The sequence below is a fragment of the Protopterus annectens genome, chromosome 4.part0 (assembly GCF_019279795.1).
Source record: "Protopterus annectens isolate FY-2018-M chromosome 4.part0, PAN1.0, whole genome shotgun sequence".
NCBI lineage: Eukaryota > Metazoa > Chordata > Ceratodontiformes > Protopteridae > Protopterus > Protopterus annectens.
In genome coordinates this window covers 1,317,074,902-1,317,146,990 of record NC_056733.1, presented here as the reverse complement: position 1 = coordinate 1,317,146,990, position 72,089 = coordinate 1,317,074,902, and positions in this window count along the sequence as shown.

The window sequence follows — 72,089 nt, the reverse complement described above, 5'->3', positions numbered from 1 at the left end:
ATTTTTCTGTTTTTTTTTAAGAATGGAAGGAAAGGGAACATATGGATTGAGGAAGTGAAGGTAATCACAGTATGTATACCCATAGAACAAATAGCACAACACAAGACAGACAAAGGTTGGCAAAAAACAGTAAGGACAGGTAAGTTACACAGATAGCACACTGTACAACATGGGCAATGGAAAGCTGACAAACATGGTGGGGATGCACACCAGCCATGCTGACATGCAGAAAAACAAATATACCTGTGCACTATCAATTTACCACGTCACAAACTGTGTGACAGTTATACCTAGATGTGTATGATCAATGATAAAGATTTGTTGTAGAGTAATAAATAAGGATCACAGTATAAATTGGATGAATAAATACATATCCAAATAGTCTGTCAGCAGTGCAGGTGTAAGCCAAGCAACATCTCAGATGAGCAAATGTAGGTCTAACAATGGTAGATAACTCCAGAGGACAGAACCAAACCTAAAACCATGCATTTGAAAGGCAAGTAACCAAGCACAGTGTCAAACAGAAGTACTGTAGAAGAGCAGCAAAACCTGTTACATACACAAGTAGGTGTACACAACCAAAACAAACATGATATTGAATGTGTGCATTACACACATATACCATGTCAAAGGCTACACAAGTGTACATGTGTATACATGAGTATCAGTGGCATAAATGGAATGTACATGAAATAAATGTCAATAGACATACATACACCAATTTCATGCAATAAAATGTTAAAATATGTAACAGTACAGAGTGATGAATATAGCAGGTTGTACACATGGATGTGAGAAAAATACACTGGGTAACACACAAGTAGAATGAAAACAAGAACGCATTGCACGCATTAGCCTGCAGCTTGTGTGCAGATGTCCTACATTGTAAAATGACTGTTCATATGGCACATGTTCACTGTGTCAATATAAGAAATGGCAATGGGCAATAGCTTTAACAAAGGCAAATATACCTGCAAAAATACTAGGAAAATATTAAGGCGGGAGGTAGGTGGACAACCTGTGACCACATCAGGGTAAAGCAGAACACGGTAAGTTGACACAATGCAAATGCATGCATAAAGCACATGGGGTGCTGTAGAAGACACACATACATACATTTAAACAAATGGAAAATGTATGTTAAATGCCCAGATGGATTGCTGATGCCCACAAAACTGGACATGTGTAAAACATGCATACACATTAATGTGCAATCATGTCACATCAACATGCATAGGTAAGCAAATTAAATATTACAAGCACATTCACGTATATTGACAGTCAAATATCAAATAAAAAAATGGAAGTGTATGTCAACCACCCTGCTCAATACAGAGGAGAGGACACTCCTGTGAGCATCATAACTGCACATCAGCATTACATCACTGAATGCTCAGTTGTCAAAAGGTACATTTCTATGTTAGTATGTATTCAGCTGTGTGGACACACAAGTACAGTCATGTACACAACTATTTATGGAAGGTGTACACCAATGTTACTACATCATGGGTGTAGAAATTCTACATACAAAAAACATGGTATAATGTATTGTGAATTAATGTCTAATCTGTAATGCTGTGTACAGATTAACATACCTTGCTGTTTAATGCAGTCAGAAAAGGAGGACTGCAAATAGACAGGAATAAACCTGTATACAACCCACATGGCATCAGTATTGCCAAGCCACAACATAACACCATATCGTGAGAGTGGGTCATCAAGAAAATTGTCATCCAAAAACATGGCACAATATGTATGTATGTTTGCACATTCCTGATATGGCAAAACAGATATCCAACACATATGACACTGTTAGGGTTGGAATATGGACAACATATGTTGTCTGTCAATCATTCCAGTAAGACACATGTTTACAGGCTGCCTGTTGCAGCACTATCAATAGGTAAACAGCCACAATGCATGGACTGAATGTGTGTGGATAGTATAATGTGTTAATAAGTGTCATGCACACATTGAAAACAAAGTAGATGTCACAAGATAAAAACACATAAGCATGACAGATACATGATATGCATGCACATGAGTGCATATACAGGCCAATCAATTAAATTGCAATCACCATATTGACAGCATAACAAAAGCGGAGCACACAGGCAGTACTTACCGACCAGAAGGACCAGTCTGATGTGGATCAAACTCACAAATGATTTCATATGTTATCATCCTGAATGAATCCCATATAGCCCATATTATCCCATCAAAGAAGGTCCCCATCACGTGCCTCATCTGTATTCAGAACATATCGGTCATGACCTCCGGGTTCAGAAAATCATCTCTATCATGGTTGCGGCAATGTCTCTTCTGAGGTGAAGGCAGGATGCCTCAGCATTATTGATATCAATGTCACTGTTTTCTTAGGTTCATAGGCTCATAGGTAGGTACTAGGCTATCTGCCCGAAGGCATTTATAAGTCTCGCCAGAATGTGTTGGCTTTCACCACCTCATTAGATTAGTTCCCTGTGCCTCTGTTGAGCAGAGCCACTGAAGTGATCCCCGGGGTAAACTTTCTGTTTCCCATCCACTCGTCAAGGTTTTTCTTGAAGAGTGTTAGTGAGGAGCTCTGCTTAATGTGGATTGGAATCTTGTTCTAAAGCATGGGACGTCTCTGGGACAGGAATCTCTCCCTCCAGCATGTCTTATTTTTTGTTGTAGTGAGGTTTAGATCCCTAGAGCATGTGGCTTGAGGGGATAAGGTTTTCTTTAGGTGGAGCTTGTCCATCAATTCTGGGTTGGACATGGCCTTGTATGTCAGGCAGAGATTGCCTCTGAGTAGGCGGTATGCAACCGAGTACAGCTGGAGTTTCTTCATTCGAGCTGCATAGGGCATCTATTTGAGGCCAGTGATCCTCTTGGTGAAGTACTTCTGTGGTCTTTCCAGCTGTTGCAGGTGTCTTGTAAGATACATTCCAAATGGGGTGTTGTACTCTATGATGGGTCTGATGAGTGATGAGCAGAGGGGCACAATGACCTCTTTTGATCTGGATGCAAACCCTTTTGTGATTAGGTGGGCCACATAGAATGATTTTCTAACCACTTTGGCAATGTGATTATCAAAGGAGAGATTACTATCTACTTGGGTCCCCAGATCCCTTATTATGTTTTTCATATTTAGGGGGCTACCACCTATGTGGTAGTTTGTGTGTACTTTGTTTTTTCCAAAGGGGATGACTATGCACTTTTTGGCATTTAGCTTGAGGTCATGATTTTGACACCAGGTATCCATCTCAGTGAGACCCTTTTGGAGGATGTCTGTTTCAGCCGGAGAGTCAATTATAGCCCCTAGTTTGCAGTCGTCTGTGAACTTGGTCAGCCATAGTCCTCCTGTGCTTGCCTGTACCTCTGAGAAGTATATGCCGAACAAGAGGGGTCCTAGGACTGAGCCCTGGGGAGCACCACTTGTAGCCGGTTTAGAGTCAGACCTAGCTCCCACAACTCTCACCATGTGGGTTCTGTCCATGAACCAACTGGCAATCCATCTTGTGACATAGGGGTTTATGTTCACGCTGGTGAGCTTGTCTATAATACCAGAATGGGGAATGGTGTCGAAGGCCTTTGCGAGGTCTAGGTATGCTGTGTGGACCACCTTTCCCTCATCTATAGCCTTGGTGACTGTCTCAAAGAAGTCCACCAGGTTTAGAAGGCATGATCTGCCCTTAACAAAGCTAAACTGGGTAGGATCCAGTGTTTGGAGGTTCCCAAGGTCTCTGTTAATGAGTACCATGATGATGCACTCCATACCCTTGCAGACCAAGCTAGTCAGGCTTATAGGGCAATAGTTCCTGGGGTCTGTTGTGGCTCCACCTTTGTGGAGCGGAATAACCGTTGCTGTGCACCACTCTATGGGTACGTAGCCTGTGGAGAGGCTGAGTTTGAACAGTGTGTTTAGGTGAGGGGTTAGTTTATCTTTGAGCTAGTGTAGGACGCAGCCTGTGACACCATCCGCTCATATTGATGCTGTATTTTTGGCTTTGGAGAGGGCTGTTTTAACCTGAGTGTCTGTGATTTCAGGGTCTCTACATTCTTCTAGTATGGTTATGGCCCCTTTTGGGGTTGAGAGGGGGGTGAAGTTTGCACTGAACCTGTCTGCCAGGATGTTGGCAATATCAGTTGGTTCAGTGTATTTTCTGCGATTCTACATTAACTCTGAGCAGATCTGAGCATTGCCACTTAGATTCTTGACAAAGAATGCCTTGTGGTTATCTTTGGAGTCCTTGGCAATTTTCTTTCGAAGCTCGCCTTCTACAATTTTATGAGGGATCATAGTTTCTTGCTAATACTGATCAGGGATGTCTTCCCTTCTTGGAATTTTACTCTTTTCTGTACTAGTTTCCTCCGTCTATTGTATAGCTTGTTTGAGGCAGGGGTCCACCAGACTGGTTTCCTTTTCTTGGAGGAGTGAGTCTTGGTTTTGCTTGGGATTGCACGATCCATGCATTCTTGTATGTGCCCATAGAATGCATTAGTAAAGGATTTTGCAGCTTTGCCAGCATTATCCTTTAGCATGGGGGCTTTGAAACTTTCCACCTCGGTCTTAAGTAATGTGAGGTTTGCTTTTGAAAAGTTTTTCATGGTGGTTTCCTTGTCTGGGGGTGGGGGCAGAATGTGGATATCCAAAGTGATTTGTTTATGGCAAGATCAAACCAGCGAGGGGTTGACCTCCAATGTGGAACACCGGTTGCCCATGTTGGTGATGACCAGGTCCAATATGTTGTCAACTCTGGTGGGAGTGTTGACCAGTGGCTCCAGGACGTTTGAGTTTATAAATTCTAGAAATGTCGGGCAAGGGAGTAAGTACTTGAGTAGTTCTCCCAGTTAATATTTGGGTAGTTGAAATCACATAATATTAGGGTGCTTGGTAGGACCTTTATGTTTCCAAGTGTTTGCAGAAACACAGAATGGGGGTCCAGGGACATGGTGGGTGATCTGTAGCAAGCTACAATTTGAATTGCAGTTTTGCCCATTGTTAGTTTCATGTGGATGATCTCTGAAGCATCGTGCTGTGCCACTAACCTGGAGATGTGGGTATCCTTGATTAATATGGATATTCCCCCACCTTTTGTATTTCGGTCCATGTTCTGTGTCTGAAATGTATGGTATGAGTTGTAATCTGGTAGTGCTGGAGTGCTCTCTGGAGCCTTAAACCAGGTTTCTGTTACTGCACATATATTGATTTTCAACATACTGAGGAGTGCCTCAAGTACGTGCATTTTGAGGTTTAGACTTCTGACATTGAGTAGCATTACCCTCAGATTTTTGTTACTTGTGCTATTTACAGCAGTGGGTTTGGCAAGAGCCTTGGCCAGTATTCAAAAGCCTAAAAGTAACAGGTGTAAGCCATCTCTAGCTAAGCAGCATGGCTTGTCGAGCATGTCATCCCAGGCGGACAGACACTGGATCTCCTTTGAATGACACCAGAAACTTAGCCAATTGTCGAAATTGATAATTTTTTTCTTTATACCGTTATATCATTCTTGGTGAGGGCAGGATGCTACTCAGTGTCATACTGGCCTGGGCTACGTGATCAGAGAGCTCTTCCATGTGTCTTTTCATGTAGTCCAGGGAGGTACAGCTCAGGTCATTCACACCAACAATGACAATGACAGAGTCATATTTGTACTTGTTCTGGAGTGACCTGAGTGCTTGTGTTATGTGACAGATCCTGGCACCCAACAGGCAGCTAACAGTAACCTTCTCCTTATCCAGCCTAGTGAGTGGGACGTCAGTGTGCCTGACTATAGAGTCACCTATTACTAGTATGTTGGGTATGTTATTTTGCCTTAAGGGCTGTGATAGTGTGGCACGCTGGTTTTGTGAAGTATGTGTTTCATGGTTTGTGTTGGGGGGGTGGAGGTTGCTTGGATGTCTGCTTTGGAGGTCTCTGTTGCTTTTGCCGATATTTATTTAGAGCCTCCAAGTATGTTTTCATGTATTTATGTGTGTTTTTTGCCAGTGCTGGTTTAATAGGTCTATGTGAGACTGGTGTTGTGATGCCAGTATTTCCCTTCTCCTCTGGACTGTCTGATCCAGTCTTGGGTTGAGAGAGCTTAGCCTCCAGTTTGGCTGTATAATTGCATCTATTGCATGTATTACTGTTTGGTGGTAGGAGGAGAGGGTTGTCTGTGAACATAAGGCAGTTGTAACATTGACTCAAAATGCCCAGATTCACCAGTTGGACTGGAGAGTACACCTGAAACTTCCCTTTAGACATGCCTGGATAGGTACAGTGAACTGTTTTACTGAATAGCTGGTAAGGTCAAATAGAGAGCCTTGTCCTTCTGCACAGTATAGGCGGGTCTAGCGCTAGGGTTTATGAGTGCTTGCTATGAGTTTTGAGCAAGTGCCAGGCTGAGAAATGAATGGCTTGAGTGCTTATGTTGAAAGCTTGTCTAGTTCTAAAGGAAAAATTGAAGAGTAGACTTTGTGGAGCCGGGAATAGTTATATCCTAGCTAACTGGCAGTGCCCGGCACGCAAAACTGGGCAAATACAGGTTTTTATAGCAGAGAAATGAAAGAGATAGAAATTAGCCCAAAAATGGCCAATAAACTACTAATTTCTGGACTGAAACCACTCCTCCAGAGACAGATAGGCTGCTCAAAGCTCCCCTCTCTCACAGGTGAACAGAGAAACTTCCTTCTATCCAAGTAAGGTATGGGCAAACACAGACCCTGGGATTCATGAAGTTCGGCGCAAGGCCGGCATTAAGCTTGCGCCGACCGTGTGGCGTGAAGATGGCGCAGTAGCGCCAAATGCATATTAATGAAGGCACGCTGCCGCCACAGCCACGTGCATAGGAAAGGGGCACAAGTGCATAGGGCATGTTGAAGTGCCGCACGGAGGCGTGGAAATGTCAGCTGTCGACGTGCAACCTAAAATGCTTGCATATAACAATTTGCAAGCAATAGTAATCACATCTGTCAGTGTCTGTGGATACTGAAACGTATGCAAAGCATGCAAGACAGTTCCTGCGAACACAAAATGAAGAAGCAAACACAAATGCACGGTAGGGAATAACAGGTCCCTATCCCGTGAACAAATGACATTGAAAACCGTGTGCCCGTAGTCCAACGCAGTGTAGATAGTTATACCAATTGGAAGTGAAACGCATCATATGTTAGCGCGCCGCCAATAGGTACGTCCAGCCCAATGGTCAGGGTCACCAGCTGACCCATATTGTGAGGGAGGGTACACAGCTGGGCAGATGTTTCCATAACAAAAAACACGATAAATGTACATATCTAGCGACCGTATGACCAAATTATATCCCACAATGCATGTAATAGTCACATTCAATAGGTATGTCTGTATTTCACATACCAAATGTGACAGGAAATAGAATAAGCATGTAAACGAAACAGAAGGAGCTATAAATTGCTACAACAATAAGGCAACATGTAGACTGAAAGGAACAGTATTATCTGTACCGTTGACTGTGGGTACGTGTTGTCCAGTACCTTCGGATATGTGTCCGGAATATATCCCATCTTGGACATAGAAAAAGGTGGCATCCTACCAATGATTAGAACAGTCGGCCAAAATCTGCACATCAGCGGTCCAAGCCGAACTTGTCAGGATGTGTCACAGTTGAACAGGTATTAGCCAGGTATACAACCATGTCATGAAAGTTAAGTATGGGCGTGTACCTATGTGCAGGAGGTATAGCATGTGGAAAGTCAAACATGGCAGGGTAGTCCACACAACCATACAGGTACCTGACATATGTAGGGTATGCAATGTGTTACCTTGACCGTGTCATGGGCCATCAACCAAAGCAGTGATGATGGAGTGTCAGGAATATGTGTGTGTGTGTGTGTGTGGGGGGGTAATGGTATAATCCTCCAGGGCGACACTGAGTCGTATGCAGAATAGGTGAACCGGAGGTGTATGAGGGAGCACCGGGTGAAGCAGAAAGAAACACAAAAACATGTATACACATCTGCAATACAACCAGACAGGCCATACTGTAGAACACAATCCCACAAACATATGAATATTAAAATGTGTGATACAAATGTATAGACATGTCACTGGCACATACCCACAGATTGGTCCTGAAGGAACTGGCCATATCAATTGCAACACACCTGGATGCATAATGGACTACCCAGCATCAACTCCACAGCACACAACCCACTCCCATACCTGAACGTCCACCAAATCCAGCCATACTTGGCCTACTGGTTTGGTGCAGCCACATCTACACATAGTGACCACTACGCATATGTAGTAGGTAGTGTCACCCTAGGCAGTTTCAGGATTACAAACTATGTATCCCTTGCATGTAAACCCCCCAGAACATTTTTGTAACGCCAGAAGAATGTTCGGTATTTGTCTTGTTTTGGTCTTGTTCAATTTTTGGGATATCCCTCATGGGATAAGTAACCTGTGTAAACATTAGAATGGGTATGAAGACACGAAGTCCAGTCCTGTAGATATCTGGACACAAGTTGGAATGTGCAGTAGTGGTGCACGAGACTGTCCAGCCCTAGATGGTCATGCAGAACCTACTACCCAGGATCAAACACCTGCCCATGACGCACGTGTCCCGACACGAATAAACAAGAGAATATATTGCACACATTCGCATAGTGGCACATGGTATAAGGGTGATGAAGGCACTGACGTAAACAAGATACCCCCTGATCCACTGTGTGAGGGACAATTAATGTGTTTGTAGGCGTGACCTGACCAACAATGATACAATGCCAAATGTCCTGTGATTGTAGGAAATAACTATGTACCATACTGCATGTAACAGTTGCCTAAAGTGGTCACTTCAGGATAGAATAAACGTATTCGTAGAAGAAACAGGCAAACAACAAAAGTGTCAAAGGTATAAGGCTCACAGCTAGGAAACAAATGAATGTTCTAAACCTGCACTGACCGTGGCTATGTGTTGGCCCAAACAATCTGGTGTCCGCAGTAGGGTTACCATCTGTCCCGCTTTGTGAGGGACAGTCCCTCTTTGGACAGTTGTGTCCTGACAAAATACATTATAAATGGTAAATGTCCTGGGATTGTAGGACATAATTATGTCCCATATGTTATGTAATAGTTGCAGAAAAAAATTATTTCAGTATCTAAAATACCTAAATGTTGCAAGAAACAGAATAAGCAACTAAACTGCTACAACAATAGGATTTTATGTAGGCAAATAAGTAAAGTTCTACCCTTTGTACTGACCGTGGGTATGTGTCGGCTTGTAAAATCTGATGTGTGTTCTGAAAATGTCCTATCTTGGCCATTTGAAAAGGTGACAACCCTAGTCCCCAGAATACATCCCAACCTGTACATATGACAATGTCAACGCTACCAATGGTCAGAGCATTCGCACAATAACTGGCCAGCCTCTTAACCACTCACAAAGCCAGTGACCTTTGGGGGAAAGGTGTTGAATGAGAATGACTGCTTACAACAATGAAGAGTAATAGACACATTTCACTGCAGAAAATTAGTAGCATTACGAATCTGTCAACACGTTCCAAGTTAATAGTACTAATATGGTAGAAGTGTCCGTGATTGTCCCTGAGTTGTCATAGCCTTGTCCTTGTCACTGTAGAAATGAGTCCCCGAGTATCACAGAGGTCCGTACACATAAGTACACCAACCAACTGTCACATCTGTTGACAGGACTATTGCATACCTGTAGTGAATTTATAACAGATGTCCAGAATAATATTCATTTTATCTATAAATGAATGAAATAGTCAAATGGGAAGGGAAACACGTGAAAACCACCCCCCAACCTGCACTATGTGGTGGAACCACTCCCCACCCTAAATTATATAGCAGCACCCCAATAATGTGGTCAGAGGTGCCCAAACAGCTGCATCTGTAAACACAGGTAGAATAATAAAATTTGGACTAACTCTGTTCATGTGCTATGTCTGATCTTTGAACAGCACCAGGGCAGGTCTAGTCACCAGTCGGCCGAGCATAAACCTGGACCAGCACATGAACACTCTGACAATCAGACACGCGTATGTGTGAGGACTATAAACGTAGGCGTTCTGAATATCCTTGGAGTGAGTAGACTTGCAGCACGGGTCCAGAGCTGTAGGAAACTGGGAATGTCCTAATTGTAGTACTGTGGTTTTCCCAGCAGGAGACTGGATGCTTGCTGTGTAAGGGAAGTGGTGAGGTGTATGTCAGAGTAGCTATGAACCATGGGTATACATATAAATGAGCCAGAACACCAATAGTGTAGTGGTTACAGCATCCGCCCAATGTAAAGGCATTCCCGGTTCAAGTACGACTATAGCACATATTAATTGCGTAATGAATGCCTCTGTGCTGTAAAGCCAACATTTATACATGTAAAGGTGACCACGTTCGCATGGGTCCATTAACCAGATTCCATCAAAGTGGTACTTTCATAAGGCACATGTAATCCCAAAGAAGTGCCTGTAAACATATGTAACTCAGAATAAGTAGATGCAAGTGCACCTATGCGGGTGTAAGCAGCTATTAGCATAGCAAATGTATGTTGTCTTGAACAGCTGTAACTTTTATATATATAGATAGATAGATGTGTGTATAGATAAATATCCACAGACATAACAGAAATATGCAATTATATATCTACATATTTATCTATATATACACACACACACACATATATATATATATATATATATATATATATATATATATATATATACATATATATACAGATATATATATATATATATATATATATATATATATATATATATATACACATACATATATATATATATATATATATATATATATATATATATAGATATGTAAGGAATGCCGAAAGACAAAAGCAAACATAAGGGTTTTGAAGGGAATCCAGAGCAAGTAAGGAATTATGAAATGCTCGCAGTGTATGCCACATAAAGCTGCACAAGTGTGATTAGAGCACACTCTTCACACCAGAGGCAGGGTTATACCAGTGGCCATAACATCGTTGAAGTGCTATGTCAACATTGTAAACAGACGGAGTGTAGTACATGTTGCGACCACCTACACTTGTAACCCGCAAATCATTTGTAATCCATAACACCAGGAAAGGCACGTATGTGCAAATATGAATGAACGGTGAGCCTGTGAATACATGAGGCGGTACAAAATGTGTGTAGGTCCCCAATGCTCATGAGACGGTAATGTGTAAAGGTATGTCATGGCTGCGATATCAGGTGTATAACGGCTGTTATGCTTGGAAACTCAACACGGTTGTGCAGGAGAAACTATGGATATGCAATTATGGATACAGGAGTTCTAGGGTATGTTGCGCTGGGTGCAATGGAGCGGCCTGTGGAGGTCAGCTAGTACGTAGGTGCGATTCCCAGATAGAGCATCATTTGCATGGAGATATACGTGAATGGGCGTATCATTGTCGGATGTTGTGCATCAGGGCTGGCAGCCCGGCATGTAAAACCTATATGCCACCCATGAGCAGAAAGGAGTTCTGCTGTGACAACCCCAAACCGGGAAAAGCAGAAAGACACAACTACATGAAGATAACAATATGTTGACGTACAGTCACAGTAACACAAATACACATCCTATCAACAGTAATGATATGAATGTGCACAGAAACAAACACCATAGCAGGAATAATAGGCTGTACATACAAGTAATAGGTTGAATGACACTGTATCACATCCCAATTAGCAGCGGCACCCCAGACATGAAAAACGTGCGACATCTGTCCGCTGTATAACATGCAATATACTGAGCACAAGTTCACCGGAGTGAAAGGTCGGTGTCATAATGACTAAGGCAATAATATGCTGTTGAAGCAGAGATAAAACCTGATACACATGTGTAAGTGTCCATGTCCGGGAAATGTATAGGTTAACAGACACACAGATGTATATATAGATAAAAACGTATATATACATCTATCTATATTAATTTACATACACATATATATTCATACGGATATATGTATATATATATATATATATATATATATATATATATATAGATATATATATATATATAATATATATATATATATATATATATATATATATATATATATATATATATATATACACACACACACAAGGATATACTACGGATATATATAGATAGATAAATATATATACACAAACAACAGGTACTGATATATATACATACACACAAAACAAAATATATATATCAGTGTAGATATACACATGTACATAAATAGGTTACTTCACAGCAATTAGGGGTAATATATTTACAGCCCGAGCATATGTGACTGGGAGGTCCAGTAAATAAATGTTGTACCCCCCACATTGCCCAGCTAGGCCGGACAGACATACAGACAGGAAATACAGATCAATACACTGCCGCTGTCCAAAACACCGGTAGGAAAGTACCAGTGGGAGAGTTCTGCAAGGTCTACACTTTAAACATGGATAACGGTGTCCCTTGTGGGACCCCAAAAATTCAGGGTATGTGTGAATCTGCTGACATTAATACGAGCAGGATGTAGGTGTACATGGAACAGTAGGTTGTGCAAGTGTGATAATACATGGGTTGACAAAACATACGACATGTGTCCCGAGACGGGGAGAGTGGGCAATGTGTAGGGGTGTGCTCATACCCCTGCTGTGCTCGCAGTAATTATTTGCCACGACTGCTGTAGAGGGGTGCCAGGTAGGTGGACCATGGGTATGCATTAATGGGCTTAAGTGTGCAGGTGCTGGTTGGCAGAGATGTAGTAGGCCTGCCCAGTGGAAGTCATTAATATTCCTATGTGGGCATAGCATACGCCTACACCTCCCAAACCTGAAGAGCACATCTACCGGATAGTCTGTAAACCATCAGGGGAATACATAGAGACCAAATCAGTGCCGTGTACCCGATTAGCATGGACGTCCATAGTTATGTATCAGAATGTAACAAAGTCCAACTAAACACTTCCAGAACTAGTGATATTAGGTGAACAGGTGGCGGAATACAGGTAATGACAGATGACAACATGTATGAGTCATAAACAGCATGTACCTCGACAAACGTGAATGAATACATATGCTCTGTGACTGTGAATGTGTCTGGTTAATAGAACCAATCATCTAAATGTATCCCACAGGGTGTTATGCATTGTCCCTGATACAGTGTTCATTCACACCCATTGGTATGTGAGTTCTGCTACTGACGGAAAGTGCATAATTTGCTGACCACCTTAGGTAGATGATAGCATAATAGAAGAGGTTCAACACTCATAAGGCTGCGAGGGACACACCCGTCTGGGCAGTTGCATCCTGCAAAATGACAGTTATGGCACATGGCCTGTGAGTTCGGGAATGGAGGCTATATAGTGTGTGTAGTGGTGTCAAACATCAATTTGTTGTATCAGTAACAGCTACATGTAATAGGAAACAGTATTAGCAATTATAATGCTACAAGAATAACCTTAACATATGCAAACCGTGGAAGTCGTCAGTTTACCACTGGCTGTGGGTATGTGTTGCCTTGACACATGTGATAGCTCTACATATAGGGTCTATAGGGCCGCCACCATTATGAATGGCCAAAGCGGAACCTGCTCTGTAGAAATGTCAGATGTACCAGGGCAGAACATACCTACAGCCATGCATAGTACAGAAATATACATATCGGAACAAATCAAAGCGTAGTCTAGCAGCAGTAAAGTTGCTTATGCTACTACATATGACATATCGACATGTCAGGTATACAAGACCTGTAACAAGCAACCAGTACAGACACGTACAGCATGAGAATGTCCCCTAATCAGGACAGTTGCAATGGCTAGAGAATTGTCCATACCACCCAACCGTCCCTGAATGTCAGGTATGTCCCTGAGTTTAACTGAAAGTTTAACTCTGTCCCTCTTAATCCCTCCTAAAATTAGTGGCTGTTGAAGGAAAGGTGGTGAATTACACTTACTGACTAATGACAATAAGTAAGAGTTATAAACAACTGTTACCTCAGAATATGTGTATTAAGTCATATGCTCTGATTCTGTCAATGTTTCAAGTTAATAGCACTACTTTTGTAAAAGTGTCCCTGATTTTTCTTGACCTGTCTCTGATTCTGTAGAAATGTGTCCCCGATTGGTGGATAGTTCTGGTATTGTCACATGAGATATGCGTGATGAGGGACTGTCCCATGCAAAGTGGGAAAGGTGTCACTCCTACAGTCTCCCGTCGTGCAATCTGAAAGGTGGACAACGTGCAGTAGGTATGCGGTAGCATGACTCGGCGGACAGCTGCGTTAACAAACTCAAGTCACATGTCAGCATTGCAGAGTATCGGTTCCCATGTATCAGGCAGATGGGAGCAGATCATATGAGGAACACGCATATAATATGATTACGTCACTGGACAGGCCGCCGAGTCCGTACAGTCGAACGCCTGCCGTCGCAAAATGGTTACACATACTGTTGTCATGTAGTCCGATGTAATACGCATCACAAGGGATCGCACACACCCAGCATGAGTGACAAATGTAAGCGGAAATGTCGGTGAGCGAGCGGCTGTAAGCGTGTTTGTCTACCAGTAGGCCAGTAGTGCACTGTCAAAGAAATGTGGAGTCTAAACGTGTATAAGATGCTGTGACCAGAGGTCAGCAGTGCTTAACGCTGTGCACACCCACGCACAACTGCTCTGACCTGCTGGAATGTGCCTTACCCAGTCTGTATCCAAAGGCTTCGGCATGTCCGCAAACAAAGAACCGCTCTATACATGTGATGGTAGAAGTACCCTGCGCACATAGCTCATGTGAATTAACAATAGACCATGGCATATGTACAGACAATAGACCACACACACACACCATACAGTGCAGACTTCCAACAGTATAGCAATGTACTGGCAGATATGTCCGGACCACTGGTGTATGCATGCCTGGCCGTCCTGTGTTTCAGTGTGTGAGAATGTCCAGTATGACTGTTACGCATGTTGTCGACCGACATTACCGTCAAACGGTCATGTGTGTGAGCATGCCAAGTATGGTCAACTGTATTGCATGTGTCACATGTCCAGATAGTTAGTACTGTGTTGCTGACCCCTCCGTTCTACATAGACAGGTGTCATGCTGTGTCTGCAGGGTAGCTAATGGTCATGTGGCATTGACAGTTGCTACTTGTCTGCATAGCGGGGGGGACATCCAACCACAACCACAGTCCTACACAGCACCGTGGGTGGCACACATGACTGTCATTGTACACCAAAGAACACACATGTTTGGATATGACATACATGTAATCGCAGTGGATATGTGCATGGACCACACACACACACACACACACACACACACACACACACACACACACACACACACAGGACATATGTAAATAGCATAGCCTTTGCTGTCCTCCGTGCAGACAAGTGGCTACAGCAATCACACGCATGCACATGGAAGGTAGGTCCATGGCTGTTGAATGCTAACAGTACATGAGGTAGCAATGTTGACTGAGGAAACATTCCCTCTGTACTAGTTACCCATGACACCCATCATATCATACAACAGTCCATGTGTTATGTATGTCATCACACATGTCCACCAATTGCAATGCATACAAACATGGCTACATGACAGGCATGTAGGACCAACACACATGTACATGTAGTGGTGTGCATGCAGCTACCATGCATGTGCAGCAGCTGATGTATGTAATTCATCTATGCCTAACTACAACATGCAGTTGCAATGCAGCCCCATCACTGACACCTGTATATGGTGAAATACTGACAGTATGGTAGGATGTACATCAGGTATGGATGGATGTGTGTACATAAAGTGGTGATCCACCTTTGCAGATGGATGTTTGCCAGGGACGGCTCACAGGTGTGTCACAAGCCATCCTACCATTACATGTGCAAACAGTACGCTATGTTACTGTTACTTGACAGTGAAGACATAAATCCTACACAGTGGTCGGGTGTTACTGGCTGTACGTCACGTGACACCTGTAACACTTACATCCTCCCATGTGCATATAGCAGCACAATTGCCGAAGGTAGCGTTGGTACAGATAATACGACCAATACTGCTGCATGTCTGTCAGATGTATCATCATATAGCAGGTGTATCATTCACAGTACTGCCATGTGTGTTTGCTAGTGTGACCATATATGCCACATATGGTGGGGATTACATCCCAATTGTTACACACCCCTGTACACTGTTGTAGAGATCTGTACATACTGCAGTGTGGAAAGCATGACATAGGCAGGGGTGGTGTGTGTATCACACACGTCAGCTATCCATATGTGAATGACATTTGTGGACTCCACAGTGTGTGTGTGTGTGTGTGTGTGTGTGTGTGTGTGTGTGTGTGTGTGTGTGTGTGTGTGTGTATGTATGTATGGCTGTCTGGTGCACGGAGTGAGGATGTATGCTACCATACAAAACAGACAGGATCCCCAACCCCTCATGGTGATGCAGTCTACTACCCTGTTGATGCCATCGGTCTCAGCCTTACTGGCTGCCTGTACATGTTCATTCTCTGTGTCACGTCGTGTGGGTGCACAGTACTGTGAGGGTGATTACCACCTAGGCAGGGGTCCTCACCTCAACACTATCGAGTGTGCATTATAGTGTTTTTGACCCCGTGAGTGTGGGCATGTTACTGTGTGTTTCTGTGTATGTCTGTGTGTGTTCTCATCCTGTAATGTGACAGAGTATTACTGCTACACAGTGAGGCCTCATGCTATCAAGTGGCCTCTAACGTTATCATCGGCCAGACCGCTGTGTAAACCCCCCGCACCATGTCAATATACCTGTGATGTGACCTGGTATGGATGTCACGTCTCTAGCCACTGTAGCCTATTAAACAGCCCACGTGCTTCTGGATCAGTAGATGTGTGGACATCTATGGTATGGTAGCCTTTCTAACAGTCAGGTTGAGGCTACGTATAGCATGCTGGCATTGCCATACATGCCTGTGAGTACTCCACATTTACACATGGGAAACTGCAAACACTGCTACTTGTTGGCACATGCAAGTAGACCATAAGGAGGGAACTAGGGCATCATTACCAACATGCTGTTACTGTTGTTACCAAGACACATACTGTGAACATATAACAATGCATTATAAACCTGTACTACATGGTATGTCTGGTGTGTGTCAACAGTACACAACTAATGTAATATACACTTCTCTCACTATTCTGTTCACTCTCTGCATCAGACCATTTGAGCATGTCCCTGCACCAATGGTGTGGATGACAGGGATGTGGCACAGGCATCATCATATGCACAGGGTGATAATGTTTGCCAGGGGTATAGGCTGCACCAGTGGATGACATCATGTGTGTGGGTAAGGGCCGGTGATCTGATTGGACATGTGTGGTCGTTATGCATGTGGGTGTTGCGGTGCCCTACAGATGTTTTTGCTGTGTGCATGTATGATTGCACACAGTTCTGCCTTTTGCCAGGCCTACATAAGCATATTATTGACAGCTCCAGATTGTACAGACCAGGATGTACAGCTCACTGCGTCCGGCCACGGCCATGTGACCTGTGCCTGCCAGGGATTGCACGGGCACTACCAGGTGGAGGTACAGATTGGCTACTGTCTGATGACACATGTCCACTGGAACCGTGTCCCCACTGAGAACATCCAGGGCCACGTACACGTGGCCTGCTGTGTCCTGATGTGGACAGCACAGCACCAGCTGCACTGCTACTGCTACCGGCACTATGGGAGGGGGCATATGAGGTGACTCATTCACGTTGACCTGCACTAGGTGGTGTAGCTGGCCTACGCCTCACTCCTACCAGATGTTCCAGCACAGACAGCTCACGCTCGTGGATTGCCATGCCATGGTCAAGGATTCTGACCATGCCACCCAATTGCCTGTCCAGAACATCAGCAATCTGCTGTTGAGCATTTGCCAATGCCTGGATGTTGTCATTTAGAGTACAGATAGCAGCCCTCTGAAGCCTCTGCCCTTCTCTGTTCTGCCGTTCAGAATGTGCCTGTGCCGCCATTACAGTCTGGAACATGTGTCTGGTGACACCAGCTGCTGCACTCTGTCCTGCAGGTGCATGTCTGCCAGAGGTCCTCCTACGAGCAGCACTGGCCACATGCCTGTGTGGCACATCTGCAGTCATTACACTGACACCATGGTGTGGAGACACACCTTCTGTAGCCACCACATGTTCCTGTTCCAAGCTAACACACGCTGACTGTCCTTCCTCTATGGCCACTGGTGATGGGGTATGTGTTGGCATGAGAACTGTGTGCGGGGAAGAGGGGGACATAGCTGGGATGGCAACCATTGGCACAGATTCAGCCCCTGACAACCCTGCCTGTACCTCATGCATATGTTCATCACTGCTAGTATCTGTGGGGACACTAACATCAGACGGACCGCAGGAGGGTAACGCACCTACATCACCTGTGAATGCAAAGAAAGACTCTACATTACAATACACACACACACACACACACACACACACACACACACACACACACACACACACACACACACACACACACACACCATGCATGTGATTTGACAGACGGCATGCAGCATGCATGTGATACAGCAGACGGCATGCAGCTCAGACATTAATAGTGGTAGTTAGCATACCTCCCTGGGTTGCACACAACAGCAAGCAGGTGTCATATCAGTAGCCATGCAGTTCACCCAATCATGGTAGTAAGCATGCATCCCTGTGATACACCATGTGGACCAGCACAGGTTAACAGTACACATGGATGAAGTGACCTTGACATGTAATCTGCTGACGTGTGCATTGACATGCATACATGTCGGACACAATGGTGTCCTGACACATGTACAGTGTTGTAATGGGTATCACATTGCAGTGTTGTCTGTATGCCCTACAGATAGAATGCACGTTTAGCAAATGTGCATGAGCATGGAAGGGTAGTGTGAGGCATCTACATTGCTATACAGTGTGAAGTACAGACACTGTGCCATTGCATGGCATCATGAGGTGTCTATATTGCTATACAGTGTGTAATATGCACACATTGCATAGCCATAACTGCGTGCCTACACATGACATAACTGTGGATTGTGACCCACGTTGCTGAGGTGTATACACACCAAACCATGCGGTGTCATGTGACAGGTCACTGGAAGACCTACAGATGACATCCCTGCACAACTACTACAGAGTCCTAGCTGCCTGGCAACCATGTCCACACATGGCAAACTTGTCAATATACCATGTCCCACATAACATTGATGTACCACACACACGAGGTGCATGGCTGACGGTGATGTCCTTCAGCAGCAAGGGAAATGTACGGTATCTGTGGCCTGATGTGGTGTCAATGTCTGTGAAAACTGTACAAGTGACTACTGTCATGCTATGACACAGTCGTGATGTTCAACACATCTTATATGGTCAACGTACGTGACACCTCCACTAGCTGTACACAGGCTTTTAGGATGTCCAGTGTACTACATCAACTGTATAATCAGTCAGTTAAGGCTATAGTTGGACCATGTGTGGACAATGTGCAACAGGGTGTATACACATCACATCTATTGTGTGGCTACATGTCTCTGGCCATCCTCCATGGCCATGTGTGAACATGTGTTGGCCAAATGTTTGTGATGGCCTTCTATCTCACATGTCTGTGTAGTCCCATATGACATACACCCATAGATGTCAGATATGTCACCGTCCACAGGGCTATGCAGACAATGGGTTGTATGTTTGGTATGTGGGGTATGTATTATGGGATAGTGTGACAATATTGCAGCCAGAACACTACATGTCTGGGACATGTCCGATGGCACATCACAATGTGTGCACCCATTGCAGGGGCATATAACACAATGATGACTCCTGTGGGCTGCCCATATCCCAGCTCACTGTGTGGTTCTGTTTGCGTACCACACATGTGTTGTTCCAATGTATAGTGCATATGCCTACATTGAACAACACCTCCACCATTGTATGCACAGCTGTCCACACATGTAGCAATGACAGATACTGTGGTTTCATGTCAGTGCTTCATTTCATTTGTATATATTGCACATGGGTAGCAAGTGTGAATGATGGGAGATGTGACCTGTATATCATGACTGGACCATACATCATGTGTACATGTGTTAACTGGCCATATGGCAAATAGATATATGCATTAACATGCCTGATACTGATGACAGTCTCACCTGCAATGGACTGATGTCTGTGCGGCATGCCAGAGGTACCTGTATAGGGGTGACACAGCAGTTTGAACATTATCCATGACTGTATGACAGCCACAGGGTGCACTGTGCATGTTAACACATCCGCCTGTACTATAGCATATAGTATGCACATGTGTGCATACACAGGGTAGCATACTGTAGTATGCCGCATGTGTGTAAACATACCTTGCATATGATGTTACATTACATATTGTACAATGACACATGCAACTAAATGGGATATAATAGTCATATGTGCAGTAGTGACTTACCAGGCAACTCCAGGCTCATTGGTTGGGAGACACCCACCTCCACGATGGCAGCTAGTGTTTGTGGATGCTGTTCTGAGGGTGTCCCCAGGCTGGCCAGTAGCTCCTCGGTGTGTGTGAGTGGGGGCTGGGTTGGTGGCCCACCACCTGTTCCACCTTGTTCCCTGGCGATTGCAGGGGCACGCTGTTTCACGTGTCGTATCAAGTCCATGCAGTGTCTGCACACCTGCTGGTAGGTGCGGTTATGGCCACCCACATCATTAACCCTCCTGCGAAGGTCCTGCCACAGGTCATCACGCTGCTGGGCATGCTGTGGCACAAGACTGAACAACACCTCATAGTTCTCATGGAGCTACGGGATGAGGACATCATCCTCCTGGTGGCTGTACGCTAGCAGGCGTGAATGAGGCATTATCTGGAAGACATAATGATGGTGACAGGTCACAGTATCACAGAGATGTACAGAGACACAGCTGCACATACATTTGTATTAAATCTAGTACATCTGCACAGTTATCTTTGCAAATCATCATGACACTGACACGACTGACATGTTTGTGTCACACATGTAACACCCGTTATGCATTGGATATCATCACCATATATGTGTGTCACCTCATTACATTGTTCATACTCCATGTGAATGCTGTCTTGATGTGGGCATGTCTGTTTGCCTGTACTGGTGTTCTTACCTATCAGCACATGCCTGGATGTGTCCACAGTGATGCTGTTGACCTTGATGCTGTGCATATGTCACATATCAACACATACACTGCCTTAATGGACATGAACAGTGACAATGCACATATACGCATGGAACCTTTACATGCATGTGTTTTGCCATATACATCTACACACCACTGTACAGCAGTTCAACATCCTGCCACGGATCGCCTGTGTTGCACATGTGATAGACATGGGACAATGGCTAGCCGGACGTCATTTGCAGGGATGGTTATCAACTATAGCATGTATGGGCAAGGTTTCCTAGCTCTATCCGACAGCCATTTTGCCACCGTGAGGTGCATCAGTGTCACATTACTGATCCAGACAGTTAATAATACATCTACCATGCGGTCATCACACCATGTATGACAGAGATGACATGTGCAGCTTTGATGGACAGGGTTGCATGGTATGGCGGGAGTATGTAACATGTATGGCACAGGGATCTGTCCAGCATGTGGCGATTCTTGTAGTAGGACGGTGGCTGTCCATGACGTATGTCTTTCAAATCAGGATATGTACGTCTAGCATGTCCAACATCACAGTGTAGCACATGTCTTTATGCAAGGTAGCCAGAATGCTGCATAGTGGAGGTGAGGATTGTGGAGGCTGGTATCGCCCATCCACGCATGGCCAATACCCCTTAAAGGTGATATGTGATCCAATATTATTCACCCGAGTGCTGTATATGCCTGTCCAATGATCTCCATGCTCATGGATGGCACCCTGTCATGACATGGGTGCCTCGTATGACTACCTAATAGGCCTGGAGACATCACCACCTCAGGGAGGTGAACTGCACAGCACCATCCCTTAAAAAGTGTCCATAATGTTGACCGCTGCCTAGGTGGTAGTTAATGGGTACAGGGTTATTCACCTAGCGGTGACAATGCTATTATCAGCTGTCATATTGTGCACATATGTCACACACCTCACCCACAAAGCCCATTCTGTATGTTGTCCACAACATTGAGACAGCTATTGCTCCTAGGTCATGGCCATTCACATCCTTACATACACAGATGCCTCCCATTTGTCTGTGTGGTATGGGCTACAATGAGGGGGGAGTACAAAACATAACCCTGTTTTACTGTAGCTGCCACTGGTGTAATATGCACATGTCACTCTGACACCTTTTGTAGTGTTGATTCTGTCAACAGGCCACTGGTAGAACACTCCTGTGACATACAAAGGTACATCTAGTATACTCAGTGTAGCTGGAACACGGTATGGGTGATGATGTCCTATGACCTGTCACAGGTATGCTATGCAGTGTGAAATCATCCATACTGTCATCTACTTCTGTACTGCTAACATCTACGTTGATAAAGGTTCATAGACTTGCAGACCATCCTCAGCAGGGCAATAGTGCAGTGCCTCCAATTATGACTGTCATCTCCACTTGTGGGTTGCAGTGGGTTGATATTATCCAACACCCTATCTGTATTGCATATTCATGCTCAGCACTTGTTCAGAACTTGTGAGCACTTCATGAGCTACTAATTACTATAGCACCCATTCCAACTCATTTCTTACAAGTACACTGTCTGTCCTTACATTTCCAACTTGCTTACAGTACAACAGCTGTTGGACACACGTAACTCACATATCTCGTGAGACATGGTTGAATATACAGGCATGTCCAACTGTCACATACCAGTGCTATTGCCTGTCTATATGATGAATATGGCGAACATGTGGCAATAGAGTAATTGTCTCATGTACACAGTCAATGCTCACCTCCCAACATACGACACTACAGCCTGTGGGAGATGCACATATGTAGCTATGCTGGGGGTAATGCTCTCACCAACCCAGACTGTACCTGACATTCATGTTGGGATGTGTAACATTTGCAACACACCCCACTCATCACATAGTCTCACAAGATCTCCACCACCACAGGCCACACATAGTATGAGTACAACATTTGCAGAACCACTCCATACTCTGTGTAGGCACCAGAGGCAGCCCCCATCACCAAAAACAACAACAATTACTTATAGCCCACAGACTCATGTGTGCCCATCAACTAAAGCCAATAGGGTGTTATAACATACCCAACACACCAGTCATAGGTGACTCTGTAGGCTGTCACACTGATGTCCCACTCAGCAGGCTACACAAGGCGATAGTTGCTTACATCCAGCTGTTGGGTAACTGGTTCTGCAACATAACCTATGCACCCATGCCACACCTCTCCAGGTACAATTTGACTGTCATTCTCCATGTTAGTGTGACTGCCCTGAGATGTAACTTCCCAGATTACATGTGCAGGGACATGCAATAGCTCTCCGATCTTGCAGCCCAGAAGGTGTCGGCCAAGCCCTGGGGAGCATTCTGCATTCATCCAGAATAGATACCACTGTACAACAACTGACTGTTTCACTTCAACAGTTGCCTATGCTTCTGCTGTCATTCCACAGGCATCCGGTATCTGTCCGCTTTGAATGACGTGGTCTACAAAACACGATGCTTTAGCACAGATGACCTGCATCTGTCAGCCCTGGGAGTACAGATAACATGTAAGGCTCTTGCTGCTCCTATACTGCCTGTCTTGCACAGTTTCCAATAACATTCACCACCAGAACGGGAACAAGCAAGCAAAACATGGGGTCATGTGACTCAATGTTTGACATCATCTCTGACGCACGCAGGCACGGCACTCCTTATAATGGACCACTTCAATATCTCTGCAGTGACTGGGACCTGCCTCTAGGCTCCACAGAGCACACCTGCACTGACAGGTTATACGCAGACCACACCTTTCAGTCATGTAACCTGGACCGGAACACCCATGGCTGAGGTGTGTCCATATTTCACTATGTTGTACACACCTCCTGGCTGGTTACTTAGCACAATGCATCAGAGGTGATTCACGTGCAACTAACTGTGGCCAGAACTGCTATACACATTGTAACATGCTACGGATTCAACAACATACCCCACAGTTACTGGCCCTCATTTCTTGGTGTACTGGACAGTAGGGTTCAGACAGGTACTACTGATGTGTGACTGACACTACCCCACACTTAACTGGGATAGCTACTCATGTACCAACACATTAGGCCAACGCTGTCCAGGATTCATAACCTCCACTCAGCTGGATCAACCCATACACACCACCACCAAGACCAACAATATCCTAGACATGAACATTACCAACATGTCACTGGTGTTCCACACCAGTGGTTATCCCCTCGTTGGTAGTTTCTGAACATATGCAAATCACCCTTGTTATCCACATCCCGGCACCACACCCTTCACGGCATACACAGTACAAGATTAGTACAATGCCTACTACAGACGTCTTATGACAGCAGTAGTAAATGTCATGACACCCATGCAGATGGACAATGCTCATACAAACGCTGAAACATACCCCAGTGCACTTCATTAGCACTTACATGACAGCATGGATCATGCTATTCCAAACAGAGCCATGATGGTACCCACCAGATAATGGACGCCACTCTGGGGGTCCAGTTCCATTGACATAATGTACAACAAAAGGTGGAGGCTGTTGCAAAGTGGAGTACAATCCCATGGGTGGGGTAGCTCACTGGTCAGCCTCAGTAGGGCTCTGGGATCCCTTATCACATCCTCCAAACCTAGCTACATAAACATTACTGCGACACATTCCAGGGTGTACCACAAAGCATTATGGAGGTATGTCAGTAGTCAATGGCAATACCCACATCTGCTCTGACATACGACGGTTACTCAGGAACATTACAGAACCGAGTGATGTTGGCAACATCCTGGTGGATGGGTTCAATGCTAACTTTACACCCTCTCACTCACTACAGGGCCATAATCCATGCAGGAACATTGCGGGGTCCCAGCGGTCACAACTACACAGTTCCAACCTGCACTCTCTAAGGCCTGGAACACAGACTCCATGTGACCGTCCAACATCCCAGGCTGTGATTTACACAAACCTCAGAATGACATGTCTCCCCACTTGGCCACCAGATTCACTAATAGCCTTGTATCAGACATTGTGGCCCCTGAATGGCCCACAGCAACAGTTATCACACTCCACACAGGTGGCGCCACAATGAGCCAGAGGGACTATTAACCTATACGCCTGACTGGACTGTTCTGCAAGGCTATGGGCGCATCATCATGGAAGTCATTCACAGAGACATTGGTGGGCTCCAGACCTTTGATGCCACCCAGGTTGGACTTGTTAGGGCCAGACCATGGCTCCTACACCTGGTGGACTCCTTTGATACAGTTACCAGGGTAGTTGATGATGGTAAGGGGGTCCACACAGCCTACATTGTCCTCTCATTGGCTTTCAGCACCATTCTCCATTCTGGTATTGACAAAATACACATCCACCTGCACATCGACCCTTACATCTCAGGATGTTATGCAAAGTGGCTCACGGACAGGGCCCACACAATGAGTGTAGGATACCATAGTACCTACTGTATTTCAGTTACATTTGGCATACCACAGTCCTCAGTCATAGGGCCCCTCATGTTTGGTATATGCTTCGCTGAGGTACAGGCTAGCACAGAGGGACTTTCCCTGACTAGGTTTCCAGACAACTGCATACAAGGCACCATGTTTGATCCACCAGCTGATACAGACTCCCTCCATAAGGGTGTCACTGTGATGGATACCTGATGTTGATAACATGGCCTCAAGCTGCATGACACATGGTACATGAACATCCCCTTTGGATTACATCAATCACCCATTGACTATCACATAGGTGGTAGTCCCCTACATACATGTGACATTACACGGGATCTTAGTACACACGTATGTAGCACCCACTCCTTTGATAACCATATTGCCAATGTGGCATGGATGTTCTTCTACATGGCCACCTTTATCTGTACTGGGTTTGTAGCTGGAACAAAGGCACCCATTGTACCTCTAAACTCCTGACGTATACACACATTCAAGGGTACAACACCCCATTTAGGGTGTACCTTACAGAACAGCAACGGCTTTACATACCACAACATTAACACACCATGAGGGTTACTGAGCTCCGAAGGTTGATGTATGCGACAGTACTACGGACACCATGACTGTACACATTTGCATACTGCATACTCAGGGGTGACCTCTGCTGAACATACAGGGCCCATGTCCACAACAATATTCATGGATATACTCCACATAAGCGACATAAGCAAAATCCACTGAGAGAAACATGGCTCATGGATATGTGCACAAACGCAATGATGAGTGGGATGTTCTTGAGGGTTACATTCCCAAACCAGACACTCACCATGCTTTGGTACATGATTCCTATGTACATCACGCAGGGACACTCAGTAGCACTGTTTATGAGATACCTCACTTGGTGGATTGGAGACACACATGTACGCCAGGGATCACTGCAATGGCTGTACTGTGCAGGGGTGCAGGTAGCACATGGCTCTGCTGTTCACAGACAGGACACTACCCTAGAGAGGTGCTGCCAGTGTAAACATTGTAGTTGGGCTTCGACATGGACTTGCCAGACAGCATAGTACCTCACTATGAACCTGTGAAGCTATTACATGTCCTTTGTGCATGGTTAATTGAGTAGCTCTTCCATTTCGATTAGCTATCATGCTGTTACAGTGTCCCGTGACTACAAGCCATATGTATCCTGTTATTGTGTATTGTACATGCCAATAGACAATACCTTTTGTTTGCATGATATAACTGTTATGCTGTGTAGAATATCTGACATATCTACCTACAATACTGTACATTACATATATTTTACATATTATCCCATAATGCAAAGCATACTTGCACAGCAGGACCACCTTAGGCATGTTATTGTCATTATATGCCCATACACATGCCTACTGTGACAGTATATCAACATATACTATCCCCTGCTATGGCATGTACTTGTTGGACATATCCTACCACTGATGGCGGGTGGTGTGGAATTGTTCTGTTTAAAGCCCTCATGTAGCATCCCTTGTGGTGTCTGTGATGTTTACCTTGTGGCCCACAGCAGGACACACGATTTCTACAAGCGTTACTATGCTCAGCAAGACATCACTACATAATACCTTTTCCCACTTTATGCATTGCGGACACTTTTAATTAATACAAAACAGGCTATACATACACTAACATACTAAGTATTCTACATACCTTGTTAGTGTTCCGAACTTTCGTAAATATCTCTCTTACACCTTTACTGTTTAAACGGTTCTATGGTATGAGCATATGGTTTGAATGTCTGGCAAGTCATCCTTATAATATGTCGATACCTGTAACATGTGGTTTCCTGCCGCCAGTTGGTATTCCTTAGTAAATTATTACATGCACATCAGCTGTGCAGCTACTCCATTTGCCAATTACATGGCAACAGTGGGGTATAATTGAATTCTCCACTTGGGCGTTGCCCTTTTGCCCTACCTTCAGGGAGACGGCCTGTATGTGTTTTGTTGTGTGGAATTACAACTGCTATTTGTAGAGACACAGATATTTTGGATTCATGTCCCCCGTGGATTGTGTGTGATGGCTAGAGTATGTGGTTCTACATGTGAGTGTACCTGTAATCTCAGCCATCTGATAAGGGACTATTGCAAACAAAACCTGTAACATCGCCGTCTGTTCCATTATACAACAGCTATGATTTCACATGGTACCTTTACAAATGTGTCTCTCACAAGGTATGTTAACGCTTCTGCAGATGTAATTGAGTGAGTGGATGTTTGTGATGTTATTACAGTCTGTATTGCTATTATTTTGTGTGTGGGAGATGTAGGTGGGTGTACATAGCATATACAGGTTTGTAGGGACTGCACTTCTACTTATTCCATATATGTGTGTTTGTTCCTTCCCTAATTGAAGACCTATCAGTTGGTAGACTGAAACTATGGTTGTTACGGGCTTATACATTGGGCCGTTGTTAATTGGTTTCTATATAGTATGCAGGTGAGGTTGATACTTCCATACCTCCGGAAATTCAGCGATATGTAAAGGAATGTTACTAAGTGACAGCTGTCCCGTGTATTTCTGTCACAGATATTTGCACTCATTGCAGTTGTGTTGGTGACTGAACCTCTTTGGCATGGGTTGCTACCTTTTCAAATGGCCATAGTGGGACATTTGCAGGACACACATCGGTGTTTACAGGCTGACACATACCCACGGTCAGTACACAGGTTAGCACATACTTTTATCCTGAATACATACTTATTCTTGTAGCACTTTAGCTACTTATCATGTTTCATGTAACATTTACGTTTTTTAGATACAGGCATAACTATTTAATGCAACTATTACATAATATATGGGACATAATTATGTCCTACAATCTCGGACATTTGCCCTTTTTAATATCTTTTGTCAGGACACAACTGCCCAGGGAAGGGCTGTCCCTCTTAAAGTGGGACAGGTGGTAACCGTATGCCTACGGCCAGCTATAACCACACCTACCATAATGGTCTACCTCCGAGTTAGCACTAACAGACACACGATGCAAACACACACACACACACACATTACAGTCCCATGGAAATGCACATGGCACCCTCAACACACACATACACAGACTACGGCAATAACAAACACAGTTGAACACTGTACCTACGTGGACTGCAACACCGGCAGCGATAACTAAATATCCCTTAATATTGTGAAAACATTACACGCAGTTCTAGTGTTCCAGTACTGTGTTCTTTCAGTCTTTCAGCCTCATGATTACGTGTGTCAGTATGTGACACATTCCATAGTTGGCAGTATCCTATTTATTTGTACCTCCATGGTTGTTTACATGTCGTTGACCTATCTACATATTTGCAGATATAGGTGAATCCATATATATCAACATATATCTCTCTATCACCCTTTCTATCACTATTATGTATATGTATATGTGTGTGTGTATCTATATATATATATATATATATATATATATATATATATATATATATATATATATATATATAAAACAGAGAGAGTGACAGGCAGACTACACCTTTCATTGTGTACATGTCAGTGTATACTGTTACCTGGACTCCGCACGTTTGTGTTTGAACCTGTCACATTACACACCTGCCGTTGGTACATCTTGGGTAGCTTAGTGTTAGGTGATTGTGTACATGATTGCGTGTTCTACTCCTGGCATTGGTCATTTTACCCTTCAGAGCAGGCACTATTTGTACAGGGGTGAATAATGCTGGTTTCACCTGTTCTGGACATCACTGACTGTGATCTGCGCGATATTCAGAGAAGCTTAGCCCTGTTTTGCACATATCCGTATAGTCATATTTAAACTACGTTTACCAGCACTGGGCAATGCATATTCCTGCTAACACGTGCTAAACATGATCTGATGACCTGCATCCAACATGCATTATTCGTGCCTTCGGGATTACGTTACATCCCTTGCAGGACGTGGGACCGGGAACATGTATGACAGTCACTGCATTTACCACTTGGGCATCAGGGATTTCTACTCGTGTTATGGCATTTTGTATGTGGACTATACTACGGCTGTTACTCCATACTGTGATCAAATGGGTAACTCAGTTAGTTTACATATGGATGAGACCTATTAATGGTATGTCCAAATGATGTTTAATGGATGTGCTCCAGCATTGGGTATGTATGTCACAGTGAGCCACACACTATAATGTGCTACACCTTCACACAACCATAGGTGGAGCATGCTGGGGTGACAGATACCTGTCATGGGTACACCCCATGCTTTGCCACTACATCCATGATTATATTATATGGAGTCTCTCATTAATGCACCAGGGAATCCATGCAGAGTGTGTGGGGAACAGTGATTACACATATGGATCCCACAACTGGCTCTGCTCCACTGATTGACAGTTGGTTACTCGATGTGGTGATGACAGCAGACACTGTTTGCCTTGATTGATGAATGGCCTCTGACAATCGGGCGTGTACCTACCGATGTACCTAGGAACCTATACACACAGTACCAACATATGCTGATAGGTGCGTATACTGTTCAGGTGTTGATGTTCCTTGTTCCAATAGCTGTTGTGTGTACTATGGTTGAGGGCTGCCTATGTAGGATTCACACAGTAGACCACCTATACATTACAATTTACAGGTGGTCGTGTGTGTGTGCCATCCATTTTACTGTGTGTGCAGGTGGAGAGGTGTGTCAGTCCATAGGGGCCTACACTGTCAGTGTATGTGCTATACGTTCCCTCTTTGCCAAGGCATAGGCATATTGGGCATGCCTCCGTCTGCCTACTGGGGCAGGCACAGGGTGTTCGTGGTCTGAATCCCTCTGTGCCTGTGATGGCCTTGGCAATTGCGATGGGCTGTGAAGGCCTTCACCATTTTGTCCCTGCTGCAGCTGTTTCTGCAGGATCATATTATGTAGCATGGCACATACTATGAGGATGTGGGCACACATGCTTGGAGAGTACTGCAAGGCTGCACCAGATATGTCCAAGCAATGGAACCATGATTTCAGCATCCCGAACACATGCTCTATGATGATTCTGGTTTGTGCGTGTGCCTCATTATGGTGCTCTTGTATGGGTGTGTGTGCATTGCTGATGGGAGTCATCATCCACGGCTTCAGTGCATAGCCAGCATCCCCCACAAGGTGGCCATGTGGGATGTCCCCCCTGACAAATACCTGATACAGCTGTGAGGCATGCCAGATGTGGGAGTCATGGTAGCTTCCAGGGCTGCCAGCACACACATCCATGATAATTGCACACGACCTGGCAGTTGATGGAGTGCTATCCCTTGTGGTTTATGTAGTGCCTACCATGCTCACCGGGTGGTGACTTGATATGTATGTGCGTGCAGTCTATCGCACCCAGTACCTCCGGGTAGTGTGCCACATGATGGAAGAGACGCATATTGCTGGTTAACTCCTCCTGAGTTCGCGGGAAGTATATATGCTCATTGGCATGTGGTAACATGGCATCCAGGAACTGGTGTAGTACCCTGGATGCTGATGCCTGAGAGATCCCCATTATATCTCCAGTTGGCCTTTGAAAGGTACCTGTGGCTAGTATTCACAAGCTTACACATACCTTCGTGTCCACTGGGATGGGTTCCCCTCTGTTGTTTCTGGATCTCAGGCATGGCTGGCACAGCTCAACTATTTGCTGTAAGATGTCCCTGTCCACCCTGTAATGCTCTACTATCTCCAGATCATGTAACCCCTGGTAGGTTACCCTTGGTCTGAACACTCTTCTCCTCCTCCGGGGCCTGCGGTGGTTGTCAGCATCATCCTCCACAACACCGTCAGTCTCTAATACATGGTGTTGAATCACAGCTATGGCAGCTCCCAACATGTACATTGTAAAAGTTCCCCGTATGTTTACACCTATGGTGCAGTGTTTGGGAATACACAGGTGTGTATGGGGTGCTTTCACGCTTTATACTATTGTGCTGTGAACACTGATGATGTCATAAGATGTGTATGTATGATCGTAGCTACAGGGTATCTTATGTATTTTACGACAGGAACTACTATTGTGGTGCCTTTGGTGTTGAATTACATTTGGCTGTCGTGGATTACCTCTTGCCCTTCCCTTTACATTTCTTAACGTTTCACCTCCCATTTTCTGGCATGCATCCAGCAGCCTGCTTTCATTTGTACGTTCCTACACCTGGTTTATCTTGCATAATGTGTTCTATGGCCGGTCTACTGCAGGTTTGCTTTACTCTGCTATGACAGTTCTCTTTTCTTTGCAATCTGACACCTCCCCTATCCTGTTTTGCAGGTTTCTGCGAGCAGACTTGTCAGCTGCCGTTGATTGCCCGCTGTGAGTTAATAGGTGTTAATTGCTCAGTTGTACTCCAGTTACCCTACTGCGGCATTTCCTTATTTTCTTCCTCTGACCTTCCTGTTTCAGCTATGGTGCGCGGTGCATGTGTCCGCTTGCTGGGTTTCGGGCACGTTTTCCTCCCCGTAAACATGCGCTTTCGGGCACCATATGTGCTCTCAGCTAAACAATGCTATACCTACCTCCCCACCCCTGTCCTGCGGCTTTGCTTAGCAATGGCCAGGCCGGATTTGCATTGCTCCAATGTGCTTACAGCTACAGTGGCACACCCCACTGCTGATGTCATGTATACCTCTAAGCCACTCCTCAGTGTTGTAGCACTGCACCATATGGTACATCCTTAGTCCGGCGGGATGTTTGCGATTCACTATTACCTGCCTCATTTGCATGGCACTGACTACTAATTCCTATTTACCGTGCCGAACACTGTCACAGACCCTTAGCAACCCTTGCAGCTTGGTTGTGGTGTACCATGCATACCATTGAGTATTATGGTGAAATCATGATTTGTATTACATTGTAATTTTATGACATTTGTATATATTTTCTTTGTGTTCCCGTTTGCGCACACATGCCCTGTGGTTGTACTTTGCATTACTGTGGACATGACATTAAATGTTGATTTTTAGGTGTTGTGCATCTTTTCTTATGCCATTGGCTGTATATTTAGCCATTGGCATATGTTAACTTTGTAATACATGAGTCTGGTCCGCTTTCATAGCTCCGATGTTCTGTTTGTAAAAATGTAAACCATGTTTTTTGGTTTACATTTCTGTGGGCTTACGCTACTCCTGCACCACTTCATGAATTGCTATGTACCTTCATTTGCATGGTGTGGCACTGCACATGGGGTGATTAGCATACCTAAGCCGAGGGCTGCGCAGATCTGGCGTACACCGGTAGTGCACGTGGAATTGGATTGTGCCTGAATCGCTCGGCGGCCATGTTTGGCATTATATTGCCTATGCTACGACTGCGCCTGGCGCAAGCTTCATGAATCCTGGGGAGAGATTTGTAACACAGCCCTAAATTCCGCACTAACCTGAAAACTGGACTATACTAGCTTAGAAAGGTGGGAAACAAGTATATATATATATATATATATATATATATATATATATATATATATATATATACATATAAATATATACATATATATATATTTTCTTTTTAGAAAATAAAGCAGGTACAATAAAAAAAGCACTTTAAATCCACAGAAAAGGATGCTTATTGTTATATATCTTAGTTCAGAGTTGTAGTCAATGCCCCTATTACTAAAATAGGAAGAAACACAAATACAGTAAAAGCAGATGAATAAAGTGCATTTTTATATATATAAAACAATAGAAAACAAACTGATTTAAACAAGTTACCCAATTAACCAGAAAAAAGCTCAAAACTGAGCCCTGTTCCAGCAGTCTTCAATCAGACAAGTTCTAACTGCACACTCCCGCTATTTGCAGGGGAACCTTCTCCAAATAAGATGGCTTGGATCAGTGCTCAAGTTATACAAACAAAGCTAGATTCAGCAGGCCTGAATCTGGTCCTATTCTACAGCAACAAGGAGCACCAATTTCAGAAAGAAACAGTTCAAATAAGCAAGCACAATAAGCCTGTGACCAGAAATTCCCAGCTCAGAAGGGCAAAATCCAGCCTCTCCTCCCACAAGAGTGTAGACTACAAACCTTCTTAACGTAGAATAACTGTCCTGAAGCCCAAGTGCTTAAACCAGAACTAATACACTTTTAGAATAGCAGACACTGAGCCTTCCAATCAGCAATTCCCAGCTTAGAAGGATGTAAGCAACTTGTCCTGCCACAACAGTGCAGACCACAAACCTTCTTAATGTAAAACAACTGGTATGAAGCCCAAGTGCTTAAACCAAAAGACTTAGAATAACAGTTACAATTTAATCAGGCTACTACCAAGCAGTAATAAATGCAGCAGAATAAATAAAACTGAGTACTTTTAAGAAGAGGCAAAAGCAAAATAAAGTAGGAGGAAACACAAATACAGTAAAAGCAGATGAATAAAGTGCAATTTTTTTTTTTTTTTTTAGTAAAGTGCAAGAAGAGAGGAAGGAAGAACCTAAGTGGGCTGGACTTCTCAAATCTTCTCTCTGTATTAAATAGAGCGAACACTAGACTCAGAATATGATCTCACTGTATTCGGTTAAGTGAGCAAATGAGATGGACTCAGGAGGAGTGGTCAAATACAGACTTACAGGAGGGGCGGGCAATTCTAGAGCCACCAACACTAACATCAAATCAAGAACGGGGAGGGCGGGTGGCAACAAACTGCAAAGAGAGACACAACACACACACTATTCAGTGAAACACACAATTAGGTACAGAAAAAATGAAAAACAGTACTTTTAAAACTGCAAGTTTGTACTTAACTTCAGCTTCTAATGCAGGTGATTATAGTCAAGATGAATCTGGCAGTGCACTGTTTTCTTTGGATGAATCTGGCACTGGCTTCACATGTGCACATCGACATCTTTGGATTTTACACCCTCAGGCACCATGCTCTGTAAAGATTAATTGCAAAACACTCCACAGTGGTGCAGCGGTAGTGTTGTTGCCTCACAGCAAGAGGTTCTCCCTTTCGATTCTTGGCTGGAGTGTGGGGAGTGCCTTCCGTGTGGAGTCTGCATGTCCTCCATGTGGTTGGGTGGGTGTTCAAAAGACATGCATAAATGGGCATGCCTTCATTGAAGGTTGGACGTCGAGCTGGCACCTCGGCATTCGTGAAAATCTACTACTGCCAATCATTAGCGGACCAGAGTTCCGTTGTGGCGACCCCTAACCAGGAAAAGCCAAAAGACAACAATGACAACAACAACAACAGAAAAGAAAACAAGATGCCTATCATGTAGAACAGTGCCAAGAAAATCATAGCACTGTGCAATATCATTATAATGACAATATACACAGGGACTGAGACACATCTGTTATGGGAACAGTTACCTAGGGCCCTATATGTTGTACTCCTGAAAAGGACAACAGTATTGTTTCTTGAATAATTCTGTTGCTTAGACACACACACACATACACACACACACACACACACACACACACACACACACACACACACACACACACACACGCACACATGAGTAATTTGCTTTGGAAAATGTGTGAATATTCAAAAAACATATTTTACTGTCTGCAGTCAATGATTTATATTAGCAGCCACAACATGCCATTTTTGGACATTACTGTGGACATTAGGCAAGCCATATGACAACCATCTGAGACAGGCAGCATGATATTTGACTGAGCATGCATCAGTGTAATGAGTACAACACTAAAAACAAAAATGATGTGATATATTCAATCAAAACAACTTTATACATCAGAATGTAATGTAACTGTTAATAACAGTATTGCACGTGTACAACTGTATGTGTTATCTTCAAAAACAATCAGCAATCAAAAAGCTTACAACGCAAAGCTTTGAGAATATGCTTGCGGATTATGATCCACTGCTATCAAATGAGTAGCTGCTCAAGTGTCAGCCAACCTAAGCTATAGGAGTGTTTTTAAAAAAACAACCAAGGTTTGTCTGCAGGGTGTGCTGATAATGAACCACTGCTATTAAATAGGTACCTGCTCAGTCAATGTAGGCTAAAACAGTATTCTTACAAATACACCCATGGTGTGTGAAGCAAATGCATCACCAATGTTGAACTGAAGGCCATGCACACAGTCTGTAGACAGTAGTGCTAACACTGACACAGCAGACTATCGTTCATTCTGTAAACTGGCAAGCTATGCACAACAGATCAATAATCAGAAAGCACAGCCAAACCATAAATCATAAGTAATAGTTACAACACTTACACTTATATAAGAAACAATCAGCTTAACACTTGTATGACAGATATACACAACAAGCTGTCATTTAGGTTGTGGATGTTTTGTTGAAAAATGTGTGCAGACAACACTAAGTTTTATACACAGTTGTAATGAAAGCTACAGTTTGCTGATTTCACTTACCTTACTGATGCAAGATGGGTATTCCTGCAGTATAATCAATAAACATGCTATTTTGAAAATTACAGCCCTGAAAACAGTGTGTAAAATATTCAACATACCTTTCTCCCTCTGCTATTCTTCAAGCCTGCGCATCCACTCAATGCAAATCATTCTGTTCCGAATGCGGTCCTTGTCTGAAAAAAAAATCAAAATTGATATAACAATGATAAACATTTCATAGCACAATTGTAGACTGTTTTTCTGAAGAGCATTAGAAAAGCGCAATACACAACTGATATTCAACAGTCAGGTTTTTGCAGCTTTAAGTACAGATTGGAGGACTGAAATTCAAACCTGCAACTGCAGTCTACATTCATACCCTAACCTTGAGATCTACTTACCTAGCTAACTGCAAAAAAACATGCTGTTCAGGCAGTAAAAGAGTTAATGTTATGACATCATCTTGATGGGGGATGGAATACAAAGAATGATCTTGGCTTAAGATTGCAAAGTATGAGCACGTGCTGCTCATGTAGCTAAACCGTTTTCAAATTACATTCATACCAGCACTGTCTTCATAAAAATTACAGTAACGGATATCATCCACTCCTCATACAGTGTGGACAGTGTCATGTAGCATCCAGCTTATGTGAACAGGATCATACTTGTTGCTGGACTTTATGGACAAAGAAAGGTGTGTGTGAGGACCATTATTCCTTGTTAAATTGTACATCACTAGTTAAAAAAATCGTCCCTGGTCTTCATTCCAACTGTTAGTGTGGTCGTCACACTTCCTGATTTTGTTCTTCTATTGCCATTATAGTTCATAGGTAATTACTAGGTCAACAACCCCAGGTTTTTTTTTAAAACTAGCCATGCTTTCCAAAGGTGAGAATCAATCCCTGTACCTTGCATCTAGCAGGTAAACACATTAATTATTATACCAACCCCAGTCACTATTTCATGAACAAACAGGCCTTTATGGCATTTTTAAAATGTATACAATATTAGCCTTAAACTTTCTTAGATATGAAATATGATTTATCAAGATGTACTGGCTACGCTGTTAAACAGTGTATGTTAATGAAATGCTACAAATTGTGGAGATAGTAGGAATTCGACAAATAAGAGAGTCATTCAAAACAATGCTCAAAATTTACATTAATATCAATAAGTGTACAATGCTTAGTTAACTGAATGCTATGACTATATGAAATCAATATAACAGTTTAAGATATATGTGCCCAATTTCAAGAATTAAATACACAGCACACAAAATTTAGACTTGCTGGCCTGAATCCTTACAGGCTGAGCTAAAACTCAACATATGCTACTCATGCATAAACATACACTTCTCTTCAAACAATTTTCTTCAACAACTGATGTTATTAGGCCATTATGAATTATGAGTCATTACCATGCACAACATAAGCCTTAATATAAAGTATAGAAATATGTTTATTAAAGCAATGATATGGGTGAAGTTAATGAATGTAACAGGTTCCTCTGTGTGGTTTGGAACCCACAACATGCCAAAATTTAGACATGCTGGCCAGTTGCATTACAGGCCAAGCAAATAGTCAACTAGGATTTCATTGTAGAAAACAGGTACTGCAGGTGTTTATTAGAAATCCTGTGATAAACAGCAGAATATGGAAAGTGGATACAATTTGCACACTTCCCATAGTGAAGACATAACATATGTTCATAAAATGTTACGGGTATTAATGTTAAATTAAATAAACATGTGTATGTGCTTGTTTGTGAAGAATGATGTAAGTAAGCTATATATATGTTTGTCTTTCAACTTGTAATGATCCAATAGGTGATACAGTAGGACTATAATGGAAAAATATGAAACGCACAATCAACTGTGGCCTAGGTGCTGTAGGTGGCCATGATTCATGAAAACAGATGCTATGTAAAATTATGTACTTAGATGTTGTATTACACAGGACATCTACAAAAGACATAGTTATGGATATTATTCAATTATTAAATACAATTTCATTATGGGTATCAAGCCCATAATTAAGAGGGCAGTATATACCGAGTCCATGCAACTATCCCCACAAATAAAAGGCAAAACATGGTTATAAAAACATATCTGTGATATATATATATATATATATATATATGGTTCAAAGAAATATCTGTAAACTCCATAGGAATGCTAGAGTATACGCTGCTGTAGGGATCTTTGGTCTGCCTCAGCACCTCATTGACTCTCCCTTGAAGCTCTGCTGCATCCCTCAGATGCAGGTCATCATAGTAGTGATGAACCTGCACTCTAATGCAGTAGCTCTCAGTCTTCTGTTGGTGCTCCCTCATGATCCGGTTCCACATGTCAATTATAGCAAAGTTCCTAGGTCTATTAATCATCCGGTGCTCCAATCTGGCATGCACCATCAACATTTGGGTCATCTCCTTGTTAGTCCAGTTGTGCAAACGTACATGTCTCAGTCTTTTTGAAGTAGCCATATGATCCTCAAGCAGTAGACATCTGAAAAACACAAAAACATTGAAATGCTCACAGAGATATCACTCAGGTCACAACTGGCATTGGTCTGATCAATAAATGTATTAAAGTGGCACTGATGTCATGTTCTAAGATTACTGGAAGATAACAGGCACATGCCCACATGGTACCATTGACTGATACCTATTGGGTGTTTACGCAGTACACCTGGGTATTTTGACACATAACAGTAGTTTATGGGATGTGCACAAATGGGATTATAAAAATTTGAATTTTAATTAACCTCAATAATTATATATGGCACAAACAGTACTTAAAGCTGGGTGTACACGAGGTGCACTTTGATTCTGTTAGTTAGAGTGTGAAGTACATTGGCAACTGAAGGAAGTTCTGTAGTGGTAATTAGTATATCTGTTAAAGATAATCATTTCAGAAGGTACATGTTTAAGGTCATATTTACACAAAATGTTAAGTTTAACAAAATTTGTTAAAGGTTCCTGGAGTCATGTCTGAAAATTCATGTATACAGGTGTTGTTCTCCTAAATATTTTGGTTCAGTCCCATACGCAGTTGTCTAGACACACTTCCACTGCAAATGATAACAGTATATGGAGGAAGATTTTCAGATCATCCACAATTCCCACTGGTAATTCCCTGTACTCTGTGGTCTACCTACAGATTAAGACAGTATCTGTATTTAGCATGTGATGTTGATCTTATAGATATTTCTTAAATTGTGTTTTCTAAAGCAGTGTGTTAAAATATATGGTGTTACTGTTATGGATATTTATTCAATGATGCCTCTTAACAAAGGTGTTATCACTACCGTCTCAATTTACTATGTATCTGTACTGCCTATGGATCCTGAGTTCTTCCAACACATTCTGTAAGTTGTTTAATTGTTAAATTATGTCGTATTTTAAAGTGAAATGCAAGCAGACTCTGGTGGCATGATGCTGTTGTTTTTGGACTCCATTCAACATATATGTTGAGCAGCATGGCACACACTGTTATCATCTGTGTTGACTTCTCAGGTTTATATTGCAGTGCACCCCCAGATGTGTCCAGACATCTGAACATAGCTATATATGCACTGAACACATGTTCTATGGTGCTTATGGTTGTTGACTGTGCTCTATTGTAGGTCTCCTGTGCGGGGTTGGATGGTTCATGGTATGGGGTCATTAGCCACGGATCAAGCAGATAAACACAGTTACCTGTTGTGGAGAATAAAAACACCTTTGATAAGACTGGATATTGCTGAGATGGGTATCCTTAACTAGCATCCTAGCTGTGTTCCTGTACTTACCCAGTAGCAGTCCCTCAGGTATTTCACCTTGCTGGAATGTAGACCTCAGTCCACTTTCCCTCCAAATGGAAGCATCATGGATACTTCATTGGTGTGTTGCCATGATGTTTGTTATGCACCTGTCTCCTGCATACACAACCTGGCAGTTGATGAATGGCCACCCATTTCTGTTTATGTATTGGTCTGCTTCTAGATGTTCTGATGTCTTAGTAGGTATGTTTATGCAATCTATTGCACTGAGTACATGGAGGAAGTTTGCTTTGTTATAGAACTGGTGCATTACAGTTTTTCACTTCATGGGGGTGGATGGAAAGTGTATGTAGTCATCCACCATGCTGCACATTACTTCCAGGAAAGTTTGCCAGGATATGACTGGCAGCTGTTTGTTATACTCCAACTGCATCCCCCATTTGTGTCTGGAGTGTCCCAGATGCAAGTAGACCCAAGCTGCGACACACTTTGGTTTCAAGGAGAATGGAGTTTCCTCACAGGGTCTGTACAGACATGCTTGGAGCACATGTGTTGCAGACAGCCTGCAATATTTATCTGTCTAGGCAATATCTGTCAATTATTTCCTGATCTGAAAAGTGGTTTAGTTGCAGCTCTGCTCTGACTCTAGCTGGCTGCCTTCTAGGATGCACAGCCAAAGCCTCATTTATGGCTTGCATCACTGCTGCCTCTTGCAGTATATTACCAGCAGGTTGCATTTTTTGTTGTTGTTTTGCTATGGATTTCACTATAATCCATAGTATTCACTTGAATTCATTATGGTCAGTAATGTATGTGCTGAGGATTTCAAAATTGGAGCCAGCGCAGCAGTTTGTCGCAATTCAGTTGTGTTGTGTGCACACAATATGTTTTGAAATCACACTGGATTGTGCAGAATTCCTAATTATCCTACACTGAATACTTAAGCATTCGGTCTACCTCCAGTGTGTCTTCTGGAATCGCATTAGCAACAGGTGCGCTGAAGTCTTCCTTTCGTGTGCTGCACTGTCTGCAAATAGTTTTGTGAACTTTACAGAATACGGCCCAAAATATCAGCAATATTCAAAACCAAATCTGGATTTCAACAAACATATAAAATCTTATTTGTTAAACCAACATATTATATCTTATGTTCTGAAATGCAGTGGTATTGGACTAGTTGTTACATTATCTAAGATGTCCCTTGAATGTTCCTGAACTCTCTTCTCCAACTTACCTTCTTTTTTTATCCTATATAACATTTTCCACATGGACAAAACAAAGTACGCACACAACAACTTCCTAACAACAATACTTTTTGTTAATGACATTTCAGAAATTGCCCATTCACAAAAGTGCAGTTTCATCCATCAAGATATGCATACACAGAGCAGCCCTTACATTCACTCATTTCAACATCATCACTAAGAAAAAAAAAATAGTTGTTACTCTATCAGCTATACTGGGTGAATTCATATAAGATACGTCCAAATCCAGCTTTGACAAAGTGTCATCAAAACTAAAATGTTTCTAATTGTTTTTTAAAATTCAAGTCACCCTTCAATGAAGGGGCAAGCCTTGTAACAAAATGCACCTCCTCATTCTGGACACTCCATCCAAGCTTTTTTATTTTAAATTTAAATGCTAGTTATTTTCAGTTTTTTATGTAACTTATTATTGGAAGAAACAAATTGTGTGATTTCACCCTCAACCTTTTCAAACTCATTATTTTTCTTATGTTGGTACTTTAATTTGGTGTATCTTTTTGAGTAGAATAGTGTGCAAGAGGTAACAAGTCAAAGTTGTTTTTCCATCATATGTCTCATTACCTTATTCTTACTTTTAGGGCCATCTTCTCATCTGTGTTTGTCCTTAACTATAATTCTGATTTCTTATAGGGTCATAGGTTTGCACTAGGCTAAAGAACACTGGGGCCTTTATAAACCTAGCCATGCATCCCAAATATATCCCATAATTTTTTTGTGCCTTAGAGGTACTTTAAGGGGTGTATATGAGCTAGGTCAGTAAATACAGGCTTCATCTTTTTATTAGAGACATAGGGTGCTAGACCAGGATGGAATTAATGATATCCCATACACTGGTCCAGGTTACATTTGAAAATGGTATGAAAAGAGCTCTGCTTTACCTTGTTGGGAAGCCTGTTCCAGAGAAAGGGAATTCTCTGAGACATGTATCTGTCCCTCCAATATGTCCAATTTATGTCACAAGCATGGTTTCTTTCTCTGGATCATGTAGTTCTGATTTTACTGATTTTGAGGATATATAAAAGGTCCATTAGAGTGGGATCTAAGGATACCTTGTATACCAGACATAGATCACTGCTCAACAGTTTATAGGAAACAAGAGTCCAGAGACAGGGCTTTCAGAGAGTCTGCATTAGACCTCTGTGGATGTTACCACTGTTGCATGTGCCTGGTTAGGTACATATAGAAGGGGGTATTGCACAAAATGATGGGTGTGATGGTCAAATACAGTGGCACAATGATCTCCTTGGATCTATATGCCATGCCCTTGCTTATAAGCTGAGCAACAGAGACTGATTTCCTTACTACCTTAGATACATGTTGGTCAGAGGCCAGGTTACTGTCTGTATTCGTCCTCAAAACCCTATTAGGTCTACTCTTAGGGATGTGTTATCAATGAGGTAGTTTCCTAGAGTGGCTTACTTCCCAAAGGATACTGTTGTACATCTCTTGCAACTGAGTTCTGAGCTGTGGCTTTGGCACCAGTCATTTGTCTGTGTTAGTCCTTATTGTAACATTTGTGTCTTAGGAGGGATTCTATGACTGCTTTTAGTCTGCAATCATCTGCAAGCTTGGTCAGCCATAGGCCCTAAACATTGGCCTTGGCTTCTGAGAAGTAAATTCCAAAAAAGCATACCCAGCAGAGAGAGCTGAGGGACTCCATTAGTGACCACCCTCTTTGTGGAGGTGACCTAACCTGTCTTAACTTTCTGGGTCCAAGCTGAGAGCCAGCTGGCATTTTACAGCACAATATATGGGCTTATGCTTAATGTTTTTTTTTACAATGCCTTAGTTGGGTATTGTATCAATTCCTTTAGCCAGGTGAAGGTAGTATGCACCATTTTGCCCTCCTCCATTGCCTTGGTGACCATTTCAAAGAAGTCCACCAAGCTGAGTAGGCAAGATCTGCCTTTGATGTAGACAAACTGAGTTGAGTCCACTGTCTAAAGGTGTCCTATATCATTATTAATCATTCCCATAAAAATTATTTCCATGGCTTTGCATATGAGACTGATCAGACTTAAGGGATTGTAGTTCCCATGGTCCATGTACGGACTGCCCGTGTGCAGAGGGATGACCATGGTAGTCAATGCCTGTCTACAGATTATGGTTAAGCAGTAACTCCAGTGGCCATGGACAGGTCATGTTTTATACGATTTAGGAGGCATCCTGGGATGTTATCAGAGCCCACTGATGCAGTGTTATTGGCCTTAGAGAGTGCCTCTATGACCTGCTACCTAGTGATCATGGGGGGGTTATGTTTGATGGTATTTTCTAGGGGGTGGCTGGTGACAGAGGGGGTAAAACTGGAGCAGAATTTGTCAGCCAGCAGATTTACTACATCTTCCAGATCCATGAACGTGGCTAAATTTACTATCAATTCTGTGGACTGCCTTTCAGGTTTTGGACCAAATTAAAGACAATCTTGTGGAATTCCTTGGACTGGGGGGACGATTTTCACCTAAAACTGGCATTGGTAGACGTGATTTGCTCTCTTAGTTGCTTGTTTTGCTCGATGAGAGAGCTTTTTCCTTGCTGGACTTTGCACTTCCTAATTTTAGCTATGACTCTTCCTTTTGTTATATAGTCTAATTATGTTTGAATTCCACCACAGAGCTTTGTTTTTAAAGTTTGTTCTGGGTTTATTTCTGGTAGGCACAGCTGTTTCTTCACAACTATTAACATGATCAGACATGGTTTCTGTGAACAATTCTGCATAGGCTGTGTTCTTTGGGTTTAGTGGGGCTTGAAATTTTGTCAGGTTATAGCTTAATAATAGGAAGTTAGCCTTAGGAGCTTGTGACTGTTACAGGTTGTGCTCATGATACAGAGCTGAATTTTAAAACAAAGGAGACAGCTTCATGGTCTGATGTTATGAGAGAGGACACTACACTTGTGGGAGTGCATCATTCTCCCATATTTGTGAATACCAGTTCCAATATGTTTGAAACCCTAGTGGGCGTATGGAATACTTGGTTCAGGATATTTATGTCTACAAAGTCCATGAATATCTGTACTTGCAAGTTTGTGGCAGTATTTCCAGTTTATAGAGGGGTAGTTACAGGTGCCAATGAATATGGTATTGAGTTGAATGGTGAGTGTCTATTGTAATAGTAAGTATGAGTTGAGGATTCCATGGGACATAGAAGGTGGCCTATAGCTTGCCAAGATATGATATGGCACTTTACCTATGGTATGTTGAATGTGGACAAACTTAAGCAGGACAGCCTGTTTGACTAACCTTGAGCTAAGTTTGTTATTGGTGCAAAGTAAGTTACATCCACCTTTAGTCTCTGTCTGTACAATAGCTGGTCAAACTTTGTGGAATAGATTAAAACCTTGCACTGACAGGGTACTCTCCTCAGCTTTAACCCCTGCATTGGTAACGGCACAGATGTCTACATTCTCCAAAATGAGGAGAGCTTGGAGAGAGTGGAGCTTTTGTTTAAACTACTGGCATTGAGCAGTAACACTTTTAGACTTCCTTGGGTTGATTTTGCAATTTTGGAAGGTCTGTCAGTATAACATTGCCTAAAAGGCATTATGGAGGAGGAGAATGCTTTAGCCAATGTTCAAAAGCCTAGATGGGACAGGAACAGACCATCTTTTGCAAACAGCATTGTTTGTTGACCATATCCTCCCATGCTGACAAATATTGTACCCTCTTTGAATGACACCGGAAGCTAAGCCCATTATTAAAGTCAATCATCTTCCATACATATTGTGACATCATAGGTTCATAGGTTCATAGGAGATTATTAGACTAATGGCATAAGAGCCCTTACAAGCCTAGCCAATGTAACTGATTTTACCCCATATATAGCTCCTATTGGCAAAAGGATGGCAAGAGTTTGAGTGCATGCCTTGAATATCTTACAGATTGCCCCTGTCCATAAGGGACACAGGCACTACCCCAGACGTGCATTTGCTATTCCTGATCCAAACTGCATTTGAAGTGGGCCAGGGAAGGGCAATGCTTAATGTGAGTAAGAAGCCTGTTCCAAAGAAGGGGCAATCTCTGAGACACATATCTGTCTCTCCAGCATGTTTTGTTTGAGTCGCTGACTATGTTTAGATCCCTAGATCAGGTGACCCTTGTGCTGTTTAACTTGCGGACAGGTAGCAGTTCCATCAGGACTGAATTTGTGAGTGCCTTGTAGGTCAGAAATAGGTCACTCCTTAATAGTCATCAAGAGACAGAGTAAATGGATGGGTCTTTTAGTCTATCTGCATAGGACATGTTGTTTGCACACTGTATTTTCTTGTGAGGAACCTCTGACATCACTCCACTTACTGTAAATGCCTAATTAAGTACATGCAAAATGGAGTATTGTACTCAATTACTGGTCTAATGAGGGCTGAGTACAGTAATGAGGGCTGAGTACAGTGGGACTATCATTTCCCTGGATCTGGATGTCATACCTTTACTTCTAATGGCAGTCAAAGTTTAGGCTACTATCGACCTGTGTACCTAGATCTCTCACCTCTAAATCTACTCATAGTGGGGTGGTATTAATGTTGTAATTTGCAGGTGTATTTGACTTTCCAAAAGGTAAAATAATTACTTTTTTTCATATTTAATTTTAGGCCATGGTTCTGGCACCAGACATCTTTGTCTGATCTAACCCATCATGAAGGATATTTACATCACTGAGTGAATCAATGATTGCCCCCAGTTTGCAGTTGTTGGCAAACATCCACATTAACTTTGACTTCAGAGAAGTATATTAGAAACATGAGTTGTCCCAGCACTGAACCCTGTGGCATACCACTAGTAACTGGCCTCAAACTGGATCTGGATTCACCCACTTTAACCACATGTGTCCTGTCCATGTGCCAATTGGCTATACATCTGGTGTTGTAAGGATTTATGTCTAGTTTTGTGAATTTATTTATAATACCTGAGTGGGGATTTGTGTGAAAGGCCTTGGCCAGGTCAAGGTAGGCAGTATGTACTGTTTCATCCTCAGCCATTACCTTAGCGACTTTCTCAAAGAAATTCACCAGATTCAGTAGGCATGACCTTCCCTTGACAAAGCAGAATTGGGCTGGGTCCAGTGTTTGGAGGTTTCCTATGTCATTATTTATCAGGTCCATGATTACTCTTTCCATGGCCTTACATATAAGACTAGTCAACTTATGGGTCTGTAATTTTCCAGGACAGTAGATGGACCCCCTATATGCAGAGGGATGATTGTTGCTGTCCTCCACTCTATCAGGAGAAAGCCAGTCCAAAGGTTGTGGTTAAATAAAGATCCTAATGGGCCTGATAAGTCACAATTTAAGCTGTTTAAGAGGCAACCTGGTATATCATCAGGCCCTGTTGAAGTCATGTTTTTAGCTTTAGAGAGTGCAGTTGCAACCTCTTCTTTGATGATAATTGGCAGCGGAATGGTGGAGGGTATTTCTTATTTCTTGGGAAAGATATGGGAGTGATGTAGAGGTGAAATTTGAGCTGAATTTGTCAGCCTGTGGATTTGCTATATATTCAGGCTGAGTATACGTGATGTTATCTATGACTAATACCACACATTGTTGGGTGTTGCCCTTAAGATTACAGACATAACTGAAAAATGCCTTCTGGTCATCCTTAGTTTTGAAGGATATTTTTAATTGAAAGTCTCCCTTCAGAGACTTGACTAGTTCCCTTACTGACTTGTTTAGACTAATGAGGCACTTTATGCCCTGTTGTATACATCCCCTCTTAGCTCTCATCAGGATTTTTTTCTTTTGTTGTACAACCTGTTAATACCAGGGAACCACCAGGTTGGCTTGTTTTTGTGGTTTGACATTTATTTCTGACTGGTACTACTGTTTCTATGCAGTTGTTTATATGGTCATACAGCACTTTTTTGTATGCCTCTCCATAGGTTTTTGTGTTTTCTGGATTTGGGAGAGACTAGAAATTAGCTATGTCATCCCTTAATAGTGGGTAATTTGCCTCAGAGAAGTTCTTGAAGTTATTGGGATTAGGTAGGGGAACTAGTTTTTTTTTTTTATTTCAGGGGAGTCTACTTTCTAATATGATCTTACCAGTAAGGACATCACACTATGGGGCTTGCAGTGCTCTTCCATATTTGCGAGTACCAGCTCTAGGATATTTGTTCCCCTAGTGGAAGTGCAAATTAGCTGCTCCAGGGTATTGAATTTACAAAGTCAAGAAATCTTTGGGTCAGCATGTTATTGGTTGTATATTCCTCCCAATTGATGGACAGGTAGTTAAAATCAGCCATGAGTGTGGTATTGGACTGGATGGTGAGTGATTCTAGTAACTTCAGGTATGATGCATGGTTTCCTGGTTCATGGTGGGAAATCTGCAGCTAGCAAGAATATGATAATGGAATTTTCACATGGTTAGTTGGACATTGAGTAGCTCAAGTATGTCTTATTGCTTGACCAGCCTTGAGGTGTGGTTATCCTTTATATAGATAGATACACCTCTGTCTTTTGTTCTTTCATGTTAAGTGGATGGTCAGAATATATGGAAGGCATCATAGCTATGCACTGCTGAAATGCCTTCCATGGCTTTGAAGCATGTTTTAGTAACTGCACAGATGTCAGCACTCTCCAGGGTGAGGAGAGCTTCTAGGTAGTGCAGCTTATTGTTGAGACTCCTAGCACTGAGCAGTAACACCTTTATCTTGTCCTGAGTAGCTTTTGTTATGGTGGAAGGTTTATTTGGTGATGCCTAAAAAGGCATTATGGGGATTATGGGGCGAATAATGTTTTGGCCAATATCCAAAAGCCTAGAGATGAGAGGTGAAGACCATCCTTGGAAAGCAGCATGGCCTGTCAACCATGTCCTCCCAGGCTGATAAGTACTGACCGCCTTTGGAATGGAACCAGTTGCTATGCCAATTGTTAAAGTTGATTCTTTTCCGCTGGTATTGTGGCATCATTCTTGGAGATGGTAGAATGCTGCTCAATGTTTGGTTCATACCTACCTATGACATGTATTCTTTGAACTCAATCATGTCGGTCTTCATTTACTTCAAGAAGGTATGTCTCAGGTCATTCACACTCACATGGACTATGACTGAGTCATACTGGTATTTAGGGGTAAGTGACCTGAGTGCTTGCATGATCTGGTGGACCCTTGCTGCTGACAGGCAACTAAGTATAACCTTTTCCTTATCCAGCCTGGTAAGAGAGACGTCAGTGTGTCTCACAATGGAGATTCCTATGAGCAGAATATTGGGTTGCAGAGTGTTTTGCCTTATAGACTCAGTAGTTGAGGCACAATGAGATGTGGCGTTATGAGTTTTGATGGGAATTGTCTTGTTTGTGTGCATTTGGAGTTTCTAAGGACAGCACCTAAAAAGCCTTTGAGGTTTGGGTAAATTGCATGTGAGCACCTCCGTATATATGGGTCTATGTGTGCATGTGGTCCTTTGTGGGTGTGGTGAGTGATGTGTGTCAGTCACTGACAACCTGTTTTTTGCTTTTTGTGTCTGTATTTGAGAATCTAGCCTCCACTGTCAAAGTGTAACTGCATCTCTCAGATACTGTATTTGTCTGTTTGAGAATTAAGTAGTTGTCAGTGTACATAAGGCAATTGCTACATTGGCTCAGGAGCCCCATGTCCACCAAGATAGATGCAGAGAGAGCAGGAAAGTGCCCATGTATTGTAGCAGGTCATAATGTGTACTTGCAAGGGATAGAAGTGGAGGGTGTTTGTAACTGGACGAGGGAAGGGTGCTTACTTGGTGTAATCTGCAGCTAACCTTACCAGCAATGCTACCCAGCACCCAAACCACATTGTCTCTGAGCAACAACAGCCCTTGATGCTATAATAAGGTAAGGTAGATTTAAATAGTTCTAACTAAGTGAGTAAATGCTGCTCACCCTGCAAACTAGTTGTCCCATGAGTAGAACAGGAATGAGGTAAAGTTCAACGTAGTTTTTATAGGGAATCATCCTTGGTGAAGATCAAATGTGTTTAATGTTAAGTTCATATCAGCATTGGACTCATAGTCTGAGAGATTTTTACTGTTGCTCTTCATATAGTCTAGGGAGGTATGTCTCAGGTTATTTACATCCACATGGAGTGCTTGTATGACTTGGTGGATCCTGCCTCCTCATAGGCAACTGACCATGATTTTCTCTTTGTTCATTCTGGTAATTGAGGCATCAGTATGTCTTACCATGAAGTCTCTTATGAAAAAGAGTATTGGGTAGTGTGCTGGCTTGATTTATCGACTTTGTAGTTTAGGCTACATGAGGTGTGGCTGTATGTGTAGTGTCGGGTGTTATTACAGTAAAACGCTTTTGGGTTTGCTGAGGATTTAAGGATCAGTTTGTTGTCTGTAAACACAAGACAATTGCTGCATTGTCTTGAGAAGCTCATATCTACCATACTGGCTGCAGAGAAACTGAGTAGTGCATATCTGTGATGTCAAGTCCTTTTAGGTGAAACTACAGGGGTCTGGTACTACAGGCATTACTAGCCTGGATGCATTGGAGACTAGAAGCAGGACTAGACTAAGTAAGATTAAGTTCAAGGGACAATGCTTCTCAGTGCTTAAACTCATTTCTTTATACACTACTGAGTTACTGAGTACAGTTTTAGGGGTTGTTTTATTGATAAAGGTTAGTTACCACGTGCTTGTATCTATACAAGTCACTAATAAATTGCCAGTGCACAATGAGCAGTGTCGTACAAGTGCACCATATTTAAAATGTTTCCCAACTCAGACAGAGCAACTTACCCTTTACTGCTGCTAGATGAGTAATCTCAGGTTTTGTTAATGTGAAAACACACAAAAGATAACTACAAGTGGTATGTGTAGAAAAATGGGGTCTATATTATATTCTTGAAAGCCAACAATATCAAAGCTGATTTTGTCGACATGAAAATAGCGAAAGTGCACAACATCGAACGTGTAAATGGAAATCTCCATAAGGGGAGATTTCTGTTTTCTGCAATGTAGTGCGGTCTCGGAGTTGGTACATTTAGGTAGTGGGGGGTGTTGGGCATTACAGACCCCCACTTGTGGGGTGCAGGGGGCTTGCCCCCCTGCTTAAACCCATTAGGGTACTTTTTTTTTGTTTTTATAAGTTCGACGTTTGAAGACATCGACCATATGGTGTCAACCATATAGTGTTCGATTTTTTCAACAGTCAATCTTATAATATAGACCCGAAAAATGTTACAGCCAACAATGGAAGGAGTACAGGTGCAACAGTATTGTATTCCATTTTTATTTAGTAAGTTAAATATTTATTTTTTGCAACTTCCTTGAACCGTACTTTGCTGAACTATCCTAGTCAACCACTGCTAACTTAAAGACCTCTGTCAGTCCTATACATCTCTGTCCTGAACTCCAGTATTTGGACATAGCCCAATTAGTTCTTTCACTGGGTATGTTCTGCCTTTTCAAATGGAAAGAATCTCTCAGCTGTTCCTGTTACTGGAGGAGTGGAATGGGCAAACAGTGAGGGCTGTTGAACTTTTGCCAGGTGAGAAGTTTGGGCAGTGAAGTAATTTTAACACCCTACTACATCATTAGCTGCATATACAATTGTACCACAAGGTAACAACCCCCCCCCATGTGGTGATGAATCCCTCCTTTACCCACCAAGTCTACAGTATAGCAAATGCTTCTTGTCATGGCTCCATTTTCACCAGTGTAGCTTCTAACCTGGTCATACATCCCCAGTTTATCCCTTCCTCCATTAGAACAGATGACCAGTCACTGCTGTATCACACCTGTTCACCTACCACCATTTTTGTTAGCATCAGGTCAGCTTATCAAACATGTGGGATCTGCATCCAAGGCTTTGTCCCCCTTTACCTCATAGGTAACATAATTTGTCTTTATTTTGACAGCCTTATTTATGGTGCAATGCTTTCTGTCAAGATGAACAGATTTTTACCAGTTCAGTGACATATCTGGTTGCTGTTTACATGACTTGAATGGCTTTGGTGCTTTGTCTGTTACATTTTGTTTAGAAAGTAATATCTTTCAAATATGTTCATCATACTTGGGATATAATATTCTGTCTCTAAACACTTCACTAAATCACACGCCAAACTAAATTTGCACACCTAGATTCATTTTGAAAGGATATGAACCTGCCTTTCCAGTATATTTTTTATTTATTTGTAGAAATTCTTTCATGCAATGTTATATGTCCTTTAGGCTTTCTAACATGTTACCTCATTATTAATAATTTTGATGGAGAAGTGTTGTAGCTAAATATGAAAAGATATTATTTATTATATAATCCTTAACCTTTATACTGATACAATATTCAAAAATGTTGTCACACCCTTTGTCAGACAGCACCAGAATTTCAGAACAACGTGTCCAATATAATTATCATGTATCAACCATCATCCCTGAATTGCAAAGGCCTCTTCTGTAGTTATTACTTGTATAGGTATGAAAGCTATTAACCAGAAACTGGTAAAAGATAAATTCTCCAAAATATGAGGACTGTTGGACTTGTTAAGAAATTACATTGAAGAAACTGGATGCCTGCAGGTAAGAATTGCTCCCTAATGACATAATCACGTTAACCTTATACCCACTAGCTCACCTTTCTTGATTCTTTTGCATTATGTCTAGCTATTAAAATGTATATTACAAATGAAAGGCTCTGTATTGAAGTTTAATTGATATCGGGTAATCACCTGTGCTTAATAGTTATTCAGATTTGTATACCCTGTTTGTTGTATATGAAAAACTTAATTTGTAGCACGTACTAATATTTTTGTCAGTAACTGTTGGTCATTCTCCATTATATGTTACTTCAATGATGAAAAAAGTATTTAAAAATTAAAAACTTTGTCCACATCTTGTGAAGCACTTTTCTTTTTAGTCATGTTTCCAATGAAAAATGTCAGCTAACAGACAACCATTGTCTTTAGAATAGATGTTTCCAACCTGCGGCCCTCAGAGCTCTGCCATGCAGCCCTCTACCTCTAACTCCAACATTGATGAACGCATGCCCCAAAACACTTTTGTGTTGTGTTTTTCGTGCCTGTGACTTGTAACTCTAACATCGGTGTGCGCATGCACCAAAGCATCCTTCTAGTTTTGATTTTTTTGCACCAAAGGAGGGTCTGTGTGTTCGCGCCATTATTTCATGCCAAAGAATCAATGTGTGTGTTCTTGCTGAAGAGGGACTCGTCTATGAATTTGCTGCCATTGCCTTTTAAAGTGACAGCACTTAACCTGTGTTAATAGGTAAGTATGGTGTGAGTGAGTGCATGCATGAAAGCAAAATGTTTGTGTGCGTGAAAGTAGAAGTGTGTGTGTGTTTATGTGTGCATGACAGAGAGAGAGAGTCACATGCACAAAGAGGCTAACGTACAAACAAGTTAGCTCACAAATGCATCCTACATTAAAAGTACACTTTCATTAAATTGCAGCTTTTCTGACAGGGAGATGTATTGAATATGAAATCATACCTCTCAACTGTATGGATTTTCGAAGAATGTCTGGATTTTTGCCTCATCTTCCAGTTTGTGTCTTTTGCTTAGGAAATAAAAGTAGTCATCCAAGGTAATGCAGTCCCATGGAGTAAGAATGAGACAGCAGCCTAGGGTTAATGGATCAGCAGTGGATTGACTAATGTGGGACTGTAGCATATAACGTTTATTGTTTTTTGTTTCACAAACAAAAAAATCACCCAGTACTGACAACAGTAAGCATATCTTTGGTGGATCATCAATACTGACAAATCAGGTGGGCACAATGTCATTTTTTAAGTGTTGGGGGTTTTGGTGTGTATGTGTGTGTTTGTGTTGGGAGTGCTGCAATAGTAGATGATTATTAAAGACAGAGACTTACAAACTGTGGAGAATATGTTTCTTTGTTTCAAAACCTGATACTTGTGTACTAGGAATGCTAAAAATAGATTTTTTAAGAGATAGCTTCTTGCCATGGATGGCTATTTACATTTAATGGACAATGTTAGCAGTATGAGTGTGGTCCTGTAAGGATCTGGAGGATGCTAAGTCTACCACTGCCAATGTTTTGTAAAGTGACCAGGAAATGGATATTGGGATGTTACTGAAAAAATACAGCAAGTGAGCTTTGAAATGTAGGTTAATTAAACAAAGTGCACTTGCAATTTACAGGCCATAATTTAATTTATTTCAGGTAGTCCAGATCCTGGTAGATTGTATACCATTAGACTTAATTAGGGAGAGGTGTCATTCTGTGAAATAAGCAAACCTAGTTTTAATGAAAGCTCTGTGGTTGTTTGCAGGTAGGAAGTTGCAGGATATGGAGCCAATGTATTTTATTATTTTAATGGATTTGTCATTTCAAAGTATGGTTTTCTTTGTTGCAAAAGAAGGCAGGATTGAATGAGCCATATAATGTTTAACTGACAATAATGGGATAGAAACATTATACGTGATGTATAATGTTTGCAGCTACACTTGTTTCAATGGTGTCTGTGATACATAACTATTTTTGGGCCTGTGTCCCAATTTTATTTTTCGCTTTGTCCAGAATTCTTGCTCTAAGGTTGAGAGGTATGGTTCCATGCTAAATCAGAAGGTTGTATTTACCTTGGAAGACTTTTCAGCATAATTATGAGAAACAGAGTGTTTTTAATATCTCCACTTATTTCCATTATAAACTGCCATGTAACCTTGCAAATAACTTTCTTATTACGCAACTTTAATTCTTTTGGAATTGACGGGTATGCTTCATTGGTTCGGATGTAAGCATAGTGTGCTGTGACTGATTTCTTGCAGCAGTCTGTGGTTTACTTATCACAATAACTTTTCTGTGTTTCTGGGTGTGTGATCAATTTAACAGTTTTAAAGATGTTTTCCAAAACTTAAATAAATAAATAAAAGTAATCCTTTCTTCACTTTGAGCTATTGACAAAGTGTGGGAATTTTTTTTTTTTCAAAACCGATAGTCAGCATTACAGCTTAGTAAATGGTCAGTCTGTGAATAACTTCTGCACAAATTAAAATGTCTGAATGTCAAATGGCTTTAGATTGGAGGGAAGTTATATGTTAACTCCAGTATGTAGTATGATCTTAGAGAGTTTATAGATTTCTTATTGATTTAATTTTTGCTGAGCATTTATTTGTTGATTTATTGATGGTCCTTTTGGTGGTGGGAAATTGCATGGATGAATCCATCTCTATTATGATTTGTTTTTCAGATATTTTGACTTCCAGACAATTTCAATCAGTGAGACTGTGTCATGTGATTACTGAGGTTGCCTATTTTACAAGTAGGGGCTCCTTTTCAGTGTGTGTGTGTGTGTGTGTGTGTGTGTGTGTGTGTGTGTGTGTGTGTGTGTGTGTGTGTGTGTGTGTGTCAGAGAGAGAGATTTAATATGGATACTGAATATATTTTTGCAAATGGAATTCTTAGTTAAATAGGCCCCTCTTCTTAGACAAGTAGACTTGAGTAACCAATATTAGATCTTAGCCATCCAGTTGGGGAAGTTTAGTATGTGGATTTTCCTTCCGGTTTGATGAAGGCTATGTTACTTACTTAAGGAGTACATTCATGGCTATCCATCCAGTTGTAGTGTTGTTGAACTACATTGTTTGATAATGAGAGGAGCTTTTTACAGAAGCTGAAAGTTTTTGTGTCAAGAACCTGTCCATACAAAGTGGCTTGTTTATGTTGCAGTGAAGGTGGTGGTCTTTGTAGTGAGTGTTTTAAATATAACCAGTATTTCTGAGGTGGAGAAAGTCTCTCTTAAGGCAGGATCATTCTTAGCCTGGAAAGCAAGCCAATGATGAAATTTATAGGGGCCAGTGAGAGACAGAGGAAAGCAAGAAGCTTTTTAGTCTGCTTGGATAACTAAGTGAACTCAGTCCTTTGACCTTTTTTTGTCAGAAATGGTTGTAGTCTTTCTTTTGGCATGGTGTTTTGCTGAGGCACGTTCCAAAAAGGGTGTTGCACTCAATAATTGCTCTTGTAAAGGAAGAATACAGGGATGTTATGACCTCCTTGTCCCTGGATGAGATACCCTTACTAATGAGGTGGGCCATGTAAAAAGCTTTCCGTGCAATGGAGACAACGTGGTGGTCAAAAGTCAGGTTTCTATCAACCTGGTTGCCCAAGCACCTCATGACTGATTGCATGCTTACAACATTGCTATTAATGTGATAATTTGTGGGGACATCACTCTCCTCAAAGGGGGTGACTGTGCATTTTTTGGCATTTAGCTTGAGGCCATGTTTCTGGCACCAGTCATTTGTTTGGGTGAGACCCTCTTGTAGCTTATTCATAATTGTTTTGTTAAGTCAGTAATGTGAATTCTTTACTTTATTGCAAATTTGTTGGCTTATTTTTGTGGATTATAGTACTGTATGACTGCTAATGTTGACATTGTATGTAGATGAACTGCTGGAGTGGTTTTCCCAGTGAGAAATGCTAGTGCTGTAGTGAATATCTGTTTATTTGTAAAAAAAAAATCTATATATTAACTAAGATATTAGAGTTAACTGTTAGATTAGAGAATTAAAATCAGAATGAGAATTATAATTTTAAGGCAAATATTAGGCATTTATTACATTTATTAATTGTTCGAATGCACCTACAGTACAGCCAGGAGGTCGACTTTGGTCTCCCTTGGCAGCAAAAGAGTTAACTATATTATATATTTTATATGCGACCCCAAGACAATTTCTGTTCACTCAATGCAGCCCCAGCAAGCCAAAAGGTTGGACACTCCTGCTTTAGTACATAGTATGCACCTTTGTGATACACCTGAAAAAAATACATACTATTTTAATAGGAGGCAAGTTAAATGTGACCTTTGGCATTAAACACCTCAGTAATTTCTGATTCTCTTTTGTAGTACATGGCAATAAAATTGCTATTTGAATCCTGAGAACTATTTGTTAGTAGTGCACTAAGTCAAATTTGTGAGTGACCTATACAGTGTCTATCAGTGATGGTCTCTTCACTTGAACTAGTGTCATACATGTGTTAACTGTTATGGTACCTGCAGTATGTCTCAGTCTTGGTTTAAAAGTGAACATTCATTATCTCAAATCTAGCTGAAATGTTGACTTGTAATCTTTTAAAAGAGCTAATCCTTTAGTAATACCCATGGCCACAAATATTCTCATAAGTTTCCAATTTAAAGTCTATAGACCAAACCATGGAATATACATATACACACATATTTCAAGCACAGGCATCATTGCCCTTTTAACTTGCCAATATACCAAAACACTTGTTCCCATATTAAGTGTCCAAGCTGTTCTTAAAAATATCTAAGCTAGTACTTGCTTTAATGTAATTTGGTAGTCTGATCCATGTGTCAGCTACTCTGTCAGGGAACCAATTAGTACATGTCTCATTCCTATAGAATCTTCTACATAGCTTATCTAATAATTCTATAGTACTGTTTGATAACCCCAAACATTCCCAAAGGTAGTTTTCTCTAAATGCCTTGTATACCTGAATAAGATCTCCTAAATATCTATAAGAGACACTGTACAAGTTCAGAAATTTTAGTCTTTCATAATAACTTAAATTTTCACATCCATGGATGCCCTCGGTATATTTCCATTGTATTCTTTCTGGTTTACTCATGCTTGTGAATTCTTATAGGTTTTCCATATGGTTATTCCACACTCAAGTTTGTGTCTAGTGTAACTAATAAAGAATTACTTCATCACTTTTGATTTCCTAGACTTTATAAATTTTTTTATACAATCTATAGTTCTATAACTGTCATTAATCAACTATCCAAAGCCAAGAACACAGCATCCATGGGACCTGACAACATCCCAGGCTGTGTTCTACATGAACTACAGAATGAACTGGCACCCCACCTAAGTACCATGCTCAATCATAGCCTCACCTCAGGCTATGTGTCCACTGAATTGTGCACAGCGACAGTTATCCCACTCCACAAAGGGGGAGCCACCACAGAAACTAATGCCCCATTAGCCTAACAAGCCTGGTCTGCAAGGCTATTGAACATATCATCATGGAACTTATAAACAATGGCATTGGTAATCTCCAAACTCAGGACCCCACCCAGTTCGAGTTTGTAAAAGGCAGATCATGTCTCCTAAACCTGATAGACTTCTTTGAAGCAGTCTCTAAAGCCATAGATGAGGATAAGGTGGTTCACACAGCCTATCTAGATCTCGCCAAGGCTTTCAACACCATCCCCCATTCTGGAATTACAGATAAACTCACTAAACTAGGTATAAATCCCTATGTCACAAGATGGGTTGCCAACTGGCTCACTGACAGAACCCACACTGTGAAAGTAGCAGACTCCAAATCCAACATCAGACCAGTTACAAGTGAAGTACCACAGGGTTTGGTCCTGGGTCATCTCCTGTTTGGTATCTACTTCTCTGAAGTATAGGCTAACACAGAAGGTCTTTGGCTAATGAAGTTCGCAGATGACTGCAAACTAGGAGCCATAATCAAAACTCCAAAAGATGTGGACATCCTACAAAAGGGCTTCACTGAGACAGATGTCTGGTGTCAAAGCCATGGCCTCAAGCTCGATGCCAAAAAGTGCATTGTCATCCCTTTTGGTAAAAACTCTGTACTCATGAACTACCACATAGGTGGTAGTCTGCTTAACACCAAAAGTGTGATAAGAGACCTTGGGACACAGGTGGACAGTAGTCTCTCCTTTGATAATCACATTGCCACAGTAGTCAGGAAATCCTTCTACATGGCACACCTCATCACAAAAGGTTTCTCATCCAGGAAAAAAGAGGTCATTGTTCCCCTCTACTCGTCACTCATTAGACCCATTATAGAGTGCAATGCCCCTTTTGGTATGTACCTCACAAGACATCTACAACAACTGGAAAGGCCACAGAACTACCTCACAAAGAGGATTACCAGCCTCAAACAGATGCCCTATGTAGACCATCTCAAAAAACTGCAGATTTACTCAGTCACATATTGCCTACTCAGAGGCGATCTCTGCCTAACACACAAAGCTATGTCAAACACAGAGCTTTTAGACATGCTCCACTTAAAGAAATCCCAATCCCTATGAGCTACACACTCTAGGGACCTAAACCTTGTCACCACAATAAACAGAACATGCTGGAGGGATAGATTCCTGTACCAGAGACTTTCCATACTCTGGAACAAACTACCTATCTATATCAAACAAAGCTCCTCATTAGCACTCTTCAAGAAAAATCTTGATGATTGGATGGGATCACCCCTGGGATCAATTATGTGGCTCTGCTCGACAGTGGCACAGGAAAATAATTTTCTTGGGTGGCAAAAGCCAGGGTGCATTTTGGCTAGGCTTATATAGGCCCTAGGGCCAATAGTCTAGTACCTACCTATGAACCTATAATATGATTAGAAAAACTCATAGCTGGATCTCCCCATATAAATGATTTCCTTAAATGAGTCTACAGTTTCAATCACTATGTTCTGTATTAAATATTCTCCTTTCAATTTATGTCTCCCAAATCTCATATGATTAGTTTTTGATGTATGTATCACCATATTATTCTCCTGTGCCTAAATGGTCAATTTAGTCAAGTTGTTTTGCGGACATTCCTTATCTGTAATGCAGGTAATCAGTTTAGCCAAATTCAGATTTCTGCATACAAGTTAGGTCTGAAAAATACAATTTAAACAAGTAAGGGCCTAGGAGAGATCCCTGTAGGACACCCTGACTGAAACCAAGAATTTCACCTGTCCATTTGCTGTATTCCATGTCCTATTTGTAAGTCATGCAGCTATCCATCTTATCAAGAGTACATCAATACCTAGTTGTTCTAATTTATTGATCAGTGTTTTGTGTATGACCCTGTCAAATGGTGAAGTAAAATCTATATAAATTACATCACACATCACAGCACGGTATTTCATTGACAACTGTTATTATATTGTTATAGAACATCATGTTACAGGTGGCAATAGAACTGTTTTCAACATATGCATGCTAATACATGGTTTGAAGTCCCAGCCTATCCAGTTCTGACAATAACTTATTCAATATTACCTTCTCCATTATTTTTCCACAACATGGAAGTAGACTTAAGGGTCTGTATTACTCTGGGTTTGTCCTACTCTCCTTTCCCTTAAAGACAGGCTTAATAAGCACATGTCTCCAATCTTGATGAATCTCCCCATATTTACAGTATATGACCTAGTGAATAATAGGTTCATAGGTTGCTACTAGGCTATCGGCCCTAGGGCCTATGCAAGCCTAGCCATAACAATTCCCTGGATATTTCTTCCCACAATATTTACTTCTCCAGGCCAATGTCTAGCAGGGCGACTGACATGATCCCTGGGGTGAATTTCCTATCTCCCATCCAATCATCAAGGTTCCTTTTGAAGAGGGCCAATGAGGCGCTCTGCTTGACATGTATGGGCAGTCTATTCCAGAGTATGGGGAGTCTCTGGGTCAGGAACCTATCCCTCCCGCATGTTTTCTTCATTGTGATGACAAGGTTTAGATCCCTGGAGCGTGTGGCTCTGAGGGATTGGGATTTCTTTAAGTGGAGCATGTCCAACAGCTCAGGGTTTGACATGGCCTTGTATGTTAAGCAGAGATCACCTCTGAGTAGACGATATGCCACAGAGTATAGCTGGAGTTTTTTTAGATGGTCAGTATATGGCATCTGCTTTAGGCCTGTGATTCTTTTAGTGAGGTATTTCTGTGGCCTTTCAAGCTGTTGCAGATGTCTTGTGAGGTACATACCAAATGGGGCATTATACTCTATAATGGGTCAAATGAGGGATGAGTACAGTGGGACAATGACATTCTTTTTCTCTGGATGAAAAGCCCTTAGTGATGAGGTGTGCCACATAGAAGGATTTCCTGACTGTTGTGTCAATGTGGTTATCGAAAGTGAGACCACTGTCCACCTGTGTCCCTAAGTCTCTCATCACACTTTCGATGTTTAGTGTCCTGCCAGCCATGTGGTAATTCATGGGTACATGTTTTTTTCCAAAGGGGATAACTATACATTTCTTGGCATTAAGCTTGAGCCCATGGCTCTGGCACCAGGCATCTGTTTCTGTAAGGCCCTTTTGTAGAATATCCACATAATTTGAGGATTCAATAATAGCTCCCAGTTTGCAGTCATCTGCAAACTTTGTTAGCCAGAGTCCCTTACTGTTGGCCTGTACTTCAGAAAAGTAGATGCCAAACAAGAGTGGTCCCAGGACTGAACCCTGAGGTACTCCACTTGTCGCTTATCTGGAGCTGGATTTGGAGTTGGCTACTTTTACTGTCTGGGTTCTGTCTGTAAGCCAGTTAGCAACCCATCGAGTGATGTAGGGATTTATGCCCAGCTTAATAAGTTTATCTATGATTCCAGAGTGGGGGATGGTGTCAAAGGCCTTGGCGAGGTCCAGATAGGCTATGTGGACTGCCTTACCCTCGTCCACAGCTCTGGAGACTGATTTGAAGAAGTCAATCAGATTCAGGAGACAAGATCAGCCCTTCACAACCCAAATTGGGTGGGGTCCAGTGTTTGAAGGTTGCCAATGTCTTTGTTTATAAGTTCCATGATAATGCATTCCATGCCCTTGCAAATCAGGCTTGTCAGACTGATGGGACGGTAGTTCCTGGGATCCAAGGTGGATCCTCCCTTGTGGAGCGGGATAACTGTAGCTGTGTGCCACTCAGTGGGTATGACGCTTGAGGTGAGGCTATGATTAAACATGACACTTAGGTGAGGTGCCAGTTCATTTTGTAGTTCATATAGTACACAGCCTGGGATGTCATCTGGTCCCATGGATGCTGTATTCTTAGCTTTGGAGAGTGCGGTTTCTACCTGTGTGGCCATGATTATCGGAATTTGGCAATCTTTTGGTGTTGAGATGGGCCCTATTGGGGGTGAGAGTGGGGTGAAGTTGTCACTAAATCGATCTGCCAGGATGTTGGCAATGTCCTTGGGATCAGTATATTTAATGCCATTTTGTTGTAACTCAGAGCAGATCTGAGCGTTGCCATTTAGATTCTTGACATAACTATAGAATGCCTTGTGGTTGTCTTTGGAATCTTTGGCAATTTTATTTTCGTAACTAGCTTTTGAGGATTTTATGAGGGATCTCAGCTTCTTACCGAGGCTGGTGAGGGAGTTTTTTGCATCCTGGGATTTTCCTCTTTTTTGCAACAGTTTCTTCCTTCTGTTGTATAGTTTGTTTATAGCAGGGGACCACCAGATTGGCTTCCTTTTTTTGGAGAAGAGCATCTTGGTTCTATTTGGGATGGCACGATTCATGCACGAGTGGATGTGCTCGTACAGTGCCTTAGTGTAGGATTCTGCAGTCGAACTTCCAGATTCTATCTGTGTGGGTGTTGTAAAGTTTGACACTTCTGACTTCAGTAGCTTGAAGTTGGCTTTGGAGAAGTTTTTTAAAGAGGTTTCCTTACTGGGGGGTGGGGGTGGGATGTGGATGTCAAGGGTGATTTGCTTATGGTCAGACCTGACCAATGAGGGGGTGACCACTGGTGTGGAGCATTTATCTCCCATGTTGGCAATGACCAGGTCTAGGATATTGGAGCCCATGGTGGGATAATGGATTACTTGATCCAGGGCATTGGAATTTATGAATTCCAAGAACCGTTGGGAAAAGGAGTTGGTACCCGAGTAGTTTTCCCAATTAATGGCAGGGTAGTTGAAATCACCCAGTATTAGGTTGTTTGGTTGTATCTTAATATTTTCCAGTATGTTTAGAAAGGTGTAGTGAGAATCTTGGGGCATGGTTGGGGATCTGTAGCAAGCTACAATTTGGATTGCAGTCTTACCTAGTGTTAGTTGCACCTGGAGAATTTCAGATGCATTGTATTGGGCAACTAGCCTGGAGGTGTGAATATCCTTGGTGAATATGGACATTCCTCCACCTTTAGTGTTTTGGTCCTGGTTTTGTGGCTGAAAAGTGTGGTAAGAATTGTAGCCTGGTATTGCAGGGGTGCTCTCTGAAGCCTTGAACCAGGTCTCAGTTACTGCACAGATATCGATGTTCTCCATTTTTAAGAGTGCCTTGAGAGAGTGCATTTTGAGGTTTAGACTTCTAGCATTGAGTAGCATTACCTTCAGATTTTGCCTGCTTCTATCTGTTACAGTGGTGGTTTTATCCTTTGAACCTTGCCTAAAAAAGGCACTATAGGGGTGGCAAGAGCTTTAGCTAGCAACATGAATCCCAGGGGTGACAGGTGCAGACAATTGGCTTAATGTCTGGTGTCATTCAAAGGGGATCCAGTGTCTGTCTGCCTGGGATGACATGCTTGACAAGCCACGCTGCTTCGCAAGGGATGGCTTGCACCTGTCACCCCTGGGATTCCGGATATTGGCTAAGGCTCTTGCCACCCCCATAGTGCCTTTTTTAGGCAAGGCTCAAATTCTAAACCTACCACCCTAGAAAACAAAAATGGGAAGAAATTGAGGGTAATGCTGCTCAATGCCAGAAGTCTAAATCTCAAAATGCACGCACTCGAGGCCCTTCTCAGTATGGAGAACATCGATGTCTGTGCTGTAACTGAAACCTGGTTCAAGGCTCCTGAGAGCACCCCGCACTATTAGGTTTTACCTCATATCATGCCCGCCCCAAAACCCGGACCACTCCACAAAAGGAGGGGTGTATCCATATTCATAAAGGATACTCACACCTCCAGGTTGGTGGCAACGCATGAAGCTTGAAACCATCCAGGTGCAACTAACAATAGGCAAAACTGCTCTACAAATTGTAGCATGCTACAGGCCACCCTCTCAAACTCAGGAACCCCACACAGCCTTCCTGAAGACACTGGAGGGTATAAATGTATCTCCAAACACCATCATATTGGGTGACTTCAACTACCCGAATATAGACTGGGAACATTACTCAAGCCCTAACTTTCTAGCCCAACGGTTCCTGGAGTTCATAAATTCAAATGCCATGGAACAGCTAGTCACTGTTCCCACGAGAGGAGAAAATATACTAGATCTCATTGTCACAAACATGGGGACAAAATGCTCCACACCGGAAGTATATCCCTCATTGGTGAGATCTGATCATAAACTAATCTCACTGGAAATCCACATCCCACCCCCACCCCAAACAAAAAAGACCATAGTGAAAAACTTCTCTAAAGCAAACTTCACACTACTCAAGACTGGTGTGGTATCCTTCAAGGCCCCTGAGTCAGAGGAAACCACAACCCAAGCTGCGGAAGCCCTTACAAATGCCTTCTATGAACACCTCCAGGACTGCATGGATCAGGCAATCCCAAATAAAACCAAGACTCTTTCCACAAAGGGCAAACGTCCAGTCTGGTGGACCCCAGCCATTAACAAACTTTACAATAAGAGGAGAAAGCTATTACATGATAGAACAAAATCCATAAAAGGGAAGTCACCCCTGATCATTATTAGTAAAAAATACGAGCACTCATAAAATCAACTAAGGCCAATTTTGAGAGAAAATTGCCATGGATTCAAAGGACAATCATAAGGCCTTTTTCAGCTATGTTAGGAACCTGGGTGGAAACTCACAGATATGCTCAGAATTAGTCCAAAATGATACAAAAATCACTGAACCCACAGACATTGCCAACATACTGGCAGACAGGTTCAGTGCAAACTTCACCCCTCTCCCCTAAAGGAGAGATAACTATCCCAGCTGAGTGTAGCCTCCCGGACATCTCAAATGCGCAGGTGAAAGCTGCTCTCTCTAAAGCCAAAAACACAGCATCAATGGGACCGGATGGTGTCCCCGGCTGTGTGCTACACGAGCTAAATGAGGAATTAAACCCGCACATAAGGCAGCTGTTTAATCTCAGCCTTACCACAGGATATGTGCCCAAGGAGTGGCGACGGCAACTGTGGTCCCACTCCACAAAGGTGGCGCCTCACGGACCCTGGTAATTACCGCCCCATAAGCTTAACAAGTCTAGTCTGCAAAGCTATGGAGAGGATCATAATGGAGCTCATAAACAAAGATATAAGGGACTTGCAGACATTGGACCCGACCCAGTTTGGCTTTGTCAAGGGAAGATCATGCCTTTTGAACTTGGTCGACTTCTTGAAATAGTCACCAAGGCCATTGATGAGGAAAGGCAGTCCATACAGCCTACCTTGACCTTGCAAAGGCTTTGACACAATACCCCACTCGGTATTGTAGAAAAACTTACCAGCTTAAATGTAAACCCATATGTCACAAGATGGGTTGCAAACTGGCTTAAGGACAGAACCCACAGGGTTAGAGTTGCTGGCGCTGTGTCAGACTCCAAGCCGGTCACAAGTGGTGTCCCACAGGGCTCGGTCCTTGGCCCCTATTGTTTGGCATCTACTTCTCAGAAGTACAGGCCAACATGGGAGGACTTTGGCTGACAAAGTTTGCAGATGACTGCAAACTGGGCCATAGTGGAAAGTGCATCGGACACTGATATCCTTCAGAAGGGACTCACGGAAACAGATAGCTGGTGCCAGAGCCATGGCCTGAAGTTAAACGCCAAAAATGTATAGTCATACCCTTCGGGAAAAACAAGGTAACCCCAAGCTACCATATAGGTGGCAATCCACTAAGCACAGAAGAGGTTATCAGGGACCTGGGGACCCAGGTTGACAGTGGCCTTTCTTTGACACTCACATTGCTAAAGTGGTTAGAAAGACCTTCTACATTGCCCACCTGATCATGAAGGGATTCACATCCAGATCTAGTGAGGTCATTGTTCCCCTGTACTCTTCACTTATCAGACCAATGATCGAGTACAATGCCCCATTCGGGATGTATCTCACCCGACATCTGCAGCAATTGGAGAGACCCCAAAAGTTCCTCACCAAAAGGATAAAGGACTCCAAAATCTGTCATATGCTGCCAGATTGAAGAAACTCCAGCTCTATTCAGTCGCATACCGCCTGCTCAGAGGTGACATGTGCCTGACATACAAGGCCATGTCCAACCCGAATTAATGGACATGCTCCACCTCAAAAATCCAAATCCACCAAAACCACTAGAGCAAGCGACTTAAACCTTAGCACGGATATAAATAGGACGTGCTGGAGGGATAGATTTATCACTCAGAGACTCCCTATGCTGTGGAATAAAATCCCGGTCCATGTGAGGCAGAGCACCTCGCTGACTCTGTTCAAGAGAAATCTAGACCTGTGGATGGGAGATCGTAGGTTTACCCCGGGAATCATCTCTGGGTCACTGCTGGACAGAGGCACAACAAACTAATGGGCACAGTATTTTTTCATATAAGGGGTGGCGTAAGCCACAATAATTTGGGCTAGGCTTATAAATGCCTTAGGGCAGATAGCCTAGTATAAACCTATGAACCTATGAACCTATGAACCTATCTCTGGCAAAGCATCGTGATTTGTTGATCATGTCTTCCCAGGCAGACAAATACTGGATCCCCTTTGAATGATACCACAAGCTTAGCCAATTGTTGAAGTCAATCATTTTGTTTTTATACTGTGGTATCATTCTTGGCGAAGGCAGGATGCTACTCACAGCTAGGGCCATACCTGCCTGGGTCACATGATCCAAGAGCTCTTCCATATCTCTTTTCATGTAGTCCAGGGAGGTACGTCTCAAGTCATTCACTCCAGCATGGACAATGACAGAGTCGTATTTGTACTTGTTGTGGAGTGACTTGAGTGCATGCGTTATGTGGTGGATCCTGGCACCCGACAGGCAGCTGACTGTAATTTTCTCCTTGTTCAGTCTGGTGAGTGGGACATCAGTGTGTCTGACTATAGAGTCACCTATGACTAAAGTGTTGGGTACATTGTCTTGCCTTAGGGGCTGTTGTTGGGTGGCACACTGGTGTTGCGAGCTATGTGTCATTTGGTTGTGACTGGTGTTTGTTTGCGTTTCGGCTTCGGAGGTCCTTGTTGCTTGAGCAGGTTAATGTTAAGGGACTCCGCATATGTGGGTTTAGTGTTGCTATGTGCGGGTGTTGATGGTGTGGGTTTTGCAGGGCTATGAGTTGCTTGAGGTGTGATGCAGGTGTTAACCTTCTCCTCTTGACTGTCTAGCACAATCTTGGCCGGAGAGAGCTTTGCTTCCAGTTTGGCTATGTAAGTACATTTCTCGCAGGTTGTAGTGTTGGGTGGTAGGAGGAGAGGATTGTCTGTGTACATGAGGCAGTTGCCGCATTGCCCCAGTATGCCCAGATTCACCAGGTGGACAGGAGAAATCACCGGAAGCTGACCCTTGGACATGCCTGTTTAGGTGCTTTTATGTAAAGTTTAAGAGCTGTTTTCCCTTACCTTTGCAAGTTACTTTGCAATTACAGGCTGTTTAGTGCCTATGATTAATTTCTCCTTATTGACAAGGAGAGCTGAGTGCTTGTATCTGTTTCAGGCTTCCTAGTGCTTTCCAGCAGGTTCTAGAGCAAGTGCTAGTCACAGGGGTTCAGATTTTAGTGCTACTACTGAGAAACCAGCTAGTTGTAAGGGAAAATTTGAAGAGCAGACTTTCCGGCACCTGGAATATTTTATCTGTAGCCTCACAGTGCTGCACGATGTGAAAAATATCAAACACACGTGTTTTTAAGCCAAAAAGTTGAAAGGGATAGAAATCATCCCAAAAGGCTAATAAAATTACAATTTCAGAGCTGGAAACCACTCCTCTAGCGTTAGATAGGCAGTGCAATGCTCACCAGTCCCACTGGTAGGCAGTAGGGCTTCCCGCTACCAATGCAAGGTCTGGATAGCTCTGAGCACAGAAAATAAAGTCCTGAGACAAGCAAAGCTTGGGATATGTACTGTCTAGAAAAGGTGGGAAATTAGCAAACAAGAGTATTTTTTTTTGTTGTTGAAACAGGCTAAACAATGCAATAATACAGTAAATAAACACAGAAAAAGCTAACACACTTGAGTGTGTAGTCCTAGACAGTAAATGCAATTAAAACTCTACAAAATTAGCAATTTAAAACTTTTTTAAATGAAGCAAGGCAACTGCACAACTGAAAAACGATTTAAGAAGAAGTAACACAGCAGAATAAGTAGCTAGTCTACATATACAGAGAAGTCTATATATGCAGAAAAGCAGCTAAAACATACAAATACTTCAGATGCAGCACAGCCTAGAGCACTTGAGTTGTAGCAATATTAAGGCAATTACAGTTATAATAAATGCTCTGAAATATACTCTATATTTCCAAAATGTTTAAGAAGCACAGTCAGGACACAAGGAGATTCAACTGCAAACAAATAAAATAAAAGTGCTATATATAAATTGCTAGAAACAATAATCTGTATAAATAATAAAAAGACAGGATATTTATATATCTTAGCTAACAGTTGTAGTCAACACCTCTTATCCACTCTGCTCAGTGTCTATAGACAGAAACCCTATCAAAGTTAGGGCTTAAATACCAGAACAACTTTTTTTTTTTTTTTTTTTACAAAAACACAAAAGAACCAGCCCCCACTAGCCAGCAGACAATTAACACAATCTAGCCAAGGTAAAGAAAGGCTTCAGCTAAAAAAAATAGCCTACAGACAGTAAGCACTAGAGAAAGCCACAAAATGAAAGTTTAATGGTACCGTAAGTTCTTGATGAAGTATTCTCAGGTTGTTATTAATTCTGTCTCCTCCCTGTGCTTTGTTTGGATCCAGTTTGCGCAGTTCTTTTTCAATATAATCTAATTTGATTCCAGTATCTGAAGTTACCTGGATGTCACCATGACAACTTATCACCCCTTTTGTGGAGCCAAAGTGTTTTACGTAAGATTTTGTAAATATATCTATAATCTGATGTGTCTGAGTATAAATTTTAGAATTTACACACAGTTTATCAATTTGTGTGTCTTTAGTCCTTCTACATCTTATGTATCTATAAAAAGGATTCCTATTAAGTTTAATATCTTTATGTACATTTTCTTCAATTTTTTCTTGATCTTGTCTCATGCTGTGCTTAATCTGTTTGTCCATCTTGTTTATTTCAGTTTTCAAAGTTGTAGCTTGACCTCTCTTCCATTTTTTATATTTTTTGTCTCTTACCTTAATCAGGTATCTTGTTCTTAAGGAACTATATCTCCCTGATGTTGTATACCTAGATCTTAATGTTAAACATTTTTTTTTCACTCAAACAATTTATCTTTCAAAACTTTCCACATTCCATCTGCAGTTTTCCCACTGAACTCCTCACTCCAGTTAGTTTTACATAGTGACTGTTTTGCTTCCATATAATCTGTAATTAACCTTCTGTGCATTGGTTTAGATTTCAGTTTGGCAGAATTATCTAGCAACAAATTAACATTTATAACCCCATGATCACTGTGCATCAACGGTGGTAAAACTTAACTTGAAGTTAACAGTAATTTATTTAGGAACACAAACAATGTCTAGTATGTTCTGCTCCCTGGTAGGTTTCTTTACAATCTGAAGCAATTGTTCTTGAATATATGTTGTGAATAATTTACTTACTAATGTTGTTGAATCAATATTATACCAGTTTGTTTCTGGTAAATTTAAGTCCCCAGCTAATATTATTTTTCCCTCCTATGTTTCATGCAAGAAATGTATGAATTCCTCTAGTTTATCTGAGCTTGATTTCAGTGGTCTATGCACTCCAACAATTGTTATATGTTCCAGTGTTGTCTTTATTGTCATAGTTACACATTCTATAGTATTGGTGTTATCACTGAACATGTAATAATCACAGGTCTTATAACTATCTTTAATCCCTATCATTACACTTCCACCTGATTTTTTATTAGAATATTTGTTACAGTAAAAACACATATCCTGACAGAACTGGTTTCCAGTCATTGTTCTTCAGCTATGTTTCACAAACAATAACAACATAAATATTGTGTGAACGTAGTAAATTTTCCAATAAAAACTTTATTATTAATGCACCTAACATTAACAACCATCAGAGATGTATCAAACGTTGCTATCTGTGAACTGTTAAATTTTTGACCTGGCAAAAATCCTGTTTAGTGTTTGTCAAACAATGCATAATATCTGCTGCAAAAATTCTCTTCCCTGATCTTGACAAATGCACGCCATCCTGTCTGAACCCAAAATTAAGCTTGGGTGCTCTACATATTTCCATTTTTTAAAACTGGGCAGTTTTCCCATGTAGGTATTTCCCCAAATATATTTTCATTCATGGTGACCTGACAACCCTTTCTATAGGTGATTTGTGAAAAATACATCCTAATACCAGTACAAGCTAAACTATCTAAGAGGGTTGTCAGCTCCCTATTGACAGTCAGAGAGTCCTTGCGGATGAGATTATTTGCACTGACATGAAACAGATCTGTACTTTCTTACATTAAGGCATTCCAAGGCTTGTTCATAGGTTCATAGATTAGTACTAAGCTAACTGCCCTTGCAAGCCATTTTAAGCCTAGCCAATTATCCCATGTGAGACTCAAACCCTGCACCTTGTGTTTGTAAGACAAACACCTTAACCATTAGGCCACCCACCCAAGATGTGAGACAGTTATAATAAATGCTCTGAAATATACTCTATATTTCCAAAATGTTTAAGAAGCACAGTCAGGACACAAGGAGATTCAGGCAAAAAAAAAATGTTTTTTTTTTTTTTTGAAAGGGAAAAAGGAGAAACAGAAGGCCTTATCAAATGTTCTCTCTGTATTAGGTAGAGTGAGCTAATGACACTAGACTGGGAGGAGTGTCCCAGATCAGATTTACAGTAGGGCTGGGCCACTGCAAAGCCACCATATAGCCTACAGATAGTAAGCACTAGAGAAAGCCACAAAATGAAAGTTTTTAAACAGATAAAGATTTGTAAAGATACAGAATGCTTTTAACCGCAAACAAATAAAATAAAAGTGCTATATATAAATTGCTAGAAACAATAATCTGTATAAATAATAAAAAGACAGGATATTTATATATCTTAGCTACACCTCTTATCCACTCTGCTCAGTGTGTATAGACAGAAACCCTATCAAAGTTAGGGCTTAAATACCAGAACAACTTTTTTTTTTTTTTACAAAAACACAAAAGAACCAGCCCCCACTAGTCAGCAGACAATTAACACAATCTAGCCAAGGTAAAGAAAGGCTTCAGTTAAAAAAAATGGTCTACAGACAGTAAGCACTAGAGAAAGCCACAAAATGAAAGTTTAATGGTACCGTAAGTTCTTGATGAAGTGTTCTCAGGTTGTTATTAATTCTGTCTCCTCCCTGTGCTTTGTTTGGATCCAGTTTGCGCAGTTCTTTTTCAATATAATCTAATTTGATTCCAGTATCTGAAGTTACCTGGATGTCACCATGACAACTTATCACCCCTTTGACCAACTGTCTCACATCTTCTATTTTTGCTCCAGGTAAGCATAACATCATTCAGTGTTCATTATCTTCTCTGCAAATATGAGTATCACTTCCTCTAAGAAATGAATCCCCAATTACAAGAATATTTTTGCTGATCAACTTTGAAGAATCTTCAACTTCTAATACAATAATATCTGCTCTATTAATTGTTACAAAGGATAGATATTCCTCACCATTAGTCTTATTAATCCCACTGTTTTCATTGTGTGCTAAATTCTCATCCAGCTGGCATTCTAAATCCACAGCTTGAGCCATGTAGTCAACATCTGTCTTTCTCTTCATTTTTCTTACTGTAATGTTCTTCAATTATTCCACGTTTAATTTTGATTTCTTCCTTTTCACCTGCCACTTGCCGCTTTTTTCTACTTTCTCTTTTGGGAAAATGATGCCTTTTTCTGTAGACTGAATGTTTTCTGATAGAAAAATATTATCATTCCCTGTAACCTGTGTGTTACATAACAAAGTAGTGTCCTTTTTAGTATGTATTCTCCTTACTTCACAGACAGTAATCAGTTTCTTTTTCTTCCTTGCTCCTTGTTGTGAAATTCTTCCTTTCTTTCTTTCCTTCTAAACAATCTGTATCCTCAGATTGCTGAATACTTGCATCCATAATTCCAAAGTTGTCAGCGTCATTGTCTTGTTTCATAGGGGTTGAATGATCTTTACAGACAATAGATGCATCATTTCCTGAATGTGTTCTATTTGTTCTTTGCCTAACATTATTTAGTTCATCAGTCCAGTCATTAATATATGGAACAACAGTTATCCAAGCTGTGCCAATTGCACAAGTGCAATCATCATCATTAAGTCTAGATTTACTTCTAACAATGGTAAGCAAAGCATCCAACTTTTGACACTAGGAACACAGATCACCAGTGTTGTCAGCTGTTACCTTTAAATATACATTTATTACATTGTACAAGATATTTGTGCATTAGCAAATCATTAATTGCATACTCATTTAAGGAATCCATATTCATCTTTAAATGAATAAAATATTATAAAAGAAAAGAATAATCAAAATCAATAACCACAGAATTCAACTTCTATGACAGAATCACACGGGCAATATACAACTGAATACTAAAGAAAGTACAGTAAATTTGTTCTGACCGTACAAGTTCTGCAAGCCAGACAGAAGCTATAATTCCTTTATGTCACTATCACTCGCAGTCACAGTAAAGACCAATGAATCACAAACCAATGTGAGATTGTTTATATATGCTCTGGATTTCCTCTCTGCAGTCAGTTGGAATATGTAATGTTTAGTTATAGTTAGGCAGTTTACTGTGGCAAAACATGGTATGAGTTGAAATACAAATCTATTATCTCCACAAGTGGTGTGACTACAGATTTATAAAGTCCTAGCAGCTTCTTCTTTGTATAAACTGATCAGCAAAATGCAGTATATAGTTAAGAAGTGCCCTGAATGATCAACACTATTTCATTTTTAGAGCCTTTAATCTATGGTTTTCCTGACTGACTAATTATGTGACACTATACCTGTTTGGTCATATCAGTGCAAGAGGTGCATTTTGTTTTCCAAGGTGTGGCCCAGAGTTAGCAATGACCAATGCTTTATGATGCATAGACACTGCATTAAATCTTGCAATGTATTCTTTTTATGTAAACTTATGTCAGATATCTGGAAAATGTTTAGTAAGTGCAGCATCTAGGAATATCAGATCAACATTGACTCAGCTGTCCTGCAGCCACAAGCTCCAAAGCACAAAGCCTGTGATTACTAGACATGTGACATCTGGAAGACAAATGGCTGTCCTGTAGCATCAGGATCCAAAGTGCAAGACATAAAGATCTCTAGACATGCGACAGCTGGAGACCAAATAGTTGTCATCTCAACACATCTGCTTTTCTGATGACTTCCTGTCTGACCCACAATCTTAGTGCTTTCATTGTACCTGCCTCACCCCTAACCCTAAGGTCCTGCACCACTCATTTTACTCCAGTAGAGACATGACTCTTC